Raw genomic sequence first — 72,089 nt, forward strand, 5'->3', positions numbered from 1 at the left:
ATCTTTTCCTTTAATAAATCTGCGTAAATTTCTTGACCGTACTAATTTATAATTTACTATTATATGAGGGGAAAAAAATTGAACACTTACTAAAAATATAGGTTGGATATGATTCAGATTTAAAATTACAAAATTTGAGAAGAATACATATGTACTACACAGCTACTTTAAATTAGGTACTATTTCTGTACCAAACATGTGTAGTACTGGAAATCTACTTTTAATATTCAGTACTTCTTTGTTACTTTAAAATATTGTATTTAGGTACCTGAATTTTACAGTACTTGATTTGTACTTAAAATTTAAGTACTACAGATTTAGGTTACAGGGTTACATGTTCAGCATTTTGAAAGTATGTCTATGTATCTAAAAGCTATGATGTATAAACATGTAATTCTGTGATCATTGTTGGCATTACTTTTGTACTAATCTGTTAAGAACAAATCAAGTACTCGAAAATAAAAGTACATAGATATTACAATAATATCAAAGTAAAGAAATAGTATTAAATGTTAAAAGTAAAATTTCAAGTACTACATATTTTAAGTACATACACTTTACCTATGCAAAATAAAAGCTGTGTAGATAGCAACGCAACATTAAACAGTTCTACAAATTCAGCAAATGAGGCTTCATATGCAAAAAAGTGACACTGATCACCTTCGAATGGTGGTCGTGATGCGTAACGTTCATGATAATCATAAGACCATCACAATGTTGTCGCTTGTTTACGATAAACGTTATGCGCAATATTATGTTTTTCTCTTACTGTCTATGACGTTTTTACGCAAAATCCGTTAGGTGTTAGATGTGCACTGATTGATAATCTAGTCTACGATATATGCTCTTTTATTAGTTGTTATTAATTTTAGAACTTGCTGTCAGAAACTAAATGTTCTCTCAGATTTATACTTAGTTATTGTTGTTGTTGTGAAGTACAACTACCTGACCACGACCACTTTGTTTTTGTAAGATGTTTTTTTATTCGTATCTTTTCACATTAAGTAGGTATGTCCGAAGTCAGGACCCTGTAATTCAGTAGTTGACGTTTGTTGATGTGTTACATATTTGTTTTTCGTTCATTTTTTTTTTTGGAACATTAATTAGGCCGCTCGTTTTCTCATTTGAATTGATTTAAATTTGTCATGTCGGCTCCCTTCATAGCTGACTATACTATACGGACTTTGTTTATCTTTAAAGATCGTACGCTGACCTATAGTTCTTAATCTTTGTGTCAGTCTATCATTTGTGAATAGTTGTCTCATTGACAATCATACCAAGTACTGTTTTTATATATGTCAGTAACACGAGTTAGCACATTAAAAAACATACAGCTAAGCATTGTCATTCGATATTTTACAACATTCTGTTAACAGATCATTAATTATTATTTGCTTTTTTTGCACAGGGTTTCTTAATATACACAAAAGGCTATTAAATCAGTCCTAATGAGCTTTCAACCGACATGCAAGTTATTCATAACAACACCAAACATTATACACAACAAAAGCATGGTGGTAATATGCGGAATATACATGTATGCATGAAAAGATAGGTAGTCTAGGCATTAAAAGTTGGTAAAATTATAAAACACAAAAAAGGGTATTCCCCAAAATTGTTAAAATTTAAGCATAATACACAATAGTTTAAAATATTTGCAATAACAGTCATTTCCCACCATGCCTTTAATATTTCTGAAACATGTGAAATTTATAGAATTATTTTTTTTTTCTAAAATAATCAGGTGAATCATTTCATAAAAAAATCAGCTGTATATTCAAAAGAGTTCTTACCAAAGTGCACTTGAGGTATATCTACAATATAAGAATGTCTTGAATTATATCTACAATCTTTTTCTACAACTAAATCGTGTAATAATGGTGGTGACAATCTATATACAATTTTTAAACATGCAATAGCCAAGTAACGCTTACGTCTAATATTCATTGAATGAGCCTTTGCTCGTACAATTAGTTCATGATATGAACGAACTAGCATAGTCTGCAAGTATAAATTGTAAAGCACTTTCCAGATTTTAAACTTATTTAGTGGTATTACATGTACTTATGTTGCAATAATACCGTGACAAAGGACAACAACTAAAATTAGATAAATAAATGTGTGAGAAATGGTATTTTTTAAATTAAATAAACTAGCAAGCAATGCGGTTTAAAACATTTATAGCACTTCGCTGTATTCAACTATATCATGTCATGTAGTGAGGTCGGCATGAATAGTCACTGATTTTCATGAAACTTGGCAAACGCATGCGATTATGTGAAAAAGAAGGACAAATGTTCACCAAAATTTTGCCAGGTTACGGGTGCCGTGAACACCAAGTAATTGAGTTGTCTCGTAAAGTTTGAGGAATTTAGCATTAGTTATTTTAAATGATGAGGTTGGAAATTAGTATGGCGTTCATTATCACTGAACTAGTATATATTTGTTTAGGGGCCAGCTGAAGGACACCTCTGGGTGCGGAAATTTCGCACTACATTGAAGACCTGTTGGTAACCTTCTGTTGTTGTTTTTTCTATGGTCGGGTTGATGTCTCTTTGACACATTCCCCATTTCCATTCAAATGTTTACCTATGTGTGGACATAGACATCAGTTATATGGTATATTTTATTATAAATGTACTGTTTGTAAAAGTATCAATTATTCGAAATACTAAGGATTTTCGTATCTCAGGTATTGATAACCTTAGCCGTATTTTGCACAACTTTTAGGGGAGTTTGGTTCATCAATGCTCTTCAAAATTGTACTTGTTTGGCTTCCTAACTATTTTTATATGTTATTCACTGATGAGACTTATGAAGACGAAACGCAAGTATGTCGTACTAAATAATAAGCCTAGTACCTTTGATAACTATCATCACAAAATATTTTTGCTGAATGTATATTCAAAACATGCTTCTTTGCAAATTTTTTATTCGCAACTGTAGTTGGTTGAAACTTATTAAGATTTGCCTGCATACAATTAAATATAAACCAATTAGTTTAAACAGAACTTCCTCTTTTAGTGTACATATTAAAATTTCAAAAATGTTGTAAACATGCGACATAGTATAATCATCAGCATGATAACACAGGGTACTATGTCCATAAAAATACAAAACACGCTAAAGTAGTGCACCCATGTTACAAGATACCAAATTTCAGAAAACTGTAACTTTTTGATCCAATGAAAAATGCACTGAGTACACAAAAAGTCAGATGTAGACTTTTTAACACCATACCCCTTGAAGATAAAGAGATCCCATCCAAGAGAAAATCACCGTCAGAAAATTTCATCGTATCTATGCTATATTTTTTCAGCTGTGAGAATATTTATACCTTCAATGTCCGTACATTCTTGCGAATCATTTTCAACTATAGATCTCGACTGTTCATATTGACTGTCCTTGTTTTCTTCACTAATGCTCATAGCAGCCACTAGAACTTCAACTGTAATAAGTTCAATATTACAAATATATTTCAAGTGTCATTTTCACCATGCAAAATTCATAAAATAATTGTTTTAAACTATAAGGTGATTCTATTTATCTGTCTGTCATATGTTACAAAATATCAGTATACTGTTAACAAGAATGTTTTGACAGATGGATGGACTATTTTTTTATATTGTACAAAATGTTGTATCAGAAAATGCAATGTGATGCCGAAGCACATACTCACTGACCGATAGAAGTACACGAGCAATAGTTTAAAGGAAAGTAATGTAAACAAAAGTAAAAGCAATTTCCCTTTCCGTTTAATTTTGAATTACATGCAGGGTTCATGTATACTGAACTGTTCCTGAACTTTTCCATCAAATTGATCCGTCATTTCTGGAAAAACAAACAATAATATGTAAAATCCTAATACTGAATAGTTGTTTTTATCACTTCAATTCAACAGCATGAACAGAGTAAATTTTAAGGAAATCCCCCTAAGCATACAGGAATAGGTCAAACATTAATCTCATGTCGAATTTTAAAATTTCTGATTTTACGTTTAAATTTATTGTTACCTCATTCATTAGAAAATTACCTTTTCAGTTTTCGGACAATAACTCAAAAATGATTATAGCAGTTCTCGTGACATTTTGCTGGCTGATTTATTCTATTTAAATAATCTCATAATGACAAAGTAATGGAACTTTAATCGTTTAAAAATCATCAAACATGAACATTTATAGAATCTTTTACGCTTAAAATGTCAAGACCATACACTAACGTAATTTTCAAAAGGGCCAAAATAATAAAAATATTTTAATCGTTTAGTTACCGTCCTCAGAATCCATAGCTCTTCGCTCTGAATTTTTTTAGATCCACTTGCCATATCTGCATAAAACAAAAAAAAAACATAGTTAAAGGACATGTTTGTTTTATTACATGCAATAAATCACAAACCTTTTGTAATTTGAAGAATTACTGTTTAAATATAAATGAAAAATAAAATATTCACTGAAAAAAATTGCTACAACAAATATCTGAGGAATTGTTGTAGTAAATAACATTTATTAAAAAAATGTATTAAAACTGAAAACTATTCATGTATATTAAATTTAAAAGGATAGGCTTCATTCAATACGTAAAAATGTTAGGTAATATACGCTCAATAAAGCTGTTGCCTCAGCTAGTCATTGCGGAAAAACTATCGTAGGTTTGGTATCCAAACCCAGATAAAAAAAACTATGCAAGGACTATAAGCAAAAACTATTTAAAGCCTCGGCGTCTGTTTTGTACGGTACTCGTCCGTTTCGTTTCCGTTATTTGTCCGTTATACATCCTTTGGAGGTCCGGTATACAAATTCACCAACGGACTTCTACCGGACAAATATGGGAATACACAAATGTTAAACGGATAAATACCAATTGAAAATTTTGCGTTTCTCAGAAAAGACAAGTATTGATATGTCAGACATTTTTAGTGTCATGAACGTCTTTACTTACATTTAATATATGTATTATCGTTATCGCTTTTAATTACCCGCTTATCTTTTTTCATCCGTTCGACCTCCGTTCGAGCTATCCGGTAAGGTGTGACTACAGAAATTTTTTGACAATAGTTTTATTTAAAACAAATTTTGGTTGTTTGTGTTCTAAAACTGTGTACTTGTGGTTTTCAAAAGTTTTAACGTCAATACAAATTTAAAAAAAAACTAAATATTCCGGAATTTTGTTGTAATAGTTTTCATTAATTTAAATCCATAAGAGACTTTTTTGCTGCATAAAGTCCATCAGCTACTTTATGTTTGTAATGAATTCCAGAATTATGAAATTATCTATCGGCTAAATTTAAATTTAAAATTCCGCAAACTTAATTGGTTTCCACGTTCCATTTGCTGTTATTCATTTTTTTTTTATACTAAATGGGATAATACGGAAAGAGGGAGTTGGTATCTGAATATCATACAGTTATTTCAGCAAAAAGTACCGTGAAAAAAGAAACTTAGTCTAAATGGTCTGTGTCATTATTGATAAATCATTAACTCACTATACTAATAATACTAGCCTGGCAATTAGATAGATCATTGTTTTTATAAATTATTGTTAAGTTTGTCTTTTATCTTTTTGTTTCTATTTAGCTACAAGTAAGTTCATTTTCAATCAACAAATAATTGTTATCCTCCTCTTTTTTTCTAACGTTTAGTGTAGAAATAATGCATATTTTTAAAAAGTATTTAATTCATGGTTATCATATTATAAATATATTTGTAAAAACCTCAATGACTAAAGTTGAGAAGATCGATACCAAAGCATAATGCTGTTTATTATCGCTGTTTTACTGATTGAGCATTTTCTTTCTCAGCACAGTAGGGTGATATGCAAAAAAGTAACGCTAGGAAGTGAAGGAGCACGTGGCTTTGTCAATGAAATCAACAACATCATCATAGGTAAAATAGCGGTAAATATGTTATCATTGGTCATCACAAACTCGATGCTTTTCTCACTTTCGCCTTACTGGATCAAACAAGAACATCAATATATTAATAATATTAATTAATTATCATCTATCGTTTTTCTATTGATAACTGTGTGTTTTGTGCTGCTTTGTCTCCCTTGCCTTCTTTGCAGATATGTTTTTTTTTAATTGAATCAAGTAGCAATACATTACTATGTAAAAAAAAGACCTCATGCTTAACTTTCTCTTGAAATTCCTACAAAACAAATGATATACGTATGTAATAGTTTTTTCCCAATGTTTTATATAAAAATGTACAGATCTCACATTGTTGAGTTGATGTTAAGACGAGTTGTATATATATAACATCAACCCAACAATGTTAGACCTGTAAATTTGCTTTGCAAATTTTTGGGTCTTCCCTCGGCTGGATTCGAACCCATGCTACTGTTATATCATGACACCAAATCGGTTGCCTGCAGCCGTCCCGCTAGACCACACGACCACCTGGGCTCTACAAAAATAGAGCTTTCGCTGGCCGTATGTTATCTTTCCTCGTCAGTTTTAATCTAGCGGCGTACTACAGTACATGATATATATGGCATGAAGATGTTATTGTTACAGATCAGCTGAATTATATATAGTAAAGGATCCTAGAAATTAATGTAAGATACAGTCACCATCAGCCAGCCAATTAGTCAGCACTTCGGTGTTGACACGAATAAAAATTATGTGCTCATTTTTACAAATTTCCTGTTTACCAAACTTGAATTTCTAAACAAAAAATAAGGATTTTTTTGTCCAAGGAATAGATTACCTTAGCTGTATTTGGCACAACTTTTTGGAATTTTGGATCCTCAATGCTCTTCAACATTGATCTTGGTTGGCTAATGTTGACAAAAAGCGCGTCTGGCGTACTAAATTATAATCCTGGTACTTTTGATAATTATTGATACATTTTAACTATGAATTTTGGCCTCCGATAACATGGACCACGTTTCTAATCAAATTCTGATGAAGGATCTGGACGTTATTGATATGTTATGTGACATTGACACAGATGTAAGCCTTACACAATTATGTGCAGAAATAAGTACAGACCAATTTCTAGGCGACGATGATGAAAATAACAGTTTATCACAGACTGCCGCCCAAGCAGAAAAAGATTTTTTTAAAACAGAAGATATTTTGGATATTAATTTTGATGTGCCTCTTCCGGACCTTGATAATATTAGTTATGGGGACTTTCATATTGATGCGGTAGCGGATGTGAACAGTTTTGTCAATGCCGAAGTCTACACAGACGATGAAAGTTCTAGATTCGGCAACCTGACAACAGAGGATGACATGAACGAGTTAATATCGGACACTATCCCGAAAAACACCAAAAAGAGTACAAACTGGGCAAAGAATGTTTTCGAAGCATGGAGAAATTATAGGACATCCCTAGGGGAAAGAATTCCAGAAATTGAGAGATTTTCAGTTGATGATGTTAATAAATTGTTCAATTATTTTTTTCAAATGAAAGCAATTCAAGTTTTATATTTGTTATTCAATTATTTTTTTATTATTTAGTACAAAAAAGAAGATGTGGTATGATTGCCAATGAGACAACTATCCACAAAAGACCAAAATGACACAAACATTAACAACTATAGGTCACCGTACGGCCTTCAACAATGAGCAAAGCCCATACCGCCCAGTCAGCTATAAAAGGCCTCGATAAGACAATGTAAAACAATTCAAACGAGAAAACTAACGGCCTCATTTTTGTAAAAAAATGAACGAAAAACAGATCTACTAATCTAATGAAATCAATTTCACGAAAATAATTCCTAGAATTTAAATAAACCATGATACACGTTTTAATTCGAGACTAGTTCTATAATAGATGCCTTCGCATTATATATTCACTATTCAACGTTTTCATGATGATATTTTCATTTTCATTGATAATAAATATTTTTTTTTAGCAAAATCCGTTAATTTTCTTAAACACTTTTTATATGTATTGAGCCGATAACCAGAAAAAACATTGAAAATCAAAATCTTTTATTAGCTATTGTCAATTATTCTCCTCCAACAAGGTTTAGAAAAACATATAGAAACCATTCTGTCCGTTCGTCCGTGTCACTATGTTTGTAGTGCATAACTATGTTCCTATGACCTTTGTTTGGTCAACTTCGTATGCGGTGTAAAGGCTTGGACGGGGATGCCAATTTGGTACCTTTCTAACCACATTATTTTATTTAGCCTTAGAATTTAATATTATTCAATAGAATAATAATATGAATTTAAATTTGATCATTTTAGGCTATGGTATGACTACCAAGCAAGCAGACCCTATTTCGCAAGAACAGGAAATGATTTTATGGGATAAAGAAGTTGTTGGGTACGATTCGTCGGCGGCTCTTTTAAATGGTATCTTCTTTTATAATTGCAAATTATTTGGGTTGCGTCGGAGAGATGAACACCATAGCTTGGATGCATCCCAGATTAATATAGGAACTGACGATAAAGGAAAGTATATTCAGTTGATAGAGACAAACAGTAAAACATTTAAAGGTGGGCTAAAGCAGAAAAATGTTGAGAACAAGAATATTAAGCATAACACAAATGCGAGCAGCGAAAAGGATTTATTTAAGCTGTACGAGCTCTACATTGGACATTCTGATATTAGTCCGGAGGGAATTTCAAAGTTCTATAAACGTCCATTGCAAGATTCATTGAGATTCTCCAAACAAAACCTTGGCATCAACAAGCTTGAAAACCTTATGAAAACCATGTGCACCAAAGCGGGACTCTCTGGCAACTTTACTAATCATAGCGGGAAGCGTACCTGTTCAACTACTATGTTCCAGTCAGGAATAGATGAGTAAACTATAATGTCGCGAACTGGTCACCGCAGTGTCCAGGGTGTTCGAAAATACAAAAGGCCTTCAGATGATCAGCTACGAGACATATCAAACGTTTTGGAGCCGAATTGTAAATCATCTAAAATCAAAACGGAGAACAATTCTTCTGACGGAAAGGAAAACGAAAAGTGCCATATTGTTGAACTTCAAAGTCAGAGTAAGAGTTGCGTACCATTCGGAGGATTTAACAACAGTAATGTTACCTTCAACATTGGGAAGTAAAAATGCAGCCAGTAAATGCGTTGTTAAAAAGACTGGGAATGCCTTTTTTTGTGTGTGTGTTTCAGTTTTAAATTTCAGTTGTGGAATCCTGAGATTATTTGATTTGTGACAGTTAAATTACTATTTCCGAAATATTGTTTTCCATAATTAAAGTTTGAAAGAAACTTTTCTTTTAGGAAGGTTAATGTGAAGTAATTCTCAATAAATCTTTGTGTAATCTTTTTATAAATCTGTTATTAGAATACATACAATTATAGCAAAAGTATGATTAGTTCTTGAGAAATAATTATGGTAAAGTCTGTTGTAATCCTCAGACATTTTGTATCAAGTTAAACGTGAAATCTCGTATACTTGCCAAAGAGAAACTACACCAGAGACTAAAATGCATCGAGGCTAAACAAAAATGCAGAGAAACTATAGGTCACTTTACAGCCTTCAACTATGAGCAATACCCATACTGCATAGCAAGTCTGCTGCTTCACTATTCTGAAAAAAAATGTATTTTGTATGAAAGTGCTTCGTCACATTTTGAGAATCGAAACCTAGTACGGTAATTTGTCTCGCCCTATCATTTCTAGAAATAGATCTAGTGAATTACTTTGAAAGTTTTTCGTATTTGTATTCAATTTTGTCTTTTCATTCAGTTTTTTGGTTGTCACAAACTTTTATTTCGCTACATCAAAAAAAAATTTGACATCTGCTTTTCATAAAAACGAAAGCCGGAAAACCTTTACAGGAACAGAACAGATAGCTATGGTATAATTTTCGGTTATTGGGATTTATACTCGTGTTGCATTCCCATAGGTTACATTGTACATCTATAGGTTAAATACTAGTTAGTTAATGCTTAATTTTTATGTTGCGCGATTATTATAATGATTAATGTGAAGAAAGTAAACAATATAGAAAGCAACATGTTTAAACGCTTTAACACAAATAAAAACTGAAGCTATCGTTTTCAGCCTTTCGTTAGAACATTAACTTGAAACGTAGAAAATTACCTTTTTGACGAGTGCAAACTATCCACATCTTAACAATATCGTGTTTAAAGTGGTAGAAAGTCACTCATGTGACATATGAAGGCATTCGGGTAAAACATTTTAAATTACGATTTGAATAAATTATCACCGTTTATGTGTTCACCTATCAAATCTTTGTACAAAAACCTGTCATTATAGTTTCACCTGAAGAGGTCAAGGTAAAACGATGAGTGTTTACTGATATCGAAAAAATAAACAAGATGGACGTCCTCGACCTTTTTAGTGATAATACTAATAATGATTATAGGAATGCGAATAAGTATGCATTACCAATAAATGAACCAATTTGAAAACAAATTATGCAAAATTGACACGTTTTCATGAAAGAACAATTCAAAAGTATAAACGTGAACAACGAATTATTCTATCGGTATAAATATTTATCTAATTTTGAAAAAGATATATTCAGAAAAAGAACGCACTAGGAGCCCTCGTCGAAATATCGACTGTTTTATTGGGTTTCAAATGTTTAACCTCGAACAAGGAAGTGGCATGAATTGTCGATAAGCGCTCCTAGTTCTGTTAACTTGTTCTGTAGAAAGACCTTATAGTTTCCTGCGATTATGGTTGTAGAGTACAAGTCAAAAAAATGTGTTTGTTCTTTTTATATGCTAATTATAATTGCACACTAGCATATCAATATATGATGTTGACTAGTTTTATTCCTGTGCTTGTGTTTTAAGATTACAAACAAAATTTCTACAACAAAGACCAAGATTATGAATTTTACAGAAAACTATCAATAAACATTAATTTTCAATGTGCCTCAAATTTTACGTTTTTCATTAAATCAATTCACATTTATCATGTTTATTCTTACAAAATGCAGATGTAAATAATGATACTCACATTTTATTTCAGTGTGTAAACAATCGTTGCTTTAATTGATTTATTGATGTAGTACACTATAACACAATGTTAAACAGTGAAAACATCCGGCATCTCATAACCTTGTTATAATAATATGACCGTCTTAGGTAACTGCACAGGTGAAAAGCATTTAAATTAAATACTCAAAATTTCAATTCAAATTTATCTTTGAAAGGTTAAATACTATTTTATTTATGTTCAATGATAAAGAGTTGATTATAGTTTTTTTCATGAAATTAAAAGAGTGTCAGAGAAATCATACTAAAATTTTATTTGCAATGTTTAAAATAACCAAAATTAGGGTTCTTTTTATTAAAAAATTAAGCTATTTTATTTAAAATCAGTTATTTTTACCATCTTGAGACAAGCCTCAGTCAGAATTGAGATATAATGAGAATTAAAATACTTTAACTTTTATTTTTGTGGAATAAGATTGCAGATATTGATTTATTTTGATACACATTATTTACCGTCATATCATAACAGTACTGTTTGTACATCAGGTTTGGCTGTTCTTTATAATATATGCTTACTTTAAGAGAAAGATATTAAATTTTTGTACCTGTTGCCTAAAATGCAACTATTTCTTCATTTTACTAAAAATTATTGACCGCCATTGGATTTTTTGTCCTTTTTATAGTTAAGAATTGTTTTTTTCATGAAATTAAAAGAGTGTCAGAGAAATCATACTAAATTTGTATTCCCATTGTTTAAAATAACCAAAATTAGTCTTCTTTTTTATTGAAAATGAAGCTATTTTATTTAAAATCAGTTATTTTTACCATCTTGAGAGACAAGTCTTCTGATCAGAATTGAGATATAATGAAAATTAAAATACTTAAACTTTCATTTTGGTTGAATAAGAATGTAATTGTTGATTTATGTTGATACAAATTATTTATCGTCATATGATTTCAGTACTTTTTGTACATCAAGATTGGCTGCTCTTCATAAAATATGATAACTTTAAGGAAAAAGATATTAAATTTTTGTACACGTTGCCTAAAATGCAAATATTTCTTTATTTAACTAAAAATTATTGACCGCCATTGGATTTTTGGACTTTTTATCATTTAGAATAGTGTTTTTCATGAAATTAAAAGAGTGTCAGAGAATCATACTAAAATTTTATTCGCATTGTTTGAAATAACCAAAATTAGTCTTCTTTTTATTAAAAATTAAGCTATTTTATTTAAAATCAGTTATTTTACCATCTTCAGACAAGTCTTCTGATCAGAATTGAGATATAATGAGAATTAAAATACTTAAACTTTTATTTTGATTGAATAAGAATGCAGTTGTTGATTAACTTTAAAACAAATTATTAACCATCATATGATTTCAGTACTTTTAGTACATCAAGATTCGCTGTTTTTATAAAATATGATTGCTTTAAGGAAAAAGATATAAAATTTTTGTATGCGTTGCCTAAAATGCAAATATTTCTTCATTTTTTCTAAAAATTATTGACCGCCATTGGATTTTGTGTACTTTTTATAGTTTAGAATATTTTTTTTCATGAAATTAAACGAGTGTCAGAGAAATCATACTAAAATTGTACTTGTGTTGTTTAAAATAACTAAAATTAGTCTTCTTTTTATTAAAAATAATGCTATTTTTTTTTAAATCAGTATTTTTACCATCTTGAGACAAGTCTTCTAATCAGAATTGAAATATAATGAGAATTAAAATACTTAAACTTTTATTTTTGAGGAATAAGAATGCAGTTGTTGATTTATTTTGATAAACATTATTAACCGTCATATGACTTCAGTACTTTTTGTGCATCAGGATTGGCTTTTCTTCATAATTTATGCATACTTTAAGGAAAAAATATTAAATTTTTGTATGCGTTGCCTAAAAAGCTAATATTTCTTCATTTTACTAAAAATTATCGACCACCATTGGATTTTTGTACTATTAAAAGTTAAGAATAGTTTTTATTTCATGATATTAAAAGAGTGTCAGACAAATCATACTTAAATGTTATTCGTGTTGTTTAAATTAATCAAAATATTTCTTCTTTTTATTAAAAATTATCGACCGCCACTGGATTTTTGTACTTTTTATAGATTAGAATAGTTTTTTTTTCATCAAATTAAGAGTGTCAGATAAATCTTACTTAAATTTTATTCGCGTTGTTTAAAATATCAAAAATTAGTCTTCTTTTTATTGAAATTTTATAGGCTTCAATTGTGACAGGAATTTAAAAAGTCCTTTTTTTTAAAGAATTTTATCATGATAAGGATACACAAATTTTAAATATAGACTACATTTTTCATAAACTGATCCTTTCATTTTGCTTTTCCCGAGTATGTTTGAAAAATAATGAAATCAAAATTGCGATTTAGACACCGTTTTTGAACCCGCCGGGTTTGAAAATATATAACCTAAAAAAAACAAAAAGACCATTCTTTAATGAGAATATTTATGTTGGGTTGTATCTGTACATTTCTTTTCAATAAAACTTTGCTAAATTATTATTATTAAGACAAAATGTATCATCAATATCTTTCACTAGTCGCCATTTTAATTAAACTAAACGAAACTAAGATTCCGTAATTTGTATTAGTTTATCATGTGACGTATTACAGGTCAATCCGTCATCAAGGTCGATCGGTTCTATCCGTCCGATCAGTCCGATCAGTCAATTACTTTTACTATAAGTCTGACGGATTGCTGACGTGAGTTTGACGCGAACTTGACTGATCGGTGAATGATCGATGACCGCTGATTGATCGCTGAAATAGTAACGCCTAAGGTTGCAAGTACTGTAGTCTTCATAGATGATGACTTTTATTTTCACACTTCTTTGTTTAGAGAAAGACGTATTATTTAACACATCTATTTTAAAAGTAATTATAATTTGTTTAAAAAAAAATCAACACCCGAAGATTGTCATAGTAAGAAATTACATTAAACTAGCCGACCTATTCATGAAGTCCTAATTAGTTATCAATGGTACCAGGATTATTATCATAATTAAGTACGCATGACGCGAGTTATCGTCTCTATAAGACTCATGAGTGACGCTCTGATCAAAATAGTTATTTAAGTAGAAAGTTGCATTGAAGTGCATTCAGAACCCCATATTCCAAAATTTGTGCCTGAGATAAGAAAAGCCTTAGTAATTCGAAAAATACCTACTTTTGTTAACAGGAAAATTATAGAAATAGCCATCAAATTGATATTCATGTAAACGCAGTAGTGCTGACTACTAGGCTGGTGATACCCTCAGGCTCAGGGACGAAACATCCACCAGCAGTGACATCGACCCAGTGGTATTTACAGACAACAAAAAATATTTGATATAGTGATTATGTTGATGATGTCATTTCTTTTAATACTTCGAATACCAGAGAAAATAAGTCTGTATATTAAATTGTTCTCATGGACAAAAAGCTTATTTCACTTGTTGCCAAATCGGGTTATAAATATTGAGCTAAAATATTTTATACTTTAGCACTCAAACGACAGATGTTCTCTCTCCTACATTGTCCTGTCTTGGGATGTTTGATCTGAACATTATTGGTAGGCTAAGAGGCACATACCGATGGCAGATCTATAACTTTTAAATAAGTCATACCTCAGTGATCCCCTATATAATCAACCAAATGTTTGCTACATATAGATGGTAGGACTGCCAGATCCCCACGCACGCCCCCTGGATTCACCTATGCATCCATTTGCAAATGTGTCTTATCAAATGTCCATTCTAATCCCTATTATTTTTTATTTCGAATTACATAACCATGATAGTAGTATCCGGAACAAAAAAATATGAAAAGACGAATAACTCTATGAAAACTCACTGACCTTGCCAATTTACATCATAACATCTGAAAATGCTCTAATGTAAGACTTTCTATGGTAACGTTGTTTGTAATGAACGTTTTTATCAGAGACTTTTTTTTAAGTAAAACAGTTTGAAAACTCAACTAAATATACTTATTCAAACAATTCTAACATTTCCATTTCTAGCTTAATTAAGGAAAAAATAAATTGAAGTGATAGTTTTATTTTATCATATTGTTGTTTGAAAGACAGAGGGAAAAAGATTAACAGGTTCAATGTTATATAGTTCATAAAAAGAAGAAGATGTTGTAAACTTGTAAATAAGACATTTCACAAGAGACCAAATGACACAGCAATTAACAATTGTAAGTCATCGTACGGTCTTCAACAATGAACAAAGACAATTACTGCATAGTCAGCTATAAAAGTTAGATTAAAGGCTTTTTGACATTTCCTGATGTTTTGTCAACGGGGGACACATGTTTAAAAAATAATTCCATCCTGCCATGCTCTATGCTCATTTTAACATAGGTAGGCGTTATATTTGTTGATATCTAAAAACCCAGCGTTAGCAAGGTATTAAATGTATACAAATATAATGCCTACTCATGTTAAAATGGGCATAGAGCATGGCAGGATAGAGTTATTTCGATTCTAGTAGGAATATTAGCACTTTGTCACTTCGAAGCGGACCTATATTAGACGCTCTAAATGTCGCCATCTGGATTTGATGAACTAAAACCGATATAGAAAATCAGCAGTTTATCAATAAAAAAAAAACCCAGAAACATTCAAACCTACTTTTAGAATGTTTTTTTATTTAATTTGCTGTCGAGCAAAACCGACAAAAATGTCCATTTTGATCGTTGTCGTTGTTTAAAATTCATCTGACGTTGCAATTTCAATTGTGACGTCAATCACGTGCAGTCAATGTTCTATTCGATTTAGAACATGGATTGGTACCCAAAGCTAAAGAAGAACGTTATATTATAATCGCCATTTTTACACATCTATGTCAAATCAAGTAACTGCAGCTTTAAGGTAAATCAGTACAAAGATTTTTTAACTGCCTATCTGCAACCTTTTAATTGCTTTTACTCTCTTCAAAGATTAAATATAGATAGGTAGAAGATTAATCTTTTAAACGACTGCTTTAGCTTTGTTATGCACTCATCATGTAATCAACCTTAAGTAAGTAACATCAAGTCAATCAAAGAATTACTTAGACATACTTTTTTGAAATCGAGCTTTTCTTTCAGGAAATTGGCCGAAAAACATTATCCCTTTTTTTTTGTCCTTGGTGTAGGTGCCGAAACTTTTTTCAGTTTAAAATTAAAGTCATAAGAATTCCCTGTCGAATAGATTATGTCATTTAACATTATAATAATATAAAATCACTGATAAAGCAAGAACAGACTTAACCGAAAATATGTAGAGAACCAGAAATAAGCCTGGTACCTTTGATAACTATTATGCATTATTATTTGTCGGTTTGTCTTTTTATTTTTAGCCATTGCGTTGTCAGTCAATTTTTCTATATATAAGTTTGCCTCTCCCTCAGGTATCTTTCGTCCCTCTTCTATTTCAGAATTAAATTTTCTTTCTACATGTATATGACGATTATTTTTTTATGAATATATATTTTGAGCACTAACATTTGTTTTTTTTTCCATAAAAATTCCATTACACATAATTAACGGTAGTTTACGTTCTTATATAAGTACTAGAATCTAAAACAAAAGACGATTTAAATTTTTAAATAACAACTTCCTCGAACTTGGCCACAATATACCATCTTACATGTACCTACATCTGGGATATATATATTTCCAGAAAATCATTGTCTATTCAAGAACTTACCGCTTCTACTTCTAATTTCAAAATGTCCTTTGTTTGACTATCAGAGACGACATATTGTTTGTTGTATCAAATAGATTAAGAAATCCCTGTCGAATAGATTATGTCATTTAACATTATAATAATGGAAGATCACTGATAAAGCAAGAACAGACTAAACCGAAACTATGTAGAAGGACCAGAATATGACATTGACCTGGATTAAGTATTAACATAATGCTATTGTTGAACTGCAGTATATTTCAACAGAGGAATCTGCCTAGTTTGTGTATATAAAGAAAGTCAATTTTGTTTTGGACTTCAAACTGTTTGACTAATTTGTCAGACTACTCATGTAAAAGTGTTGCTTTATTTCTTGTCCTGCATATATATTTTGCTATCATATTTTTGATTTAAATAAAATGTTGTAAATGGTTTCTAAATTAACAATTTTGGGGCAGAATATGCCTACCCTTCCGGAGCACATGAGATCACCCCAAATTTTAGGTTGGGTTCGTGTTGCTTATTCTTTAGTTTTTTTATGTAGTGTCTCATGTATCTCTGATAACTATCTACACCACTGGGTCGATGCCACTACTGGTGAACGTTTCCTGCCCGAGGGTATCGACAGCCCAGTTGTAAGATCTTTGGTGTTAACATGAATATCAATTATTTGGTCATTTTTATATATTTCCTGTTTTCAAAACTTTGAATTTTCGAAAAACTAAGGATTTTCTTACCTCCAGGAGTAGATTACCTTAGCCGTTTTTGGCACAACTTTTTGGAATTTATGGTCCTAAATGTTCTTTAACTTTGTATTTACTTGGCTTTTGAACTGTTTTGATCTGAGCGTCACTGATGAGTCTTATGGCGTATTAAATTATAATCCTGGTACCTTTAATTTACTATTTACCCCACGGGGTCCCCGAGGGTATCACCAGCCCAGTAGTCAGCGCTTCAGTGTTGACATGAATTTCAATTATTTGGTCAATTTTATAAATTTCCTGTATTCAAAAGAAAAAACACAAAAATACTGAACTCCGAGGAAAATTCAAAAAGGAAAATCAAAAATCAAAAGGCAAAATCAAAAGTCCAAACACATCAAACGAATGGATAACACCTGTCATATTCCTGACTTGGTACAGGCATTTTCTAATGTAGAAAACTTTGAATTTTCGAAAAACTCAGGATTTTCTTACCCCAATAAGTACATTACACCTACAGATTTTTGTATGATCTACCACAAGACATTTCTAAATTTGTTGGGTATTTCATTATCATAACCGTTATTGTTTGTATAAAAAAAATGGAAAGGTTAACATATTATATCTTTTTTATTATTTGATAATTCAATATGAAAATTTACATAACGATTCACTATCTATCCTCCTTCAGTCACACAGAATCAAAAGTAAAATAAATTGTCATAAAAATCAGAAATAAATCAAAATCTTAAGTACACAAAAAAGCCTGAGTCGATACCAAAGGTCGCTCATAAAACGTGGAAGTATTTTGTTATTGTTTCAAACAGCGGTCTTCTACCAGACGACATGTCAAGTGACGGAATTTAACGTCCCCCGTCAGGACTTTATCTCTTGCTAGCTCTACCTATCTAAAAATAGACATTATAATAATACTTATTGATACATATTTTTGATTAAACGAAAATATCTAATTATACGTTAGATGTAGATTATGATAAATGAAAAGGTACAGAAGTCTAATCGCTATATACATCATTGTACATATGAAAACTAAATACTTGTATCTAGATAAGTGTAAGATAAAAGCTAATCTACGTGCATGCGTGTTTGTTCGTACTTTTCCCTCGCATAAAGATCATTTATGAGGACCGTTCGTTTTTTCCAGAAAACCAACTATCTGAATTTGATTAATAATACCTTCTTTTCTCTTTGAACCTCTTTTTTTTCATTTTCCTCAACCACAGATCAATATTTGACGAATAATGTATGCCTTTAAAAAATCAGTTTACATTTTGATAGAAACTTACAAGAGAATAACGAAATGACAATGACAAAAACATATTTACTTGTTTATTTGCAATTTCGTCCAGTCATGCGTGGTGTTGTGACTTCCTAATTATTCAGTACTCCGTTGTATTACATCTTTTCGAAAGGACTATACCATTCTATACCTACAGGTTACTGTCAGCTTGCTTTAAGTAAGATTTAAAACTATTTAATTGTTTGGGGTTTTTTTTGCTCCAGTTTTGTTTTATTTTTTTTGTATCTCTTATATGTCATATATTGTTTCTTGTTGATTGAGGACTAAACTTGTATCCATAGTATTATTGTTTTCTCATCTCTTTACCCTTTAATTAACTGATTCACATGCAGATTTTTGAGATATAAAATAAACATGTTTAAAATCCGCCACATTGTTTAGGTAAAACTCTATATATTCAGGTCCATAGAGGTAAAGTTGCTGTTGTTTTGATTATTGTATTTTTGAGTTTTATCACATTCATTTGAAAATATTTAACTGGTACGCTAATATTTGAATATGTATTACCGTTTATAGCAATACTGCACACAAACCAGCTCATAAACATACAAAACTTTGAACTCGTACGCTGCAGAGTTTTTCGTCTATATAATACTCATCAGTGACGCAAGAATCAAACCGTTTGCCTGAAGTCACTCTAACAAAACTTAAAATTACCAAAATATTAGTTTTGTTTCAAGATTCAGAATCTTCGAATAATAATTGTAAATTTAAAGCAAACATTTGATTATTGAATGTATGAGATTTGTCAAGTGGTAAAACAAATGTGTCGGGATACGTAAAGATTTAAATAATTTATATTTGCACCTTACCTTATAAAAGGTTAAAAACAGCCTGAGCCGTAGAAAGAGGTTGGTAAATGGTGTGATGAAATGCGTTAGACTACATATGCTTATATATACTTATGTGTGTGCGCCAGACACGTGATATGTGTGTGCGCCAGACACGTGACATTGTCATTGTAGTCCAAGGAGCGAAAAGTTAAATATAGATCGATCAATAGCAAAACAGTTTTATCAGTATTTTAAATGAAGTTCGTGGGTTACCTTGATATACATTTATATATTGGAAACAATGGACTTTAAAAACAACAGGCTGGCGACGAAATTGGAACACATTATATAATGTTAGTTATCTAAATAAACATATATAGAGAAGATTATTTGACAAGTTTATAATTGAGATATCGCTGTGTCAGCTTCTACCTATCCGTCATTTAAAGAGAGTCGAAAGATGCCATTTCAAATTATAAGTCGAAAACAATTGACGAAGCCAAAGAAAAACAAACAAAAGAAAAAAAATCAAATGAAACATGAGAAAACAATAGCAAATAAAAAGGTGAATAAACTGAGGAAAAGGAATCCATATCAGTGTGTGATCATGTAAGCAGACAACCATGATGTCTAGACTAATTCGGTAGACCTGTTAGTTAGAACGTGGACGGGATTGTGGATACATAATTAGATATGAAACATGAACTAGATTGTCTGTATTGGTAAACAAGCTCTCGGTGGTATACATACAATTTTTGAAAGACTATTTCAACGTCATCACTTGGAACTATTTGCATAATGTAGTCCATGTGAGCAGCAGCCCTCTATTAATGCAATTATAACATGAAACTCAAGGTATATACAACCATAATACCTGCGAAATATATTTTCCCTTCACCTGTAACTAGAAAGTTGATACATAGATTCATGAAGATTTTGTTTTTAACCGACCCACATTGCCAATGTCTAGATGTAAGACGAAATATATGGACAGACAATATCAATTTCGATGGAAATGATGAGATCAACAAAGGCTCAAAGCTTTAAGTCAATTAGAGATTTATATTTGGAAAGTGATTTTTTTTGGATAAAACAAGCTTCCTTTTAATATGCATATTCTTATGTTCATTTGTGAAACCATGTCTTTTGACTGAGTTAATCAATTTCAATTGATAATTTGTAGTGTTTCTTTCCATGTTTTGATGTTATCCTTTTTGTTCAGATAAGAGTGAAGGTGTGGTACCATTAACACTTCATTAGTTGTCGTTTGTTGATGTTGTTAATAAGAGTTACTCGTTTCTTGTTTTTTAATAGAGTAGACTGTTGGTTTTCCTGTTCGAATAGTTTAACACTAGTAATACTTCGTGGCCCTTTTAACTTGCTGGCCTATGTGAGATACGGCTCCATGTTAAAGACCGTACTTTGACCTATAATGGTTTACTTTTAAAAATTGTGACTTGGATTGAAAATTGTGTCATTGGCACTCATACCTAATTCTCTTATAACTATATACAATATATCAAGTTGATAAAGTCTTGTTTTCATTTCCCCAGCCCTAAGTCGATACCGCTGCTTGGGGACTATCAAAAATGTGGAATGAGTGACAATGTGACAACTCTCAATCCATGTCAAAGTTTGTAGGTTTAAAGACCATTATAGGTTAAAATAGCATTGATACCAAAAAACTAAATTTGTTTACCTTTCGTTGAAGATGCACTATACCTGTAACACGTATAATTATTTACTTAGTGCCTTTCTGTTACATGGTTTTATAAGTGCTTGTCCACGTCTACCCTGCACATGTGTCTAATTGTATCCATCTGATTAGTTTCTCAACTGATTAGAATAATTTATTATAATGAATAATATTCTTATCTGCAATGTTAGAAACCATGCAAGTACAAAGGTTACAGAGAGGTTAATATGCATCGAAATAAAAAATGCATTAAAAATGCATAAAATTCAAAATTGTGGAGGAGATAACATATAACAGAATACATATATTCGTTTATCGGTAATTTGTACATTTTTCTTTTGATGTGCACTCGCTGATAATGTCAGTATCACTGAACTGGCCGTGATATAACAATTATTGAGTTAGTACGCAAATGACATGCGCGAATACAACGCGTAATGATCTACTTTCACCTTTCATTCACAAAATTGCGCGTGATTTTTTTTCGCAGAAACGCACGAGATTTTTGGCGAATGAAACACTTGACATTGTTTGAGACTTTCACAAAGTTAGTTCAGCCTTTTTAGGTGTAATACCACCAAATCATGATACGCCACATCCGGTTGCATACGAAAGTAGGTCTAAAAAAATATTCCCTTGAATTTGACAGTTGTAGAAAATTAACCCTGCATTTCAATGCACTTAAATTTTTCTGAGTCATAAACATGTATGTTGGGTGTCTGAAAGCATCATTCTTTTTTTATTTGATGGTCTTATAAAATATTTTGGAAAGTTAAGGTTACATAGTTGCCAAAGCAGGTAACCAGTAAATAACCTGGTAAAAATGTGATTGTTTACTTCCGGTGCAGGTTACTTTCTTATATGCAATGAAATGTAGTGTGAAATTTTCACTGTAGCACTGGAAAGGATTAAACTTTGTTCATGCAAAGTATTTCTTTGGTTGAAATAAAGGTAAATTCTGTACATTTTTTTTAAAAGTACCAATTTAACAAAGACTAATAGGGAAAAATCAATGGTGGTATTACACCTATTTAGGGAAACTACATGTGCACTCGTGACCTTATTGTACTTTCATTTTTAAAAGTTATTAATAAACCAGTTCATACATTGTAAACATGGACTATTCGGAATGGATTGAGACACAGAAAGCACGTTTGAGGTAAAATTGCCTTGAAATGGGGGTTTACGGGTGTTTTCTAAGTCAAATGGGTGGACAGACAAAGCTGTATTTAGTTTACTGTGTTAAATTTTAGATAATACCCTAACAGTTTTGTTTATACAACATGTGAATTTTTTATTTCAGTGTTCACATGTTCTGAAGAGCATTCTGTTGAAAAATCTTATATGTGAATTGGTCTGCAGATGACACTTCAGCATTAAAGTAAGTATCAACTATCATCATGTTTTTTTGTGTTTTTTTTGGCCGCAAAATTTACAATTTGCCATTGTGCCATCTACATTTTGCACAGACAATAAATCATCTAAACACTTATTTGCCCTGGATTTATACACATCAGAATCCAGTCTCACATACTTAAACTTTATAATTCTTACCAATTATTTTTTGTACCAGCATTCCAAGGGACATAACCCTTTTTAAAAACATTTTGAGGTATTTTTTATTACTCTTTCTCCCCATTTTCTAATGTAAAATACAAGAAAGTGGACACTTTGTGTCAATCTATTAGAAATATACTGTTATGAGTAAATAAAAAGACTTTGATACCAGTAACAATAAAGGGTTGACTGAAAGGGAACCGTTATTTGTCACACTAGGCGAACAGACTAAAAACTCGAGTTACACATAAGGGCTTCTAGAAACTTCCGTGTAGACTGTTAACATTTATAGAGACAGTTCTTTCAGCTAAAACACTTTAATTATTGATTTAACATTACATTTATATCATTTTTGTGGGGAAATAATCACATTTATTTTATTTTTTAGACAAAAGATATCAAGTTTTGATGAAAAAGGAAGGAAGGAGGAAAAATGGACCAAAACAGACCAAAACAGACCTTCAAATGAACTCTAAAAGGTGCAATAAAATTATTTATCATCTAAAAGTTGTCTTTTGTATTCTATTTAATTGTTTGAATGCATAGATCATGACTTTTTGATCAGATATTAGTCAACACTGCATTTTATAATGATACACTGAAATTTGGATTTGTCGAAGAAATTAGACTGAAATTGCCGTAGGATATGGCCTTACATTATAGTGATTTTCTCTGAAACTATAGATCTGACTGAGACAAAACTTGGCAGTTATGCTTGAAATAACTTGCAATTGGAGGGAAAAACATTACATTAAGTTTATTTGACATTTAGGTGTTCTTTAGGTGTAATACCACCAAATCATGATACGCCACATCCGGTTGCATACGAAAGTAGGTCTAAAAAAATATTCCCTTGAATTTGACAGTTGTAGAAAATTAACCCTGCATTTCAATGCACTTAAATTTTTCTGAGTCATAAACATGTATGTTGGGTGTCTGAAAGCATCATTCTTTTTTTATTTGATGGTCTTATAAAATATTTTGGAAAGTTAAGGTTACATAGTTGCCAAAGCAGGTAACCAGTAAATAACCTGGTAAAAATGTGATTGTTTACTTCCGGTGCAGGTTACTTTCTTATATGCAATGAAATGTAGTGTGAAATTTTCACTGTAGCACTGGAAAGGATTAAACTTTGTTCATGCAAAGTATTTCTTTGGTTGAAATAAAGGTAAATTCTGTACATTTTTTTTAAAAGTACCAATTTAACAAAGACTAATAGGGAAAAATCAATGGTGGTATTACACCTTTTATACGATTGTTGTAAAAATGTGACCAAAAAAAAGCACGAAAAAGCCGAGACTTTAAAAAAACAAAATGCGTTATCTATAATTGATATATGAAGTACAACTAAGATATCGTCCATGATGTTCCCATCATAGTTTTTATTCATATAATACCAATATACAGCCTGGTGCTGTTCCAAGTAGTTTTCTTTTTCTGTTTCTTGAGAAGTATTTATTTACCTGTTCAGTCACTATAAAGTGTTACAATTCATATTTAAACGCAACACATAAATAGTGACCAAAAAGGAACCGCTATCGTATGAAAGAAGCCAGAAAAAAGGTCAACTTAAAGACAGATATTCATAGAACAAAGAACATAAAAGTGAGCTTATTCATTTGCGATCTATTATAGGATAAATTTAAATAAGGGGGAACCAGGGGGAACCAAACTATACATGTATAAAGGTCTGCTTTGACCAGAATTGTAGTCTTTATAAGGGGTGACTGACCCGGGTCACCTTCCTCTAAATTCACACTCCAGGACCTTTACACTCCAAGTTTCATAATTCTGGTCCTTGTTGAAAATAGATGAACAAGACTTTGACACAAGCAAGAATTATAGCCTAGAAGTTTAGTGACGTCTTTGAGATAGATAGATTTTTTTCAGTTTTTCATATTTTTAGTGTGTATTTTTATTTTTTAAACCTTAATTTTAGAAATATAAATACACACTAAAAATATGAATAATTGAAGTATTAACTAATTTCTGAAAAAAACCGGATGCATAACATAAACCACCATATTTCAACACGAAATAAATACACAACCGAGTTTTTCTAAAAAAATAATAATAAAACTAAAAACGGAGTCATGGTGAACTTTATTCAAACTTTTATAAGATAAGCCTCTAAATCATCATTTTCAATTTTTCAACCTAATTAAATGTCTACAGTGTCAAAAGCCTAGTATGTACAATGTTTGAAAAATAGACACTGATTTCGGTAGAATATTTTATATCTATTTGACCTTTTCATAGCAATAATAATTGAAATCTACACAAAACACTGATATTGGTAAATATTCTATTTATATACCCTTCCTTTCTAGAAACGAATTGCACTTCAGTTTCATTAAAAAAAGCTGAATATTTGTAATTTAAGCATGTGTTATAACTGAAACAGCTTAAAGATGTACGATCGAAACGAACCCTAACAAAACAGTCATATACATATTAGACCAACTTGCTTGGAAAGTTGAAACATTATAATCTTACAAATTCAAATATTTAAAAATGCCAAAATTAAAAAGAATCTGAGATTAGTAGCATACGGATTTGTTTTGAGAAAGATTCCACTATTTCGAATTCATCAGATCTCAATATTATACATTTTAACAATCAGATCCAAATTGATGTTGATTAAATCGTTTAAGTACATATTGTACTTTCAAAAGAAGGCTTTTAGAAGTTTTAATTCTGTACCAATCATGTTCTTTCGAAAATTACAAGAAGCTAGTTTGTTAACACATTTTAAATGTGATGCATGACATAATTATGTATATCAAAAAACAGATTTATGAAAATGCCAAAAAAAAAGACATTCAGAACACTTATTAGAAACATTGATACCCCATTCCTGATACTCAATAAACCCAAGTGAAATGGTTTAAAATATAAATCAGCTACTAATGACAATTTTGTTTAAGCTGGTTATTCTAAATGATCAAATTTGAAAAAAAAACTGTTGTTTATAATTTGAACCTTGTTGTGTCGTTGTTCGAAAACTATGATTATATGTGTTGCATTATAATGTATCCACAAAAATAATGGAAAGAAGAATCAAATGTCTTTAGTCTTTTGAGGTGAATATTATTTAGCATCATGTATTACACAATATGATTCTTTCTTATTAATTTTAACTTTGCTATTGGTACTACGATCCCCCAATATATGCTTTTATTACGGATTACAAATGTGTCGTCGTTTGTGATTGGATAACAACAAAGAGATGTCAGTATATATTCAGGAAACTGCCGGGGTATATACGACGTTTTTCTCCCCAATTTAAACCTCAAAAACGTCATCATAACACCGGTAACTATGTGACGTAGTCAAAAGCTATAGGACTGTCAGAGGCTCACAGAGGGAAAATAATGACGTGCTTCAGTCAATAATACATTTTAAACAAAATCACGCATTTTTCACATTTTAACACTTAAATTTAATTTTAAAAGTGTTATTATAAATTATTACATACAGGATAAAATTATGTTCGCAGCAATTTAGAAAATCCTTCACGTATGCCGAACATATCAGGTTGGGTTTTTCAACTTTATATATGTGTTGTCAACAAAAACCTAAACTGGAAACTAACATTAAAAGAGGGACGAAAGTTACCAAAGGGACAGTCAAACTCGTAAATCTAAAACAAACTGACAACGTCGTGGCTAAAAATGAAAAAGACAAACAGAAAATCAATAGTAAACATGACACAACATGGAAAACTAAAGAATAAACAACACGAACCCCACCAAAAACCAGGGGTGATCTCAGGTGCTCCGGAAGGGTTAGCAGATCCTGCTCCGCATGCGGCATCCGTCGTGTTGCTTATGTGGTTACAAATCCGGTAAATTGTCTTATTCGGTAGGTCAAATTCATGAAAGGGAAGGGGATTGCAGTTACGACGTAAGGAACATATCCAATATCATTTGTGAAACGGTTATTCCATAATGGTCAACCAACTCGTGATGGCGTCCGTAAAATTTACGAAGGGATGATTTCAACTTCACCATTTGGAACTCTTAACTTAATAGCTTCTTTGTGAGTAGTAACCCTCTATCAAGAAAATAATGATAGGAAATGCAAGCCGGGAATATCGTATCAATTGGGAGATATATACCTTGTATGCAGGGGCTGCTGGAATTTTGCTACTTAGAAATGGAAAGTTCACAATTGGAAAGCTGAAATAATCTCTTTTGTCGTAAAGTTTTTTCTTCAACCGACTCTCACTGTCAATTTCTAGATGTTAGTCAAGATATGAAACCGACTTAACTGTATCTGTAGTATCCTTTATCTCCAATTCGATGGGATAGATGCGATCCACATAGTCACCAAATTTTGAATTGTTTAATAAAAGAACGTCATCTATATAGCGGAAAGTAGAGTTAAAGGATATTGCCAACTTCTTATCTTTCTTCCTAAGAAGTTCCTGCATGAAGTCAGCCTCATAATAATAAAAAAACAAGTCAGCAAGTAGAGGGGCACAGTTTGTTCCCATTGGGATGCCGACAGTCTGTTGAAAAACACGCCCTCCGAACGTAACAAATATGTTGTCAATCAAAAAATCAAGCATCTTGGTAATATCGGTTTCAGAGATTTTTTGTTTGAATCAGAATAATTCTTTACAAAGTAGGATTTATCCCTCCCTAAGACAAGATACTTTTAAGTCAGGGGTAATTCCAAATATATGTGTAATTCAGGTCTCAGAAAGGGTATATACTGTGACATTACTTGCTTAGGGCTTATATCCCTTCGCCTTCGGCTCAGGGGATATAAACTCTAAACCGGGAATGTCACAGTATATACCCTGTCTGAGACTTCAATAACATATAATACTAATTGTTTATATATGTTTGTTTAAATCAGCAGTATTGCCTGTGTACATAGTGTCCCTTCAAGACTGAATATGTATCTACTATAAATTGAATGCCGTCAATCATTTGTTACGTTTTTCTAAAGATGTTTTGATGAAGAAAATCCATTTTAATTCATTTTTTTCTCCATCATTTTCATAATTTTCATCTATAAACAAACTTTTGAAATTGTAGTGGCATGGTTGGTCAACTGATAAGTTGTATGGCTGATTACAGGTAAATCAGTAATTTCTTTTTAACAGTTGTATGTATTCTGGGGTGATGAATACCTAAATGTTATGGGGAACATCCTGTACATGCGTAACACTTAATATATAGTCAAACAGATGACATTACCATTACGCAATTTTTTCTTCTGTTAATGAAATATTTGTATATCATCATAATTGGCTATTTTATAAACCACATTTTTGTACAATAATGATTTACCATGATATTAACATTAAATATTATGAATGTAGAATAAATTTATATTATAAGATTTAGGAATCAAAATTTATAATTTCTTAAAAACCCTCATTCAAATTGTTTAATATCAACCATATTTAAATTCTTGTATACATTAGATTTCATAGCCATATTTGCATTTGTAAGATATTAAGATATCCAAATTTTAAATTATTTTACACGCCCAATTTTCATGTTTGTTGTAAGAAGTGTAACTTGAAACAACAGTAAATTATCGAAAGATAAATAAATATTAAATTAATATCATGAATATTGGTCATAATTTGTAAAACTCAAAACTGTCAAGTAAATTTAAGACACAATGCAAAATTTTCAGAATATGTCAAGCCATACTGAGAAAAATAAGAATGTCGACATTATGTCGAGAAACTTCAAGACAGTATTGAAATGTCAAGAATTTGTCAAGAAAAGAGTAGGTCAGGTGGGGACCGATTTTGACTTCAAATTTCAGGTTCATCTCATGCAAGCTCTTTATTTGAATCAATTAGTTTATGTTAGAGATTTTAATTGATTTAATATTTAAAACGATTTGATTCAAGCTAAAATATGAAAAATCTACCAAATATGCCAAAAACTGTCACTTTCAGATGGTTTTTGTCAAAAATAAAAGTGGCCGCATCCGTGTTCATCTTCAACCTTTATATATGTTATGTATTATCATAAAATAGAACTTAAATTTCAATATTGAGGATGTACACGAATGCGGCCACTTTCGTTTTACACGAAAACCGTCTAAATTTTAACTAAAATGCTTATATTGTGAAGAATTCAGTAATTTAGCATGACTTAATGGTGCTAGTACCCATTATATGTGCATTGTATTGTCAAAAACATCCCATATTTATGTTTATATGTTGGGGCCAAAAAGGGGTCTTACTAGACTTACTCCTTTTTAGACCATATTCAGAATGTCGAGAATATGTCGAAAAAATTTCATACAAATTTGATATAAATGAGAATTCGTCAAAAATAAGACACAAGTCATACTTTTGGAGAATGTCAAGTAAAAAGTCATGCAAATCAAGACAAAAACTGGTCTTTTCAGACTTTTACACTTTTGTAGTATAATTAACTCAAGTACTTTTAACGCTATTCGCTTTCCATCAAATATGTATTTTTGAGAAGCTGTCCAAAGGATTGAGTATGCAGTTGATGTGTACATGTTTATTAAAACTACTGGTCAATCTGTGATAAAAAGAAATGGTTCAATGATCTTACAGGACCCAATTAGTTCAATTAAATTGCCTGAATAAGTGTAAATTCAATAATGACTTATGGCTATGTTTCTTTCAACTTAAAGTTCTGTATTAAAAGTTTTCCACTGACTGTCCGTTTAAATTAATCAAAAAGGTCCTTTAAGAAATATGCTTACGCTCAGGATAAAATTCGAATATCACGGTCCAGGCCATGTGTAAATTTCCAACAATCTATGGCTTCAATGAATTATTTCGATTCTATACGGTCATTAAAAAACTGAAGCGAGGGTTTTTATGCTGTACGTTTGGCTGCTCTTTCTTACTCCCTTTTAGATAAAGCTCAATTATCTTTATAAATATGTAGCTTGCGTAGGATATTTCGTAATTAACTGCTTTTTATTATTTTTAAAATCTCAAATTTTAAATAATGCAATTTTTAATTTACATGTTTGTCTTGTAAGCTTTCATCAAATCCAAAGTTGACATTTTGTAACTAAGGAGAGGCCATGTTCATTTACCGAAATGAGTAAATATGGGAAAAATGCAATAGAATAGAAAATAAAACAAAACCTACCTCAAAAATCAGTTTTAAAACAATATCATACGAATACCGATGGTTCACGTAATAGAAAACTTTCAACGTTAGCAGTTTCATTTGTATGATGTCATCTTTTGAAATGACTTAATTGCGCAAAAAGATTAATAGACTTTCGCGGAATTTTATTAAATTAATATTTTGTCGATTTATCCGAGCTCTTGTGCATTACTTCTTTTTATTATGCAAACGAATAAGAATACAACTTATTTTGTCTTGTTTAATTATACTTTTTAAAGCAATATATAGATTCCAATATATGTAAATTTACGTTGGCAGTACATTGTAACAGCAATTATTATGCATATCTCTGAGTCTGCGCTAAGTATATTTTGTCTAGTATTTTATCACAGTGTTGTTTACAAAGCTAAAGAAGCACGTCATATTAGAATTGTCGGTTATCATAAATATCATATTACACTGGGATATAGTTTTACTTAAATAGTGTTATTTTTTCCAAAACGAATATGAGAAATGAAAAATATTGAAAAGCGAAATATCAAATTGTAATGATAGGAACATAAGAGATCGTAACTATGGACATATTCACCAAATAAATGCCAAGTATTACAAGTGCCAATAAAAAACGACAAATTACAATAACATATATATATAAATGTTCATTTGCAAACTGTATTAATTTTTTTTGTGTCAGTCCAGAGAAATATTGTCAGAAATTAGATTACACTTTTGCGTTACATTTGTAATAGTTTGGTCTGGTTGGTTTGTATCTTTGTTATCGGAATTTGAATGGCAGACAAATTTACATACATCGGCGCGTTTCAAATCATCACTTGTGCAATCGCTATTACTTAATATCCTGTTATCTGATACAAGACGTATTGGTGTTCTGCTTTTTCCAGTTCTACGACTGGTGTCGTTATATACATCCTCTTTATTTTGTACATTGATTTGTTCATAATCTTGTTTTTCAGTATAAATAACAGGTACAAGTGAATGATACGGATGAAGATATTCTGAATCATCATACTGAATAAAGTGATCATCGGACTGATCTGAACGGTTGGTTCGTTCCGATCCAATTGACACATCGATAGCTTGGTCATGCATTAAATCTTCTAACTGATGGTCGTCAATTATATTGTACACGTGCTGGTTGTCGTTCAGTTCTATAATTTCGGATGCAACACTATGAATTCCTGTACTACTGCTGATATAACGCGATTTTCTATATTTATATAGCAAAACACACAGTAAACCTATTAATATAGCACTAAGTATAGACACTGAAATCAGACTATGTTCAATCCATTGTCCACTCCTGTGACCTACAACAAATAAATGTATTTCTAATGTACTTTGTTGATATATGTCTAAACAATATGAGCAATATGAATCTTGAATATGAATATGAAAAAGTAAATGCAATACGTCGCGAAAATTATGGGAAAAAAAGTAAAATAAGAAAAATGCAAACTCCAAACAGAATAAAAAGAGAGAACTTTATCTACAATGTAATTGCAAAATCAAAAGTTCAAACACATCAAACGTATACAAAACAGCAGTCATACGTAGTGAAGATATTTCCTTATGTCGAAAATAACTAAAGCTGGCTGTATAAGCTTACTTAGTTCCTCAGTTAAATGACACATGTACTTATAGCATGTAATTACTTTATAATGACAACAATGTGTTAGCAACTAAAACAAACAAACAAAATTGATAAAAAAGTCAAAAATGTTCATAATTATACGTTAATCATTTAAGAATGTTCTCATGACCAATCGATTTGTCGTTACTTCTTTAATCATATAATAGGTTGTATTTGTTTAATTTGTTCATCAAATTCTGTCTAAATATATCTGTCTGTATGTGCTTGTCCCAAGTCATGAGCCTGTAATTCAGTGGTTGTCGTTTGTTTATGTGTTACATATTTGTTTTTCGTTCATTTTTCTACATAAATAAGGCCGTTAGTTAGTTTTCTCGTTTGAATTGTTTTACATTGTCTTATCTGGGCTTTTTATAGCTGACTATGCGGTATTGGCTTTGCTCATTGTTGAAGGCCGTACGGTACCTATAGCTGTTAATGTTTATGTCATTTGTTTTTTTGTGGATAGTTGTTTCATTGCCAATCATATCACATCTTCTTTTTTATACTGTCGGTTCTTATGATTTTTTTCCTAAATAATCCTTGTATCTTAGAGTATTTTGCTGTCAATTTAAAAAGCTTGTATCTCAAAAACAAAAACGGTTTATCGTGTCTTCCTTGTGAATATGCAGAAGCAGAACTGAACATTGAATATAAAAAAGAAGATGGGGTATGATTGCCGATAAAAAAAAAATCGCCACATGAGAAGTCTAAAAAAATATATGTCTCTGGATACCTCAATTACAATAATTCCATGCTGAAAGGAAATGTATTGTGCGCATCTCACACAAAACAATGAATAAAAGAAGAACAAATAAATTGAATGCATACATAGAAACTTACAATTAGAAACATCATCAGGATTTGTGGTATATTTTCCTAAACGTACAAAATAAACATAATCATTATTTCAATTGTTTGTCTTATTAATGATAATGTAATTGTTATCTAAGAGAAAACGTCAATGCTATCGTGTTGATGCAGTCCTTGTTAGTTGAAATATACTAAACATCAGCATTTTAGAAATATATCTTAGTGTCCCTGATCAATTTGTCCATGAGAAAGAGTAAAACATTATTCTCTTTCGTGATATACGGTCGTTTGATGGCCTATACATAAAAAAGAAGATGCGGATGGTTGCCAATAATACATCTCTCCACAAAAGACCAAACTGGCTTACAAATTAACAACCATAGGTCTTCGTACGGCATGTAACATTAAGAAAAGCCCATACCGCATAGATAGCTATACAATGCCCCGAAATGAAAATGTAAAACAATTAAAAAAACGAGAAAGCTAACGGCTGATTTATGTACAAAAACGGAACGAAAAACAAATATTTAACATATAAACAAACGACAATAAATGAATTACATAGGGAGCTTGAGCATGTTACTGGGATTTCAACCCTTACCTGAACTTGGAACAGTGGTGTAACAGTCCAACATAAAAACGAAATTTAAAATCAGATGAAAATAAATAAACTCATCATAGATAACCAGTATTTAATTTTGTACTTACGACAGACGCCCGTCAACACAAGACTCATCGATGACGCTCGAATCCAAAAAAGTTAAAAAGGTCAAATAAAGTACGAAATTGAAGAGCAATGAGTTCATAAAAGTTTTGCCAAGTTCAGCTAAGGTTATCTAGAAAAAAAAGCCTTAGTATTTTAAAATTTCAAACGTTTTTTAAACACTCAATTTAGAAATATGATCACATATATCAATGATAATCCATATCAGCAAATATTTATGTTCATCCTTAATTTGTTAGGCACTGAAATTAAGATCTTTGCGTTTAATGCATTCAGTTGTTTTCTTGTTGTTCTAATTAGATGATAATATTTTTGAACAACAGAAATAGAATAAAATTGAGAACGGAAATGGGTAATGGGTCAAAGAGACAACAACCCGACCATAAAACAGACACAAGCAGAAGGTCACCAAAAATTATTCAATGCAGCGCGCACCCACACCCGGAGGCTTCCTTTAGCTAGCCCCTAAACACATATATATATACTAGTTCAGTGATAATGAAAGCCATACTAAACTCTTAAGTATACACAAGAAACTAAAATCAAAAATAACACGAGACTAGCAAAGGCCAGAGGCTCCTGATTTGAGACAGGTGCAAAAATACAGCTGGGTCACACATGTTAATGAAATATCAACCCTCCCCTATATATGCTATACCTCTAACCAATGTAGAAAAGTCAAATTATAACAATACGCACATTAATGACATGCCAGCTCCAGACATCGATAAAACTGATTAAAAGTTCATGTCTTCATCATATGAATATGTCTTGTATGAAGATTGTTTAGTTTGAAACAAATAATTATTGTAAAATATATAAAATGATAAATGATATTGCGATTAAACAGTGGAAAATAATTAAAGATTAAGTGTTTTTATACTTCATTTCCTAAAACAATAATTGTGTCAAAACATTTAAAATAATCGCACATGCAGTATAGAATACGTCATGAAAATTAAATGATTTGTGTCAAAACCGTAAGAGACAATAACCGCAAATTTAGTACAAACTGTAAAATTTGAAAAGCATTTTATCAGCCAAATTACCTAAAACTTTATATACAGATTAAGTAGTAGTGATACATGACAGTTCTTGTCCACTCGTTTTTGGGGCGATTTGTTATTTGATTTTGCCATGTGATTATGGACTTTCCAAATTGATTTTCCTCTGAGTTCAGTATTTTTGTGATTTTACTTTATACACTGATTATGTGTCAAATGATCTTATTTCAAATGGATGTGTTAAGCATGAAATGTAACAACAACAAAACAACTAAACAAATACAACCTTAAAAATCATTAGCTAAGCATATGTTGAAATTATCCAATTGTTTTATGAATGTTAGTGCACATATCTGTTGCTATTAGAATATGAGTTCTTTGTATTTCAATACTTGTGCAATTACATCATTATTTCTATTAAAAACTTACAATAATTTCAAAATTTACAATTACTGCCTACCTGTCCATGTAGTTTCCACTGTTGTTTTCTTGACATTTACTGAATAAAAAACACTAGTAAACAAAACAGTAATAGGCAGAATGTAACCAACATATGTTGTTTAGCAATTGGTGTCTACATGTATCTTAGGGAAGGGAAGAAACTTAGCTGGAAAATTGACGATGTCTAAAGCTTATCTTTACACCAGGTCCTCTACTCCTTGAAATAATGTTCCATAGTCTATGTTATAGTTCAATGTTGGAGTTTTACAAATTTATTTTCATAGCCATGCATATTTTGTGTTGTTCAAGGAAATGTACATGACAAGTATAATTCTGTAATTTTACAAACTCTGAAGGGTGCACGAGGTTGTGGTTGGGTAAATTGTAACATACATGTAGTAATGATAAATGGGACACTGGAAGTCCATAATCATAATCAAATGGGATGACTACGACCCTACCACAACAGACAATTTGGGTTAAATAAGTTACTTGTTTGTACCAATACTCTATCAAGCAAATCATGATTCATGAGGGAAACAGAAGCCTGTGTATATTTTACCAACTTGTAGACGTATACTCATTTTAACGATAACACACAGATGTTAAGTTCAGGATAGGGAACATGAATTAATCTCTTATGTCTTAATGATCAGTTTGTAATTTATTCTATATTCATCAATGAAGATATAAGACTGACTTTTTAATTACCATTGATGATATATCTTTAAAACTGTCCGAATAACATGTAATAGAACTAAAACAACTTATACAGACAGTTCAAGAACAATTCTACCATATAACAGTTCTAGGAAACAGCTATATGTAGAACTGTACCAAACATGTTAACTTAGAACTTTCAGTTTCAATTCTAGGCTCAAACTATCAAAATCATTACTACGATACAACAGTTATGCATTGCGGAAATTGTAACAGCTCTCTTATTATAATTTAGAATTCAGACAGTCAGCTTGAATATCTCTGTAAGTCTTTAAATAATAAAATCAATAAAAGTATTACATGTATGTGTATGTTTAATTCTTGATATTTCACACAGTCAGGCTATTTATTTTAATTTGTTATTTTCATAATATATTAATTTAGAAAAACAATCAATACAGTTTTGCACATATTGTTTGCTTTTCAGTGCGACTCAAGGATCTATGTTGAAGGCTATGTTTTAACCTATAATGGTTCATAGTTTAGCTCACCTGGCCGTATGAGCTTTTCTCGTCACGTTTTGTATGTCATATCATTGTCTTCAACAAGGAACCGTTCGTTTGTCCGTTCGTTCTCTGTCCCACTTCAGGTTCTTTTTATTTCTTCTAAAAGACAAGTTTTGTCGTCACGGATTAATTATTTGACCTTGTTCTCTTGGTTTGTTTTTCATCTTATTTGATATGTTTGTCATTAGGGAAATATTATGTTGACCTTCATAATTGATCTTTCATAGTCACATAACAAATTTGAAACAAGTTTTAATTCTTAGACTTGGAACAGGTGGACTCATTATGAATTATTGTATATTAAACAGTATTTTGACTATTTACTTACTTTTGATTTAAGAAATGCTCGTATGGTTCAAAGCATTTTTGATATTGTCATGTGTAGGTCTTTCTTATGTCTCTTCGTATCCAAACTTAAGTTTCTAGCTAATTTGTATAAACACTTTAAGCTTCAGATAAAACATAATTGTCAATTATGTCTGTATTTCTACTCTGTTTGCCTAGACAGTGTTGTTTATAAGCAATATTAGTGTATGAAAATCGTGGTACTAAAAACAAATAAACTATTGTTAACCTACCATCAGTTACTAATGAATCATTATTGTTTGAATCAGTCTTTCGCACAATTGGTTCACCTACATTGAAAGGTACATAATTAGAACACTAAACTGTGAACATGTAAAAGATTGTGCATACAGTGATGATAAATATTAAATTGATTGATTTGACATCTCCCCCACTTTGGTTTGAAAAATAAATGAAATCAGTTGGTTTAGTTCTCAAATAAAATGTGTGGTTTAAAAAAAAAGAAATAATACGAAATTATTCGAATAACATCTGAAAAGAACATATCATTCTCCTCGTCTTATCTGCTAAGACCATGACCGTAATGACTTCTTTTATGATCAAAAACAAAATACCGATATGTTTCTTTTAATTTATAAACGCACATCTTTAGAGATTTTTTCTCAGATTTTTTTTATCGGCAATAACAATCAAAACCAAGGAGTAACTAAAGACTAAAAAAATAAAGAATTTATCGTTTGCATTTTTTTCTATTCTCAAACATAGCCACACCCCTTTTATTATACCAACTCGTGATTCAAAAAAATTCATCGCTTAATGTCTGTGTCAAATAATGACTGTCGTAAACACTTCCTAACATCGAATTTCAGCACAAGCAGTTTCATACTGATTGACGTCTGTTGCTCATTCACCTCACATTCTATATTCTTTGCATAGCTATATCAGAATCTTAGTGATTCAAAAAGAGCAATCAAATGAAACAAACTTTATTATATGTTCACGATGACAAGATATTTTAGTTTGTAACTTTGGTTTGTTTTCTCTAAATCGATTTATGATTTTTGAACAGCAGTATTTTAATGTTGCTTTATTTATATAAATGTCGTTGGAAATGCATTTATACCATATTTGGTCATCATTTATTTATGTGCAAATCGGGTTTTGTTTTATTTTAATTGATAAAAAGGTTATTAAAAAAAAGACCCCCAAAAGTCAAATACGACAAAGAATTTTTGTTTGAATTTGTATGGTTCACCAAAGAAATTACTTTAAATTGTATAGCAATCATAACTAATAAAGAAAGCTTGTAAGATTTGTTTTGTTGTATAAAGATCGATATACTTGAATATGCTAGCAATATATCAGTATAATTAACTAATTACCAGAAAAGAGTATTCGGGAAGCCAAACATGTTAAAAGACAAATGCATGACATGCAAGAACACACCTAATTGGCTGTAACAAAACTTTATCTGTTTTTCAAAGAATGTCCAACTTAAAGTTCATTCTTATTATTTAAGTTTAAAATATATATAACTGTATTGCTATGGCAAAGGCTTTTTAAGATACTTGAATAATAAGTGCTTGTGCTCCTAGTGTAACTTGCTCCGATCGCACTGACATGTAAGCCAGTCAATGCGAAAAGGTACAAAAATGAAAAAAAAACAAAATCTAAAAAGTGTGTATAATTGTTGGTAGCAGATCTTTAAAACACAGTAATGTTACTCATACCATAAAGCTGTTTATAAGCTATATGTACATTCGAGTGCTGACATCCTCCTTGTTTTATAAACAGTTTGCTGAATAATTTCATATATTTCAAATCATATTCCATACAAAAGTAGAAGGTTTGGTGTGATTGCCATTGAGACAACTCTCCACAAGAGACAAAATGACACAGAAATATACAACAATAATTCACCGTATAGCCTTCAACAATAAGCATAGCCCAAACCGCATAGTTAGCTAAAATTGTATAGTTTAAGCCTCTTAATTTGGCATTAAATGGTGTTAACTCCGGTTACAGTGAGGATAAGGCTTTTGCTAACAATGGCAATATCAAAGCGAGCAATGGTTCGAGTCCTGTTCAGTAAAGTGTTGTTCCATTGATATTTCTACGTCTTTCTCATTTTAAATGGCAAATTCTTGGCATAATTGACAATTAACATTAATGTAAATTTTGGCGGAAAAATCGTTTGTAAAAATATTCTAATTAACTTTAACAACGCGTCCTGTAAGGTTTATAAACAAGACTTTTTGTACCTTTTGACATGGACTTCTCATATGGTATTTCCTTGAAACTTATAATCGGGCAAAAATCGTAATTTGGCATACAAAACCATTTTAGAATGAACATCAAAACACGGACAATGATTAGTGTTCTAATTGAAAGTTAGTGTGACCACACCTGCATGGTAAAATACCTTATCCAAATATTTTCCCTAACACAGATGGACAAATGTATACAGCAAACATAATGATCCCTATTTATATATTCCGGCATGCAAATATGTGAGCAGTTTCATATGTCTGTTTTACACGTTCAATGATACTACGAAACAGTCATTCTAAGTTGATGTGTCTCTGATTTTACAATTTGAAAAGTCGAGGAAAGTAAAATGAAAACACACTATTGTTAATTATGTTTAAAATTGAGAAAGGAAATGGTGAATGTGCCAAAGCGACAACAACCTTTTCTTTATTCATTCATGTACATATATTTCTTAAACATATTTAAAATATGCAGTGCTTCTTGAGTAACATATTTACCAAAGGTACCAGGCTTATAATTTAGTAAATAAATGTATTTGATTTGATTCTACGTTGTAATTCGTTATTATTTTATGACAACAATAAAAATGGTACATTTGGACGGTATCCCCTGTATATCAGTCCTGTGTATGACTAATTTTCAAAATATTCCTAAAAATCTGTATCTACATGTATCTTTCTATCCATATGAAAATGATTTTATCAATATATGAATTCGTTTCCGTATTCATATTCCGAATTCTGTCTCTTTTAAGATTGAAACACATCCTTCTTCATATGGTTTATTTTTAAATGCATCTATTTTAATTACTCGGTACCAATTAGTTGAATGTATAGTTAACTAAAATGGTAAATTTATACAAACCACATAGTAAATTTAAAAACAAATATGTTTTAACTTCTTTTTCATACATCATGTACATCCTAGATAAGTATTTGTTTTCATTATCATGGAACCAAATGGCGAAGTTGAAATCATCTTTTCGTAAATTTTACGAACGCCATCACGAGTTTTTTTACCGTAATATAATAACCGTTTTACAATGATATCCAATATGTTTCTTTCGTCATAACTACAATCCCCTTCCCTTTCATAAATGTGACCTACCGAATTAGACTATTTACCGGATATGTGATCGCTTCAGCAACACGACGGTTGCCACATTTGGAGCAGGATCTGCTTACCCTCTCGGAGCACATGAGATCATCTCTAGTTTTTGATGGGGTTCGTGTTTTGTTTTTTTTAGTTTTCTATGTTGTGTCGTATGCACTATTGTTTGTCTGTTTGTCCTTTTCATTTTAGCCATGGCGTTGTCAGTTCATTTCCAATTTATGAGTTTGACTCTCCCTCTGGTATCTTTCATCTCTCTTTTATCTCTGATGTTGCTAATGACCTCATGATGAGTTTGTTTATTCTGTATTTTATATCTAAAGGTGTGATAGGAGTCGATACAATTATATTGTATAATTCATATTCTTGATTTTTTTCTCGAGTATCAATAAAATGTAGTTGAAACATATTAAATGAATGACAAATTATATGTACGATACTTACTTTTCAATGTCACTGTATATTTTTGATTAATCACAGGAGGAACAGGTAGACACGTATATTTCCCTTCGTCATCAATACTTGTATTCTTAATTCGAAGATTCATTTTTTCTGTTATTTCGTATCTTAAAGAATTGTTACTCATTTTATTAAGTTTATTTCCAGTCCAAATAATATTATTTTCAAAGAACCAGGAGATCGCACGATAAGAGGTAATATTGACATTACAATATAAAAGGACGTCTTCTCCAGGTACGTATTTCTGTATTTCAGTAACAGTAAGGTTTACTGAAAATAAATCAGAAGCAAATAAATAAAATTCTAAGGCATCGACAGTCAAACTCGTAAATCGAAAATAAACTGACAACGTCATGGCTAAAAATAAAATATTCAAAGAGACAAACAATAGTACACATGACACAACATAAAAATAAAAAATAAAAAACACGAACCCCACTGATAGATTGTATTTTTTAAGACTGCATTTATTATACATATTGCTGTAGATGTGTATAAGTTAACCTGTTATACGTGGAAATTGCCGTTTGTTTTCTCTGTTGATTTGTTTAGAAAATAATTGTAATGTATCACATATGTGTCATCATGCCGCCTATTCTAATTAGCTGAATGTTAAATGCCGTACCACTTTCCATTACTGTCCACATCCTGCTGACTTGGTCTTAATTATCATGTCTCATTGGCATAAAATAATGTACCACAATGCCTAATATTTATATGATATAGTCTCTGACTTGGAACAGACACACCCATACAAAATTTGGCGAGGTAAAACATAAAAGCAGGATCCCATCCCTCCCTCTTACATCATACAGTGGCGTAACAGTACAACAAGAGAACGAACTAAACAAATCAGTCGAAAAAAGCTTAACTCATCACAAAGATACAAATTAAAATATATCTAACAAAACACAGTAACTCTCTATATGTATAATCATCCTGTTCAGACCAGTCTGAAAAAAGGACGGATTAAAGAAGCTAGTCGACCAATGCATTATTGTGTCCCCAAAAGTCTGAATTTGTTTCACTGTGTAGCAAAAACTTTATTAAACATACGAAACATTGTAGAATTGTTTGAATTAAAACACACTAGTGACATAATAACGATACCATAATCATGATAATGAAGTCGAATTTCGTGAAAACTTGATTTCTTGCTAATCTGAGAATGCAGAACAGTTTTTTATGAGATAATTGCGGCTCTAGTCTTCGCCAATAAATATGTTTGATGAAGGTGGTTGCCACTTACAAAACCATGAAAAAAGGTTAAAAAGATAACACGTTTCTGGAATAATTAACAGAAAGAAAATCTACCATATTTCAGGGTCGTATATTAATGTAAAGGACGCAATGGATATGTTATCACCACTAACTCTTTGTTTTCACTAGGTAAACAAACCGTACATAACAAAGTTCGAACATGTATGTCAAATTAACATCTTAACATGATAGAGCAATGCATAAAATAAATATATATATATATGCATGTATACTCAATTGAATTCAAGAGAAAAACGAAATTTTGATAAATAGAGAAATGTATGCAAATACACAACTGGTTTTTGATTTTATTTTCAACTTCTTTCTGAGACGTATAAGGAAAAAAATACGCATTGAGAAAAATTCATTATCTATGTCAAGGTTTTTATAATTTATTCACAGATTCACATGTTCTGCATAGATCTAGAAGCATGATTTTTGATACGTACCTTTACATATTGATAAAATGATGATAAAATAACTGATGGCAAGCATATTTACAGTCAGGATATGTTGATATACTTTCAAATAAAAAAGCATTGAAAATTGAACAGATTGAAGATATCTTCATGTCCGTGTTGGTAAAAGTAATTTCTGAAATACGTAAAAATGGTGCAGACAATTAATCTTAGAATATTTTTTTTATCTTTTTTCGATATAAGATATCTAACAGGCTGCAAGTAGTCTGTCCAATGTTTTATTGGTTTGTAGTGAAATAAATAAAAATTATAAATTCAATAACTTTAAAAGCACTAATATCATTGTTACAACGATTAAAAAGAAACAAAATCGTTTTGTTACCGCAAAGTATAATTGTCTTAAATACAAATTCGTATGTTTATAGCAAAAGAGGGACGAAAGATTACAGAGGGACAGTCAAACTCATAAATCGAAAATAAACCGACAACGCCATGTCTAAAAATGATAAATACAAACAGACAAACAGACAAACAATAGTACACATTACACTATATAGAAGACTAAAGAATAAACAACACAAACCTCACCAAAAAATTAGGGGTGATCTCAGGTGCTCCGGATGGGTAAGCAGATCCTGCTCCACCTGTGGCACCCGTTGTGTTTTTCTCATCATATAACAAATCCAGTAAATAGTCTTAATCGGTAGTTTTTTTCAAAGGGTGGAGAGGGGTTTAGTTTAGCCGTCTCGTGTAGGATTTTGCTATATATTTTGAATGTAGAACTGGCTTCATGTCCCCTCCATAAACATAGTAACTTTACCTGGGAGCTTTTATGGCAAAATGTAATGCATATTAAGTCAGTCCCAAATAATTTTGTTTGGGCTTCCCATAGTTAGAAAGTTATATATATATTTTTTAAATTCTAGGTTTTTAAAGTAAATCTCTGTACAAGTTCAAGTCAGGAAAATGTAAGTTGTTATCTTTTAGTTCGTTTCTGTGAGTGTTGCATTGTCGTTTATAATGTTTTCACTTCAAAATTGTCTATTGTTTTGTTGTTTTTTCTTACATTTTGCGTTTTTCCGCGGTTTTAGTTAGTTAACCTGATTTGGTTTTTCTGTATTTTCAGGTTTTCATTTGACAACGATTACTTGTAAATGAATATTTCACAAAAAAAATCTTACATTTTATTCTACTCCATTTTACTATTTGCTCTATGTTCTCGGCTGATTGAAATTTTATTATTTTCTACACAGAAAAATTGCATATCGTCTTGTACACAGGCAAAATTTGCTCACGTGAATTTCCCACGAATCTCACATGAAATTCACGTAGTAAATTGCATGTGAGATTCACCTCAAACGAGCTTATACATGAAATTCACGTGAACATTTTCATGTAAATTTCACGTGAATTGAGATTCACATGATTCTCACATGAAAATTTTCACAGGAATTTCACGTGAACTGTAAAAAATAAAATGGAATGTTTAATGAAATTACTTAAATTTGAAAAATAAGATGTTGTTTGAATGACCATATTTCAAAAATTGATGTGGATTTCACCTGAACAAAATTCATGATTTTTGTATGAAATTCATATGAGATTCACTTAAGATTAATGTGAAACTTACATAAACTGATTTCACGTAAGGTTCAAGTATAAGCTGGTTTGAGGTGAAATTCACGTGAATTTCACGTGAGATTCACATGAGTTTGAATTACTTGAAATTGCGAATAAAATTTGCCTGTGAAGTATACTGAATATTAAATAAAGATCCGGTCGCTAACCCCCCATGCATGATTGGGTATCCTTCGCAACTCTTTTATCGGCAATCAGTTTACATGTTATAAATTTCGATCCAACTTTGACTTTAATGATACGTTTACATTGTATTGGTGGATATGGTAACATGAACTTATTTTTATCTTATTCTTAATTTATCGTTTAATTGGATTAGGAAATAATTTGGAATAAATAAAACAACTAAATCATGTAAATATTTACCTCTGATGTCAACAAAACTTTACATCAATTGCTTTAGTCTATTTCCTTGTTTAATATGTTTTTTCCTGTCATTACTTTTCAATTGGGTCATCTATTATTTCAAACAATATTTAGTTTGATGATTAAAATGATCCGGTAAATTGAACAACTTATAAACAATATAGAATTATTTCCGTCGTGACATGCCTATAAAACAGTCCCAAAGTTGTGTCAAACATGTATCTGGTGTCGAATAACGATGTGATGAAAAACAAATGCAGGAAAATATAACCATACTACTGTCACTGCTTAATATCGTCAACACCATGCTTAACATGAATGATACTAAATATAATGCGACAACCCTCAATCAATACTTATCATCGGCCTACACATGCCTACTTTACCCCTGGACATTTAGCAAACAGTTTTAATCACTGCTTATATACCTGAAATATTTAAAGACACCAAACGAAATCACTGTTCATTGCCGCCTCGAATATGCCCAAAAAAATAAAATATTTGTCACTGTACATTACTGCATGAAATTTGCATGAAATAGATTAACGTTTGTCACTGGCCGTTAGGAAATCAACCCTCAATCAATACTTGATTAAAGAGTTGTCAACGAGTACTCGAGTACACGAGTATCGCTCGGTAGTATCGAGAATCGATGAAAATGATACTCGACTAGTCGGTCTACTGTAACAGTTAGAATTGTGTTGATTTTATAGTTTAATTGAGAATTCCTCTCGGGAATGTATATTAATTAAAATTCATGAAATGTTTGCCACTGGAAGTTAAGCAGCCAACACTCAATCACTACTTACGATTGCCCTACACATACAAACTTGAATAACTTCCTCTGGATGTTAATCACTGCTAATCATCGTTCTGTTTATTGCAAAATTGCTAAGAAACATTAAGCAACCAACGTGCAATCACTCCACTAATTACATATCGTCCAGAACGTGAAATATTTGCAACTGGACGTCAGGCAAGCTATACTTAATCACTACTACTTAATAACATCCCTGCATGCACTCAATCACTAACTTTGATCGTCAAGAAAATGCCTGAAATAATTAAATGTTTTCCGCTGAAAGAATCGCAACCAACATTCTATCACTACTGCTCATCACCCTCATCATGCCTGAAACAAGGTAATACTTGCAACTGAATGTTATGCAATCGTCATTCAATCAATGTTTGTTATCTTCCGGACATGCCTTAAACAATGGACGTTAAGCAACCAACACTCAATCACTACTATTATTTATTATCGTCCTGAAAATGCCTGAAATAAAGAAATATTCTCCATCAGACTTTAAGCAACCAACACTTTATCAATGTTTATAATCGGCCTGTATATACATCTGAAACGATAGACACTGTACTTGTAATAAAATATATGTAAATAGTGGTATAAACCATTTTTTGGAGTGTAAAACATTCTTTGGATGTTTTAGATAAATTACGGGCTTTTAATGGTCCTTTTGATTCTGTTAATAGTTTTGATTTTTCTACTCTTTACACTCAACTTCCACATTATCTTATTAAACAAAAGTTTTCCTATTTAATTAAATGGTCGTTTGGTAAAGCTGAATGTAGATATATTTGCTGCAACTCATTTAAAGCCTTCTTCTCTAATGAGAAAGGTAAATATGCTAGATATACTTACTGGAGGTATGATGAGATTATTGAAGCTGTTAATTTTCTCCTTGATAATATTTACGTACGTTTCAGCAACACAGTTTATCGACAGGTTGTAGGTATTCCCATGGGCACTTCTTGTAACCCTTTAATAGCAGAGTTCTGACTTGTTTTTGTACTGTTACGAATCACAGTTTATGATTAAACTCAGTAAAGACTCGTCGAAATTGCATTCAATTGATAAATTCAACAACACTAACCGTTATCTTGATGATATTTTTTCGTTAAATAATCAAGAATTTTCTCAATATACTGCTGAAATTTACCCCAAGGATCGACTTTAAATAAATCAAATGTATTCGGTAATAACTGTCCATCCCTGGATTTTGATATTTCGGTTTTGAACGGGAAACTACACACTAAAATTTCCGAAAAAAGAGAAGATATTTCGTTCCCTATTGTTAATTTTCCATTTTTAGATGGTGATGTTCCTTAGGCACCATCTTACAGTGTTTATATTTCACAACTTGTTCGCTGTGCCCGTGCCTGTTGTGACGTTTTTGATTTTAACGAACCTAACCTATGTATTACTGGTAAATTATTAAGCCAGAGATATCGTTACCATAAACCACTTAAAATATTTACTAAATTTTTCCATAGATATAAAGATCTGGTTTTGAAGTTTGGTTGTACCTGTTGAAAACTTATTTCAAACGGGTTAGCACATCCTCATTTTTACGGAAATGTTGTTAACCGTGCCCGGAAATTTAAAAATGATCCATGTAAACTTGTTGATCCTTTAAAAATAAACTTATTCTAAAAGGTTACCTTTTCAACACTGTACTTATATCATTAAATACTGTTTTTATTGGTATCAATATTGATTTTGTTATCAGTAGATTAAAAGCTAACTAAATATTACTAATACCTTATATACATATACCTTTTCATGGGTCTACAATCTGTCGATATCTGTAACTCGGCATTGCACAAGGTCATGTTTTTCTCTGGCTGTTTATTACGTCTTTACACTAAATCCATTGTATGTTGGATGTGTACGGATTGATTGTTCAGTCTAAGATGCATGATTTTTCTATTAGTTGTTAGTGGCTTTGAACTAACTGCGAGTACTCTCAGATCTGTTCATTGTGTCTTTTTGTGTCGGGATGTATAAGTACTCGGCCACGTCCACTTCTATTTTTTGTCTGTCTGATGAGTTACGAAAATATAAGCCTTTTTCAACTGATTGTTATAGTTCGTTCTTATCTTGTACTGTTATACCACTGTCCCAGGTTAGGGGGAGGGTTGGGATCCCGTAACATGTTTAACCTCGCCACAATCTTTATGTATGTGCCTGTCCCAAGCCAGGAGCCTCTAATTCAGTGGTTGTTGTTTGTTTATGTGTTAAATATTTGTTTTTCGTTATTTTTTCTTTATATAAATAAGGCCGTTAGTTTTCTCGTTTGTATTGTTTTACATTGTCTTATCGGGGCCTTTTATAGCTGACTATGTGGTATGGGCTTTACTCATTGTTGAAGGCCGTACGGTGGACTATAGTTGTTCATTTTTTGTGCCATTTTTGGTCTTTTGTGGATAGTTGTCTCATTGGCTATCATACCACATCTTCTTTTTTATATTGAAATAACCAACAATTAAAGTCTAAAAACGAAATATATGCAATGACATTCAACAACCAAAACTCAATCACTACTACATATTGTCCTGATCAATTCTAAAAATGTAATATTTGACACTGGAGTCAAGCGACCAATGCTCAATCACTCCTACCTATCACCCTGAAATGCTATAACTAATAAGATATTTGTCACTATACTTTCAGAAACCATCACTCAATCACTATGTTTATGTTTTGGTGAGGTTAGTATGATTAAACAACAATAATCTTTTTCTTGTTCTGATCGAAATTGAATTTCGTTTTTTTGTTGTTGTATTCAAGTTAATCGTTGTCTCAATGTATATACACAATCTGTCGATTTTAAGAATGCTGAATCCATTTTTTTTACTTCAAGGTTTAATATGTTGTCTTTTATTTAACATTGTTTTCTGGTCATCCTATGTATTTTGTCATATATTTTTCAGATTTTTTTTTGTAAGCTTTCGGTCTTTTTCAATCACGCAAAACCTAATCATAAATAAATGAGTGAATTTCAAAAAATCTGTATGAATAATCTAAAAAAAATATGACTTAATATGTAAAAGACGTATTACGTTGGTTATATGTTGTACCGGAGTTTATATATGTAAAACATTTAGGTTTTCATCGGTTTATGTTATTATGTTATCAAGATACACTCGAAATAAGAACTATATCACGAAATATAAATGGTCAAATTTATTTCTAACAACCCGTGGTTATCAATCACCCAAACATATTTCTTGTGGACATTTTTTTTTATTTGCTCCTATTTCCAACTATGGCAAACAAGTCTTTTTTTATTATTTTTAATTTATCAGGTATTCACTAACAAAGTTCAATATTTGCTAAACATGAATAGGAACGACACATGAAACAAATCGATTCAATAGAAAGGCTGAATTATTTTGATTTTAGCAAATATATAGAGATCACAAATATAAAGCAATCACCGAAGTAAAGAATCACAAATGTATAAAATGACATAAACTGATTGCAACTAACAGACATGATCTTTCAAAAAATGTATGAACATGGTTTTCCTAAAAATCAAAAAAATAAATGACTAGTTTCTTTATCAGATTAAGTATAGGAAGAATTTATTAGAGCGATCATATCCATAAATATCGTTTAATTCCAACGGTTCATAATCTCCAATAAACATGATATAAACATAATTTCACACAATAAAATCAAAAAGAGTATATAGTATATAACAAATACACAACATAAACTAACAGTCCGAGCAAATCCCTTACTAAAAAGGACACTTGTGAAACATGGAAAATGTACACCTCGAACGACATATTGCTTATTCTGCTGATATCCTATTAGTATCATCAACTCACCATTCAGTGGTACATGTACGGTAGTAATATAATTTACAACATTTTCTTTAATTTTTTTTTAGTCATGTAGTTCTTTTTGATTTGATTAGAAAACACGAAAATTGGTATTTTTATTTAATAATGTTATATCTGTTAAATTAATTAATCATCGATTACATTGAAAACAATGATAAAGTCACTGATGTTGCATACAAAAAATACAGTAATTGATTATACCGTGATATCATTGAAATACACATATTAATTTTGAAATTAAATTTAAACTCTCTAAAATTGTATTCTCTAGTGTGAAACATTGATTACGCGCTAATGTTTGTTTTAACAAGTTAAAGTTTACATGTAGTCATCAGCTTGAAATTTCAAAATGTCATTCCGAGGCTGAGGCATCAATCCACAGGATGTCTCATTTGAAATGTCTTATGTCCATACTAAATAACAATAAGGCACACTGTGTTCCGTTCCTGTTAAACCTGAAACAAAATTGTAGATACTTTTAGATAACGTCAACAGTATTTAGAATTTTGTTATGTTGTAATCAAATTAAGATTATAAAAAAATCCATGGATTTTATGTTAATATAGGCAACACCAGTTCATGAATGTTAAATCAGTGGCATAAAAAAGCTTTCAAATTGTAAGATTCAATTCTTTGTAGCAACAATCCAACAGCGACTACATAGTAATAGGTAATAGTTCGTTGTTGCTTAACAGAAAACTACTTAATATAAAGTTACATTTCTAATTGGCAAAAGTTGAAATCATTATTTCTTTAACCTTTCTGAAGCCTTCCCGAGACTGTTTTTTTTTTGTGGAATATCGGTTTCACAGATGACGACGTATATTTACATGCCTCAATTATCGTAACCCCAATCCCGGCCGTTTTTACCCGAATATAACATATAAGGGTGCGTCATATAGAGCAATATACACGTAACATTCCGTAGCACCTGACATCACTAAAGTGTTTTGTGGGCTCGTGTTGTTTGTTTTTTGGTTTTCCATGTTGAGTTTGAATAATCGTGCATTGTCTGTTGATCTTATTTATTTTGCCATGGCGTTGTTAGATTGTTTTAATCTTATGTACTTGGAATTCTGTTTGGTATCGTTTGCCTCTCTTTTTTTAAATTCTACGTCACAAACAGAGCCTCAGTGAACTGCATGAAGGATCAACCAAGGTGCATTGGCAAAGAATGTTGTAAACAACAAGTAAATTGCAGACCAAACTGAACATGAAATTAATAAGGATCATTCACATTTTTTTGTAGGATGAATAAAATTGTAAACATCTCAGTTATTGCAAACACAAATTTGTACAAAAACATTTCTTAACAAGAAAAAATAATGTTTTATATATATATATATGAAATAACATCTTTAGTTTGTCGAACGATGCATTGGATGACAGTTATCAGTGTCATTGGTCTAATTCTATTTTCAAGTTTAAAATTTCTTCAAACAATAATGGCGGAACATTAATATTGCATCTACTTACTAGTCCATTCTATATTATTTCCAAATAATACAAATTAAAGATGTACACGTCAATTTAAAAAAAAAGAACTTCATTTTAATCACCATGGTTGAAGACCGTACCATATTTTTTTTGTTTTTCACATAAAATTATGTCAATCCCGCGAAAGTGTATACGACTCTTACCTTTTAACTAGGAAAAAAACTGCCGAAGTAGTCTATCTCTAGTACACTATTATAATATTTGTTGATGAACACACCACAATTCATCTATAAGTAAAAGATTTGCAATATTGATCGAATACTGTCAAATATTTATAAAAAAATATATAGGCGTTTTGCAAATGTTGTTTTGGTCATAGGCAGTTTTATTTTCCAGACATACTCGTTATATGTCGTCTACAGGTAGTAACAGAAACCGACTTTCAGCTGAACAATGGCGTTTTTGCCAGCTTAACATTTTACAGCGTCAATGGTTATTAGCCCATTGAAAGCTGATTAAAACTAACCAGATCTCGGGTCTATCATTTACAGTTCATGTGTGAACATGACGTTGTAAAAGTCTGACATTGACGGTGTGATTAACATTGAAATGTTAACCAATGCTCATGATGCTGTTCCTAGCGGCATTCGATAAATCAATTACTTGCCAACGTTGGTCGAAATGAATTTATTACGTCTATAGGTCGTAACAGAAACCGACTTTCAGCTGACCAATGGTTTTTTGCCAGCTTCACATTTTACAGCGTCAATGATGTCATATTTATACATATATCTAGATAATTAAGAGCATATCATAATCTATATATAACTTGACTATATTTTTATATGTTTTTCATACTTATAAAAATAGAATTAAACAACTACCATTTTTTTTAAGGTCAAGTTACAGTAAATGGGCTATGTCACAGATTTCAGTAAAATTTGGCATATAACTCAGGCTTGATGAACTTCAACTGAAAATCGAAAAAAATAATGCATTTATCTCAATTATCATTTGAAATATTACTAATTGAATTCTTACAAAATGGGTGAACATTTGTAAGGAAAGCACATGAAATCGGCGAAAACCCTTCTAAAATTTGTCTTAAAACCGCCAAATCTTTAATTCTACTCCATAGATTAAAATAAAAAAACTATATGTTGTTGATACATAAATTTCCGTTATAATGATGCAAAATAAAGATAGGGTCACCGTCTTCGTTTTTACGGTATACACCATTCAAAGTTGCGTTATTGGTGAAAAAATCCAACAAAACGTCAAAATAATCGTAACGTTATCGCGTTGCAGGCCGTAAAACGTTGATTTTTGACGTTTTTCACTACCCACAAGGTAACATATTGATTATTAGACAAAAAACGAAGTCGGTGACCCTATGAATATACAGTTTTTTAAGAAAAATCTATGGAGTAGAATTACAGATTTGGCGATTTTAAGACAAGTTTTAGAAGGTTTTTTGCCGATTTTATGTGCTGTCTATACAAATATTCACCCATATTAAAAGAAATCAGTCTGCAATTTTTCAGATAATAAAAGAGATAAATGTATTATTTTTACGATTTTCAGTTGTAGTTCAACGAGCCAAGGTTGTATGCAAATTTTTAGAAAAATCTGCGACATACCCCATTTACTGTTCCTTGACCTTTATATAAAACCGAACAACCATACCGGGCATATAACAGAATATTCAAAAAGATAATTGAGTACACAGTTTTAGAAATATTTTTACGAAGAGGAAGCACAGAGAGTTTTAAGAAAAGACGATTGCTTGATTGATATTCATAAATTAGACTGGGTCTAATATACTGACCTTCAACACAGACACAAATGTCTTTGCAGTGTATTGCGTTTTCAACAAACTAACATGCATGTCTACGTACACATCACCTTCTGCCTATATGTAGAAAAATACAAAAGAAGCTCGATTACTTTCAAATAATGATTTATCGGGTTATTAATTTATTTCCTTTTATTTCAAATTTACAATGTTGGTGTGATTCTGTTGTCAGTGTACATGTTTGATAATAAAATGAATACATTTTTGTTGCATGTTTGAACCAAATGAATAATATATCACATAAAAATAATTCATATAATATCTTTCGGTTCTTTGGATAACAAATGAGAAATACAGATTAACCGTGGGACCCTCAACATAAAACGTTTACCGTAAAGGCTATACAGTATAAAACAATAGAGAACAACTTAATTCACTTACTAACATTTAAATTTATTTATGCCTGAATTTTTTTTTTCAAATCACATGGACAATATTGAAAGGTATTATTAGCAGGTCATGTATGCACAGTTTGATAGCAATACATAACTGATACAACCGTTGGGTAATATACTTATTTTTAATGCTTAATTTCTATAAATAATGCATACATTTTTACTTAAATCATACCTCTAAACATCTCATATTTTCTTTGAAGGCTATTGTCCAATTGCTATCAGTATGTGAACAAGATATGTAGACATCATATTTAGCTATATCTTTGTTTTAAACTACAAAAGAAGACTACTGCAAATAAGGCATGAAAAGTAATAGTAATTCATCGCTAAAGGTTATTTTAACTACATTTATGTGGCGTAAACACAAAATTTAATCCTGGTATATATGATGAGTTTTTTTAGTGGATATACCATTCTAATTTAGGGTTCAAGTACATATTCGAACAAAGAGAGAGAAGCAAAATGTTCAAAAAGTTAAGTTTCCGTTTGAAGTGTGTCATCTTGTAGGAGCATGAATTGATCATAATTTTCATGTTTTAATGAGCATCGTTGAGTAATGTAACCACCATAAGATAGTGTCAGAAAACAGGTTTACTCAACATTATAATTTAAACGAAAAGTACAAGAAGGACGAAAGATACCTCAAAGATAGATAACACACTTACAACGATATAGCTAAAAAATAAAAAGTCAAAACGACAAATAATACTTAACATGAAACTACATAGAAAACGACAGACTTACCAACACGAACCCAATCAAAAACTGGGGGTTATCTCAGGTGCTACGGAAGGGTAAGCAGATCCTGCTCCACATGTAGCACCCGTCGTATTACTAATGTTGTTATACATCTGTTAAATAGTCTATTTCGGTAGGGTATATTCGTAAAAAGGGAAAGGTATTGTAGTTACGAAATAAGGAACATATCCGATATCATACGTTAAATGGTGATTCTGTAACATTCAATCAACTCGTGATGGCATATGTAAAATTTACAAAAGGAATGATTTCAACCTCACAATGTGGATACTCTTGGTTTAATAGTTTTCTTGTTGGCAGCAACCCTCTATCAAGGACATCATGATAAGAATCACAAGCCCTGGAATATCGTATCAATTGGGAGGTATATACTCCGTAAGCTAACGCGTCTAAAATGTTGCAACATAGAAATGGTCCACGATTGGAAAGCTAAAATCATCTCTTTTGTCGTAAAGTTTTTTTTCAACTGACACTCATTGTCAGCTTTTAGAAGCAAGTCAAGATATGAGGCAGACTAAACTGTTTATCCTTTATATCTAGTTTGATGGCATTTGTTCAACACAGTCACCAAAATTGTATTATTTAGTGAGAGAACATCATCTTTATAGCGGAACATGAAGCTAGAGGATATTGCTAACTTTTTATCTTTCTTCCTTTGGATTTCAGGCTCGTAATAATAAAGAAACAAGTCGGCAAAAAGAAGGGCACAATTGGTTCCCATTGGAATTCCATCAGTCTGTTGAAAAACACGTCCACTAAACGTAAAAGTATGTTGTCAATCAAGAAATAAGGCATCCTTATATTAACAGTTTCAGAGAATTTCTTTCTTAACTGTTTTTAAGGGAAGGAACCACAACAGTCACATGTCGTGGAGATTTTGCTTACACACGGGTCTACAATAAAAAATAATCAGTCTTATGTTCTCCTCACTTTGATTGAATGTTATGTCGTTTTAATTAATTGTTTATTTCCAAACGCCACTTTTAAGCACGTTTGTGGTGTTTTGTGGAGAACTTGTTATCAGTGTCGGGAGCGGGGATCCTCAGAGAAAACCATCAACCTTCTATAGGAAAGAATTGAGATTGATGGCGAGTGTATCCGCACATGCGGGGTTAGAGCTCATAACCACGGTCACGTGTTGTCTTGCTAGTGAAAACGATAGTAGAACAACACAGTGCATTCTTCCATCGAGGCCCCAGTATTACTTTGATGATCAGCATGGCAGGAGACACTTTCTCTATTGTCTAGACTGACTCTTCATGCTTTTTTATACCGTGATTTATTTTCTGACTTGATTGCTGTTATCTGATTATAGTTTAACTATTTTTTATCGTAATTTCTAACATTCGAAAACTATTATGATTAATACAAGCAGTTCTGATGGTGACCTGTCGATAGCATAACATGATCATTATATAAAATAATGATCTTTCTTTTGGACAAAAAATATATATCATAATTGATTGTATCAGAATCAACGTAAAACATAAATAACAAACCTAAATTTTCGGATTCCATTGATGATTCCATGTTTTCAACGTCAAATTTTAAGATCAGGAAAAAATCTGTAGTATCAAGTGATATACAGTGACTAAATTGAATAAAACATTGTCTTTTCGAATTCATTGCCGTCAATTTTTCTTATCTCGTTCTTTAATATCTGACTTTTTGTAATGTGTTACATTTGTCAATATACATAACACAGTAACATCTAGTTGTTTGTATCCATAATTTTTAATAGTAGATATATGAACATGTCTCATCGGCAATCAAATTTCTTATTTGTATTCCATAAACAAAATATTTTTTTTTTTTAATTCAACAATTTGTATTGAATTGTATCAATTAAAAGCACAATACTAAAACATCATTATTACAATACTTTTAACCCTTTAACATTCAAGGATTTTTTACCTTTTCTTTCCGGATAAAGGATATATGTTTTCAATCAATTGCACATTTCGATAAAAAGCTCACTCAAAGGACAAGTTAGACTCATCTGATAGATAATTGACCAAGGTTTCTGGAAAACTTGATTTAAGGAAAATAATTTCTTACGTTCGTCACGTGATATCCCTCAAAAGTCACGTGACATGCTGAATTAAAGTGACAAAAATGTACAATTCCAGCGGAAAAGCGGTTTTACAGTCATTTAGTGACAAAAATAGAACATAGTTTTAGAGTTAAATTAATGCATGAAGACTTTCGGAAACGTTATCGGTGAAAACTTTATACAGAAAGATGCAAAACTTGTCTGATTGGTAGAAATATCAAGACTCGAAACACCGAAAAATAGTGGATTTTTTGAGAATTTTTGTCATAGTCAAATAAATGGCCCAAGTTTATGTTAAAGATAAACTATTCGTAACTGCTTACAGAATACGCCTTTAGGAAATAATTTTGAGTAAATATTGAATGAAAATCTGGTATTTTTGAGTGCCCAGGCTAAGAATGTAACAAAAAAGAGAGAGGGGAGAAAAAGTTTTTTTTTTGTTTTTTTTATGTAAATCATGTATTTCAGTTGTCTTAATTGAAATTGAAAGTAAAGTTAAGTTAAGTTACATTTAATATAGGAATTTATTTTTTCATCCTCCGGCAGTGAGGTTTGAACACGCGATCATCCGGGTGTATGACTGTGCATCTTTCCACTGAGCCACAGAAACCATTGGAAAACTTATGAAATTTAAGCATATACGTCACCTTCTCTGTAAGACTAGAAATTAATTTTGGGAGAATATAATCAAACTTCGTTTTCTTAAGAAGCTATTTTTTGAAAATTATTATTTTTTGAAGCAAATTTGTAAGAAAGTTATTCAGAAATGTTCGTTTTTTCGTCTATATGTCACTATTTCTATACCTTAGCGATACGATATCCAACACCCTCATAACCAGACACTAAAGAAACAAAGATGTCTTATTGCTATTCCGACTTGGCTAACAATGTTTAACACATTCTAGATGTTCTCATCTCTTTTGCTATATAAACTGAAAAAACAAAACATGAAAATTCCTTGTAATTTGAGTTTGTTTCAGTGTTGATACTCTATGAATCAGATTTTTTGTATGTGTATGTGTTTTACTTACAGTGTTGATAGTATTCTTGTAAACGATCACGGTACAGTTATCAAAATTGTCATTTTAAAACAAAAAACAGCAACAATTTGTCTTGTGACATTTTGTGAAAATATTCTATTTAAAAATAGAAATAAAACAGTTTTCGCCCCAAAAAATCTTATCAATATAGGACAAATTGACATAATGCATTGCATTTTGTTGGTTTCCGACACCAAAAATATATGGTGGTATACTGATCGTCAATTTGAGCCCACAACCACATATGTACGTCAAAAATTGTCAACGATACAAAACTTCATGCAAACTACTCCGCCACAAATTTTGCTTACCGGTCAAATTGACCGGTAGGAACGTTAAAGAGTTAAGGTATTAAAGTTAGATATTTGAGGTGCCAACTCTGAAAATAATACATTTAGAAAAAACAACACTTCATAATCCTATCAAAATCAATCAAAATAACACATATGTGTAACATGTGTAATATGAACCTTTCTTCTATATATTAACAACTTTTTGGAATTTTGGATCCTCAATTATCTTCAACTTTGTACTTGTTTGGCTTTATAGATATTTCGATTTGAGCGTCACTGATTAGTCTTGTGTAGACGAAAAGCGCGTCTGGCGTTCTAAATTATAATCCTGATTCTTTTAATAACTAATTAAGAAGTGTGTAAATGGCGAAGCTTAGCAAACTATGACGATGAGCATCTTATCATTGAAATAAAAAGTATATACCAATTTACGTTAAATTATTTATTCTTACTTTAACATGACTCACCTAAAATTGTCCATATACTCTGAAAGAACAATTCAAATAAACTCGGTTCCATCAATAATTGTTTCTTCATCTCAATTACACACGAAAGCATCCAGTTTAATAAATGTTCGCGGGAATATAAACAATGTACAAAATGATTGTCGCATTTTTATATGTAAATCACTGAACCATATATGTTCAGGTCAGCTATTGTGTCACCTAAAATTTCCATCAGAAATACTAAAAATAACAATGAATAACACGAGTGACAATGTTATTAAACTAATATTTTCTTTATTTTTTAACTATGAACAAGCGATAAAAATAACTGAAAATTTTAACTTATAAATAAAAACGAATAAAATTAACAACAGACGGTGTGTATTATCATGATTACATCGAATTGTATTAGAAACCGTATAATGGGTTATGAAATATGCAGTGGCATCCACCCATGATATACATACAACTACTTATAAACTCATCATAGATACCAGAACTAAATAAAGTATATGGGCGTTTTTCAATAAAAGCGTTACTTTCAGACCTATAAAAATGGAAAATCAACCTGTCTAAAATTTAATTTCAAGAGTTATTTTGAATACCTTTATTGTAGACCTGTTTGCAAACAAAACGAGCAATCTTAAATACTCTTTAAAATGATAGTATTTCATAATCTGTGTACTGTTTCGTAGGAGACTAGAAAAATCTCATTTGTTTCTAAATTCATATGGAGAACCATTTTTATCGATAAAGATTAGACAGTACTTCAAATAAGAAGGTACAACTCGTCTTACGTAGGGGACATTTTGATGCGTTCCGTAGTTGACAAATCCGTTTTATAGTGGACAAAAAGTTTCGTAGTTGACATCAACCCTATTCTATGTTAATATAAACATAATAAAAATTACATGAAATTAATCTATGTTATTTGTTTTGTACGAATATAATTGAAAAAAGAGTAAAAAAAAAGACTGCATGATAGTGGTAGTATCCACTACGAAACTTTTTTTCTCCCATACTTGTGTCGTAGGTGACCGTTTCGTAGGGAACATGTTCACATTTTTTATTTTTTCCCTAAAATCCCTATATTGCAATAGTAACAAGACTGATTGTATACATCAAAGCATGGATTAAGCTGAACACTGATATTCTTTTCATAATTTTAAAACCAGATACTGAAGGAGGTTTGACCCGTTTCGTAGTGGACATTAACAAAAATTCGGTATCACTCTGGTCCATTTGATGTGCTCAATTGTTCAAAAATGTAATTGCCGTTATGAAAGCATCACTTCTTTTGTAAGATCCTAATGTTAATATCTCTTGCAAACAAAAATTACATTGATTTTATAAAACTATTTATTAGCAAATTTTAATAACTTCGTTTCGTAGGGCACATTTTGTCAGGGACACACCTTCTGAAATTTAAAATCCTATGTTAAAAGCTGTTTATAAAATATGTTAGCTCTTAACATACATTTGAATTATTAAAGAACTTATATTAAGTAAAAATAACATTTATTTCTACATTTGTTTACGATATTTTAGAGTATGAATGTTAAACAGGCGGTCGAAGGACATGCCATTTTGGTTGTTTTGGACCATTCAGGAATCAATATCTTATAAATCCCTCTAAAAAAATAACTCTATCTTTGCTTTTAAATGTTAATTCTAATTCAATGTACTGACTGCACACAAAAATACTTGCAAAAAAAAATGAAGTGGCTAGGACAACAAAGTACGTTTTTATTGGAAAACGCCCATATACGCCAGAAAGACTAATCAGTGACGCTCGAATCCAAAAGAGTTAATAAAAAAGGCAAATAAAGTACGAAGTTGACGAGCATTGAGGACCAAAATTCCTAAATGTTTTGCCAAATACAGCTAAGGTAATATATGCCTGAGGTAGAAAATCCGTAGTAACTTAGATTCACTAATTTCATTCATCGTGTCTCAATCAAGGTTTTACACACAAACTTGATACTACGCATTTTGAACTATAATTAAAAAATCAGTTTTATATAAAAGCATGTTGATACTGTTTGTAATGTTCTCAATCAAACACATACATTATTTTTATCGAGGAAGATAAATTTTGATAGATATAAAAAAAAATACTGTCGGAATTATTCTCGTGTGCCGTCATTACAAGAGCTTGCAACATTTATGGGAAATTACAAAAAAACAACATTTTAAAGTAAAATTGAGAATGGAAATGGGGATGTATTACAGCGATAATAACCTGACCAATAAGCAGACAAGAGCCGAAGTCCGTCATACTTAACTCCGAATTATACACAAGAAACTAAAATTTAAAAATCATACAAGACTGACAAAGGCCAGAGGCTCCTGACTTGGGACAGGCGCTTGAGAAAACTAACGTCATAATTCAAAACAAAACAATTAACGAAAGAACAAATATGACAGACACCAACCAAACACAACCACTCAACAACAAGCTTTTGACTTGGACTTGCTTGTGGTTAGGAAAATAACAGTATTTGTTTGTCTTTAGGCGTTTGTATTTTTTGCTGTGACATTGTCAGAATATTTCTGTCATTAATCACTGACTCTTTGTTTTTATCTGCCTCTTTTTTCAATATTTGGCCACATATTAAAGTTGAACAACAATACAGTTATCACATTTGTTTATTTCCATAATTTGTTTTCTTTTTTTATACAACATTTCATTGTAAGTAATAAGAAACTAATTATAAATATAAAAAAGAATACACAAAATGACATACAAATTAGATTTGTCTAAAGATGTTCGTTATCAAAATGATGGTTATCAAAACTCCATAATCCAACAGATCAAGAGTTAAAAAGTGACAAAGGGACATTCTATTTTTAAAGTGTTATCTTTATTTGTAACATTTGAACTCTTTTATGACAGTGTTGACGATCCTGTCTTATCGTTTCCGAAAGTCTTTGCATGTATGATTATGTCTAGAAAAATCGTACCATATATAATAAGACTCAAGCGTCAATTATGTAATTAACCTTCCCAGAAAGATACCAGCCGCGCTTGGAGAAAAAGACCAAAGGCACATTAAAAGAAATGGTAGACATAGAAGTAATCTCAAAGGTCGATAAATCGACAGACTGGGTGAATTCGTTAGTTGTTGTAGAAAAGCCAAAAACAGGAAAGTTTAGGATTTCATACTGACTAGGCGGTATGGGGTTTGCTCATTGTTGAAGGCCGTATGGTGTTCCATAGTTGTAAATTTCTGTGTCATCTGGTCTCTTGTAGGAAGTGTCTAATTGGCAATCATACCACATCTTCCTTTTTTTAAATATTATACATGTTGCTGATTCATTCGTTATATGATTATTTTTTAACGCCAGTCTAAAGTTTGATAAATCATGTTCTTTATTTTAGAGACGGAAGGTTTCTGATGGATAAGTTTGTACTAATTTTATGATTCCTTATCTAAATCGGTCTAGTTTTCAGGCAACGGCTTATTGCTACAAACTATGTATGGAGGTTTAGATGAAAATGTTGTGTACATATTGTTACTGTGTACAAAAATGTACAATTGTTTACTTGAACACGTACACAACTTATTACCTGCACATGTGTTTAATAGCTTGTACAACTCACTGTTTGCTTATTATGTTTTTCCTCTTGTTTTGATTTTAATTTATTGTCGGGTTACTTTATCGTTGATGTTTTTTTTTATCAATCTGTTTCGTTTTTAACCTTATTAAACATCATTCAGCGTATTGTGTTTAAATGTAACAGACAAGCAACGGACGCACAGAAAATAACTTGACCTTACATGACACATTGATTAATAAAGGCAATTAGGGTTATAGAAACTTAAACTGAGGGAAACGAATAAATATCAGAGGAGATCAACGACACAACAAAAAAAAAACCGTAACAACAGAAACACAACGTTAAAATGTAACACACACAGAAACGAACTATAATATAACAATGGCCATATTCCTGCATGACTTGGTACATAACATTGTTTTAAAAAGAAACTAATAGTGGGTTGAACCTGGTTTTGTTGCATGCCAAACCTCCCGCTTTAATGACAATGTTAAACATAAGATTTAAATGACAACATAAAATTACAGGACTACAATAAATAGGAAAACATATTGGACACAGGAATACACGAATAATAGCTAACAAAAGGCACCCGGTTTAAAATTTACTACGCCAGAAGTGCGTTTCGTCCACAAACGACTTACCAGCGACGCCAAGATACAAAAAAATTTGAAAACCAAAACAAGTACAAAGTTGAAAAGCACTGAGGACCAAAAGTTTAAAAACATTGCGCCACACACGTCTAGGGGTTTCTGCTTGGGCCTCCACAACATTGTCGTAGGCGTAAACCTATTCCGAATAATAATAAGTCCACGATATATATATTGCTAAAATTAATTTCGTTTGCATCTCTCTAATTGATTAATACCTATCGTCCCAATGTATATAAACAACTGGTCTACGGTAAGAATGTGGAATCCAATGCGTTTTACTCCGAGGTATAATGTTGTGTCTTTCTTTTTCATTGATTTCCCTTTCAGTATTTTATGTTTTGTGTGTTCAGGTTTTGCTTCCTATTTACCCGGTCATTTTTTTGTCAAGTTTAATTATGCAAAACTAAAACACACAGAAATAACTGCATTTTCGTTTTTATTTTATTCTTTTATCAAAAAAAATCTACAAAACATGCATTATACATAGATATGAAATATATGGTATGATACAAATCGTGTTTTCATAATCTTAGCTAAAAAATGTAATAATAAGTATTGGATGCTTCTTTTTGTAACTTTATAGGGTTGTAAAAGCATTGACCGTGCGTATATTTTTCGAAAAAAAAAACGCTTCCGCGCTTCATACAAAATGTACTTCGGTCAACGTTTTTACACCCCAATAAATTTACAAAAAGAAGCATTCAATTCTTAATTGTTACATTTCAAGTTCTAACTGTGAAAATTATGCATTTAATTGTGATTAAGGGGTATGTGAGTCTTAAATAAAAATGATAGAATTTGTTCATACTTTGCCAAAATGTAGTATCTATTGATACATGTTCAAAAATATTATAAAACTGATAGGTCACCGTGCATTTTCTCAAGCTACAGGTTGTGACAAAATGACAAATTTTGTATGGATTATACTGAAAAAAAAACCACAATTTTGTGTATAGAAACTAAACAAAATGATATAATTGTAAAATAAATGAGGAAAAGATTGCTTTCAGACAATGCTTTGAGAATATCAAAAGAAAAGATAGGGTCACCGTAAGTTTCTTCCGGCTAAAAGACAAAATTGGAAAATTTCATGTAGAGTCCTTCAGAAAATGCACTGTTTTAGAGTTACCGTCCCTTAAATTGACAATTTGAAAATATTGAAAAACAACAAAAAAAAATTACACTTGTAAATCTATCAATATTTCTTAGTTATATTCCTATAAATTGGTTCTTTTAAATGAAAATTCACATAAAATATATGCATTCCTGCATTAAATTTGCTAACTTGATAGAAAATATGGACCTTCGTTTCTCTGTTTTTTACAATCCAAGATGGCGAAAGACACCCATACCACCTTAATACAAAATAAAACCAAATTTCGAATGTCACGAATGTACAAAGTTGAATCAAAATCAAGATTTAACAAATAAAAAGTTCACACAAAAATTACTCAAAAGCAATTTCAAAATGAAGAACACAATTAAACGCTATCGATTAATGGAACGAGTGAAAAAAAAAAAATGCCATAGTTCCGACTTGACGCAAGCATATTTCGAGGAAAATAATTTGTATAATAAGCATTACCAATGAAAAGGTAGGATACAAAAATATACTGTTTGTATTTTTCATATTTGAATGAAAAACATAAGGGTGGCGAATCAAAATCATTGATACAATAAAATATTTTGATCCATGTATAAGCAAAACCATACATGTATCAATTAAAAAATATTCTTAAAACGAAATTAAAAGTCAAGAATGAAAATTGTTTGCATTAAATGAACGATCTGAGTTTATCTTTGAAAAATATAACAATGGTTTTCTAAAGATCACAATAATTAAGAAGTAATTTCTGTATCAGATTGATTTACAAAAATTGTTCATACGGAAAAACTTCCATAAACAGTAAATTTACATACACCTTTTTTGTGAAACACACAATACAATCTAACTATCAGTCCAAGCAAGTCCTTTTCACTACAAAGGACGCTTGTGAAACATGGAAAATAAACACCTAAAACGACATTTTGATTAATCTACTCGTATTTACATTTAATACAAAATTGATAAAATATAATTCGAAAATTTAATTGCTTATTTATTTTTCAAATCGCGTTAAGGACAGCAATATATAATGTTACTAGCCAACAAAGTAATTATACACGATCCAGATTGTGTATACTTAGCTTGACTTGTCGGGAATTGTCAGTACCGACGGGGATATAAATTCACAATTAAGCAGAAAGTCTTAAATAATTTTAAACCAGATATTTTTTTTAGTGTTTCAGACTTTGGACGGAATTAAAGACGTGAACATTCATTGTCAAACGAATCTAAAACTTTTAAGGAATTATAACCACTACTAAAAATATTAGTAATAACACCCTTTGTTGCAATCAAATTTATATAGTTTATGTATATGGTGAAGGAGTAGGCCGTAGTTATGTCAGTTTGAAGGCTTTATATCACAATAGGAATTCGCACTTCATATTTGTTTTCCGTCCAGTTTATTTATGTGCATCTTAAGATTAAACATATTAACTTCATTTAAATTGTTTTGATGAATTTTTAATTTCTGACATGTTCTGAAGTCAAGTATCTTTTCTGAAGTTGACGAGGAAAAACGTTAATTAACATGCCTACCTGATATATTTTGAATTACGCGTTGATTTTAATCGAAAAATAATATGCACACTGATATTTAACCAAACACAGACTTCGTTAATAATTATTTTTCGTTATGAAGCAAGAAAATCCTAAAACACTATTAGCTCATTACCAACGTGTAAATAACACAACATCCTTCTTCACGCGGGATATAACTTTGCCAAATTATCAAAAAAACTATATTTTTGAACAAATTAAGAATTTTACCTCCCCTTCCCCACCCAATCCCTAAAAAATAAAAAGCATGGTCAACACATATCTTCCTGAAAATAAATGTAAACAATAAATATATTCAACAATGCACAGCAACATCGGTGTTAATTTTTTCCAATTCTACTATAGAACCGCTTCAAAAGAAATACATGCCTTATCTCGATTTACTCAGGCGTATACGGACTTTACTCCCGTGTTGAAAATACATACACCATCGGCTCCTCTTCATGCCCTATTGTATATCCCTGATTACACTAAGATAAATGGTACAATGCCATATTTTTAGATACACAAGATATAAAATTAATGTCAATTTCCAAATGATAGGTTAGTAAGAAACGTATTTTTTTAAAGTTGTTAATACAAGTTAAAAGTATATAGTAGTCATCCATGTTGAATTTTCAAAATGTCATTTCGAGGCTGAGCTATCATTCCACCAGATGTCTCATTTGAATTGCCTAAAGTCTATAATTGGTCATAGTTATCAAGGATGATCGTAACTTTTATTTAAGATGATCGTAACTGTCTGTTCCAACGACGCATTTTCTAATAAATAAAGCTGTCTGGCATGCGAAAATAATGATGAACGATCACTGAGGGGGTAGGTAGGTGGGTGTAACGTCCTATTAGCCTTTTTTCTTTACAAATTGACGAAAGGTACAACCGACGTAAAGCGATTACGCATTTCATTTCCATAACAACAATTTAGAGTTTTTCTTTTATCCGGTAAAACAGCCTTCTTTACTAAATGTATCTTTCAAAAATAAGCATATCGCAAATAATACACGCTTTTAATATAAGAAATCAAAGAAAAAAAGTGTCTAATGCACTTACGTCCGATACGTTATTTACGTAAACCACGAGTATACACATTTCAGCGGGAATTGTTCAAACACGAGTTTCACGATTGGAACTTTAATGGTATTATTAAAGTACGTAAGTTTAAATTTAACGACAAGATTCACTTGTATGTATATACTTTATAGTACACTTTCAGCAAATTGTGAACGTGAAGTAGTTTTTTCGGAGCATATTTTTCTTTTGACGACCCTATATATTGGATATTTTTGTAGAGTTATCTCCTCCAACCTGGTTGTATTATAATGTAGCTTGTAGCCTTTCACACATCCCAAAATCCTATATACGTCCAGAAAAATCGTACTTAATAAGTGTCGTTGCATGTATGGTGAAGGTCCGAAGTTCCATGGCTATTATCTAAATATGTCAAAATAAAGGATCCATAAGACGAGTCTCACGTTTGATTCGTCAAACGTATCGTACCTTTCGTCAATTTGTAAGAAAGCTCTAGTGGTACTAAAGTGCACATGTGGTTATTATTTCACGAGATTTTTTTTTATCAAGTTCAATATTAAAAGGCATTGGGGGTTAACAACTGTATACTGTTTACATATATTTTGTATCAATAAGGAACTGGACATTTCATGTATTTGGCCAGTTATGAACGCTTGGAGAAAGTTTGTTTTCTTCAATTTGTTCCTTACACTTTGTAGGGACAATAGCACGTTTTGAGAACTGGTACTTTTTGGGAATTCAGACTATAATTTTTTTTATTTACAGATTTAGGATGGAAAAAAAAAAAAATATCAATTAATGGAGCTACTACTTGATTTTTATGTGGGGTAGGGGCTAGGATGAAGAATTGTGTCCTGCATTTTTTTAAGTAGAAATTTCATCCTGCTTTTTTTTATTCTTTATTCTATTCTGTCTTGCTTTTTTTCATAAGTTCAATCCGGTTATTAAAATAAATTGTCGTTTTGTCTTTCTGTTCGGGTAAGTTGATAATCTGACCTTCTTTTACTCCAAACTCCTGTACTAACTTTTTGCAAAAGTTCACCCACTCTCCCTTTGAATATCCAATTGTAGCTCCCTTATTGATATTTTGGCTTAAACAACCTAGACTTACTTCAATAACATATGTCATATACAGTAAGTGTAAGGATTTATAGCTTGGGAAAAAACATGAAATCTAATTTGAACGTGTAAACCATCTATTTCAGCTTTTCATTTTTAGCTCACCTGGCCCGAAGGGCCAAGTGAGCTTATGCCATCACTTGGCGTCCGTCGTCGTCCGTCGTCTGTCGTCGTCTGTCGTCGTAAACTATTTCAAGAATATTCTCCTCTGAAACTACTAGGCCAAATACTTCCAAACTTTAACTGAATGTTCCTTAGGGTATCTAGTTTAAAATTGTATCTGAAGTTTTGATCTATCAACAAACATGGTCGCCATTGCTAAAAAAAGAACATAGGGGTCAAATGCAGTTTTTGGCTTATAACTAAAAAACCAAAGCATTTAGAGCAAATCTGACAGGGGTTTAATTGTTTATCAGGTGAAGATCTATCTGCCCTGAAAATTTCAGATGAATCGAACAACCCGTTGTTCGGTTGCTGCCCCTTAATTGGTAATTTTAAGGAAATTTTGCTGTTTTTTGTTATTATCTTGAATTATATTATAGATAGAGATAAACTGTAAACAGCAATAATGTTCAGCAAAATAAAATTTACAAATAAGTCAACACGACCGAAATGTTCAGTTGACCCCTTTAGGAGTTATTGCCCTTTATAGTCAATTTTTAATCAATTTTTGTAAATCTTAGTAATCTTTTACAAAAATATTCTCCTCTGAAACTACTGGGCCAAATACTTCCAAACTTTAACTGAATGTTCCTTAGGGTATCTAGTTTATAAATTGTATCCGAAGTTTTGATTTATCAACAAACATGGTCGCCATTGCTAAAAATAGAAGATAGGGGTGAAATGCAGTTTTTGGCTTATAAATTATAAATTGTTTATTAGGTCAAGATCTATCTGCTCTGAAAATTTCAGATGAATCGAACAACCAGTTGTTGGGTTGCTGCCCCTGAATTGGTAATGTTAAGGAAATTTTGCTGTTTTTGGTTATTATCTTGAAAATATTATAGATAGAGATAAACAGTGAACAGCAATAATGTTCAGCGAAGTAAAATTTACAAATAAGTCAACACGACCGATATAGTCAGTTGACCTTTTTAGGAGTTATTGCCCTTTATAGTAATTTTTTTACATTTTTCATAAATTTTTGCAGATTTTTAGAAAATATTTTCCACAGTAATTACTTGGCCAAGTTCATTATAGATAGAGATAATTGTAGCAACAAGAATGTTCAGTAAAGTAAGATCTACAAACACATCCCCATCATCAAAACACAATTTTGTTATGAATTTTTCTGTGTCCATTGTTTAATATGCACATAAACCAAGGTGAGCGTCACAGGCTCTTGAGAGCCTCTTGTTTACATAAATAGCCAACCCATCGTAAATGTAGGCAACATTCGTCCAGTGGCGGATCCAGAGATTTTCAAAAAGGGGAAGGGACAAGAGAGTAAGCCCACTACATTCTTTGTTCCTTGATTCCCTATATAACTAAAAAAAAATCCCCACAAAAAGGGGATGCAGACACCATGGCCTCCCTCTAAATCCGTTTTTGTAGTAAACAAATGTTTAATAGTCATAGTTTGATTAATTGATTGATTGATTGATTGTTGGTTGCTTAACGTCCAGTGGCAAATATTTCATGCATATTCAGGACGAGAACAAGTTCACAATAAATACAATAGGTAGGTTGATATAATAGAGGATGATGGTCGGGGTTATTTGGACTGCCACTGGAAAATGAGGGTATATTGGATAGAGACAGAAATTTTGCCTTGCAACAGGCCACCTACGGACCCCTCAAAGAGTTGTTGCAAGGGTTCTTAACGTGCAAAGAGCGTGGCACTCTCTTTACACGAGGCATCGGATTTAACGTCCCCCTTCTGACCGGACGTGACTGCGAACTTATACATCCCGCACAGCCAAACGGACGCCCCACTTCGGCAAGCGTTTTACTGCCGGTCGGGAGAAGACCAAGTGACCATATTTCTATACCCCAGTCACCCTTGGGGATGTTTGATTAATAAAATACTAACAATGCAACGAGTTAAAATCGATCGAAACACATCAAAACAATGTAACTTAATACTTACCGTTTCTTCCAATTATGTCCAAAATATTCAGTGAAAATTTTGGCCTTTATTCTAAAACTATACCACGAGGATGACAAGAAAAAAATATTATGGACACTAGCAAATAAGACTGTTCATTTCCCCTTTTTGACAAATAACGGTGTCCACTGACGCTCATTTTGTTACGTTTTTAAATCCAACTATTTTCAGTAATACCAATATATCGTGCCCGCTAAATAGGATTTTCCTTTTAAGAAAAAAACCATATCGTAAATTTGAGTTACGATCATCTGTTTAATAAAAAAAAAAAGTCCAAGTTTCGATCATTCATAGACGAAGTTACGATCATAATCGTTTTTTTTTTAATCCCGATTTTCGTTCTTCTGGCTGTTTGTCTATCTTTAAGAAAACCAAATTCAACGGCAATGCTCAATTAGATTTTTCTTGATATAAAATATATCTGGAAAAGCTGTCATAGTTAATGTGTAGAAATCGGACCATAAAATTTCCTAAAACTTATCCGCCATATTGGGATGATCGTAATTGCAGTAAGGATCATCACGTTAACACCGGTGAACTAAGGAGGAATTGCTTTTTCAACAACTAAACGCTGCACTCAGTGTTTGTTGTTGTAATAGGTTTCAATACTTTACATATATAGTAAGTCCGATATGAAACAGTGCCTTTTGAATAAAGGATCGAGTTCGCAATTTTAATATAAACCATTAAAGGTGTTGGGTTACCGATATAACACACAAACAAAGCAATTGAAGAAATAATTGTATAAATGCATTCTGCACTTTAAAACGTCACTTCCGGGTTCACGTCTCTGATCATGTTTTTTCTTGATAAAGGGTTGCTGCTCACAAGAAACTGATAAGCCAAAAGGTTTAAGTGGTAATGCTGACATCGTCCCTTCGATTAGTTTATGAACGCCATTTCGTGTTGTGTTGGCCGTTTAAGAATGTCTGTTTCACAGATAACAATGGATGTATGAAAGTGAGAAAATGTGGTATGTTTTTAACAATGACACAACTCTCTAAATTAGTCACAATGAAACAGAACCTAATACATTTATGTCAACATACGGCCTTCTCAATAAGCTAAGTTCATACCACATAATCAGCTATCAAAGGCCCCGAAATGACAGATGTAAACAAAAGTAAAATGTTCCATATTTTGTAACCAGAACCACTCGATCTTTCTTTTTATCGAATATGACCTACTTAATTAGACTAATGATCTGCATGATGATAGAATGTGAAGCAAACTGTGCTTACCTTTGCAGAACATATAAGGTAACCTCCGGAATTCGATAGCATAAGTGTTACTCAATTTTTAGTTTATATTGTTTGTTTTGAATACTATTGTTTGCATTTGAGCTAAACAAAATGTTGCCATGACATTGTCAGCTTTTTCGACTATTTGATTTAATGTACACTTAGTGTTTCTCTCCTATCATTAGCAGATGTGTCCCGATCCTAATGTGTAATTAATTAGCTTGTTGTTGTTTTTTCTATTGATTCTTTTATTATTTCTTTTGAATGATCTACACGTATAATATTTAACTTGAATAATCCCAGTGGATTTTTAAAGTTCAATTTTGCCAACATACATAATTATTTAACAAGCAAAAGAGTATTCATCTGAGTACAAATTAAGTGTCTCAGATAATGTTTAAAGAACGGAAACAAATTATACAATAATACTCAATTTGACAGCTTACTATGTTTACATTGTTGTCTCATTCGAATATACGATTTATCTACTTGTACATTACGCCTACATATAGTTTTAACAGGACACCCTGTTCCCACGCACTGATATCTTCTTTTTGTGTACATGAAACATCAACATATTTACTTGGAAAATGTATGAGATAAAATTAACACAAGTTTTGCTGAAAGTGTCGACTCAAATTGAGGGCAATGCACGGAAAGGATAATATTTGGCCTAGATTGGATATCAAAGCTAACAAAAGACATATGGGTATATAAGCAAATGCAACCACGCCTCCTAAAAACGCATTTAATTGGTTATCGTACAGAATTTCCTGTATTCACAAGTAACCTTTTTTAGACACAAACATACCGCTTATGTTCAAATTAAAAAGGAGTCTCACACTTATAAAGATAAATTTGTGTTCCAAATATCGATATATGTTATCCATCATGGCGTGTTAAATGTAAATAATATTTACTCAGTTTTAATTAGTTATAAGAATAAAATGTCATGGTAAACGCAAGAAAATAACGATTATGGCAATAAGGTTGTTTCCAAAATAAAATCAAAATAAGTCACTGATACAACAGAACATTCTATTAAATTCTTAATAGTTAATATACAGAAATTAGTAAAGCTCTGCATCTGTATATTAAAAATGTTAGATTCATTCGGTCGTCAGCTGAGTCTCTAGTTCATGTACTCTATACTCTAACGGATCAAGTTCCTGTCTACTTACAACTAGGTCGATAACAGAAACAAACATAAAATTGAGAATAGAAATGGGGAATGTGTCAAAGAGACAACAACCCGACCAAATAAAAAAACAACAGCAGAAGGTCACCAACAGGTCTTCAATGTAGCGAGAAATTCCCGCCCCCGGAGGCGTCCTTCAGCTGGCCCCTAAACATATATATACTAATATTGATTTCTTAACACTAATAATTTTATCATAATTCTAATCAGAATAAAAAATGTCTACTTTCTTTCATGGTGAATGAAAAAAGCGTTCACACTTATTATATCCAGTCAAATCATTGATCATTTGCAAGAAAGTAATTAAAACCGAACAAAATAAATATATACATGTACGTCGGCGTGTTGTGTTTTATATCAGCAAATTCGGTACCACTTTACATACAAATATATCTTTGTGTTCTTAAATTTATGTTCACAACAAAAAATAAATATACTATATAATAGATGAACCAACTGAATTTTGAAACATTGTATATATTTCCCCATAAGCATGTTTAAATCCACCAAATTCATAAGTATTTTTGGTATACAAAAATTACAACAATAATAAATAAGATCAAACAATATATACAAAGGCAGTATTTACATAAACTCATTCACAATCTACCTGCTTAAAAAACTTCCCCTTTTTTAAGTGAAAATAAAACTCACTCAAACTAACTATAACGTCCAAGCAAGTCCCTTGTTTATTTACAAAGGACACTTGTGAAACATGGAAAATGTTGACCAGAAATGACATTTTGATTATTCTACTGAGTACTTTGGTACTGACACGGTATCTAACATACATATATTAATTTTCCGTTAATAAAGAGAGAAATGATTATAAAACTTAAGTTTTAACTAATTTAGACAAAGAAGAACATATTTTTCAATGAACTGACTAAAGGGAAACCAGAAAATATAAATAGATGAGTTGTAATGTTTGAACACTGTTATTAAAATATCAAGATGACTAAAATGTTTAAATAAAGTATAAAATTGTTTTGGTAGAATGTATAATATATCAGATCCACTTTAACTTCTTATTTATCTTCGGATAGACAAAAAAGTATATGCAAATCAAGATATAAGCTTGGAAAATCGATTTATTTTGGCATGTTATATTTATATATTATATTTTATAGTTTTCCAAGTAATAAGATTGGTCTTAAATTGAATTCCAAACGGATATAATGGCCCAATTTTTAAGGCTAAACCCAAAAAAACATTTGGAGGCAAGATAATGTCTAAATTTAAATATATTGGTAATTACGTGTTTTTTTTTAAAGAATAGGTGTCAGATAATAATATAGTATTCCCATATGAAGATTGTTTTAAAACAAATCAAAGCAATACTATTTTGTTCAGTTTTATGGTATACGGAATACGTACTGCAATTCTAAAAAGATGGGAAAGCACATATGTATGTCAAAAGGCAGTTCTAAATTAGACAATATTAAAAATATATTGGTAGATAAAGTTAAAAACAAACAACCATCTTAACATTGTCTTACCAATTAGGTTTAGAGTATTATAAGATATGTTTATCTGAATGAAGGTGAACAAATATTTGAATAGGCAGGTTGAATTTTTAATTTTATTTCCAACATGCCTTTAATCATGTTAACTGTAAAATTTAATTTCTTAACGATGTTTGTTGAAACACGATGAAGAATATCGTTAGTCATCAGATTAATATCAAAATAACATTCCTAGGCTGAGCAATCTTTCCATCAGATTTCTCATTTAGAATAGTCCGGTTTCTGAAAAACATAAAATATTATAATATGATATATCAGACATGTTATAGACAAATACACTAATTGTATTTGGCATCAGATAAATGTTTTGTAGTATAACAAAGAGATTATTCAGACAGGTTGAATGTTTAAATATTTCTAATTTTCCAAAAATTATTGAAATTGAATAAGAAACTAAATAAATTAGCATGATAACCGAAAAAACACATCAGTTAAAATCAATTACAAACGTCAACTGAATATTTAATTACAAAATCAATATTCTAATAACATGACATGATAAATATCAATGTTTTATTTAAAGAAAACATAGAATATACATTTTATAATTAAATAAATTATTCAAGAGAAGAAGCGTACGGTCATGATAGTTCTGCTTACCTTAAGAAAAAGTAAAAACTGAAGTTTCAGTAAATTGTTAATCAACCTCACCCACCAATT

General features: G+C 31.2%; 2 protein-coding genes and 3 long non-coding RNA genes across 6 annotated transcripts; 1 reads left to right on the forward strand and 4 right to left on the reverse strand.

The window, feature by feature from the left end:
• Positions 1-17,883: 17,883 nt before the first annotated feature.
• LOC134695795 (uncharacterized) lies at positions 17,884-19,519 on the reverse strand. Its single transcript, XR_010102849.1, has 3 exons — positions 19,406-19,519; positions 18,619-18,744; positions 17,884-18,180 (listed from the first exon to the last, which is right to left on the reverse strand). It is a non-coding gene; the product is annotated as an uncharacterized LOC134695795 (long non-coding RNA).
• A 2,601-nt stretch (positions 19,520-22,120) lies between these two features.
• On the forward strand, positions 22,121-23,122 carry LOC134696678 (uncharacterized). Its single transcript, XR_010102989.1, has 3 exons — positions 22,121-22,221; positions 22,366-22,443; positions 23,008-23,122. It is a non-coding gene; the product is annotated as an uncharacterized LOC134696678 (long non-coding RNA).
• A 6,828-nt stretch (positions 23,123-29,950) lies between these two features.
• Positions 29,951-34,443, reverse strand: LOC134696564 (uncharacterized). The gene is made up of 3 exons (XM_063558417.1): positions 34,363-34,443; positions 32,205-32,240; positions 29,951-31,041 (listed from the first exon to the last, which is right to left on the reverse strand). Exon 3 carries the CDS (start codon positions 30,821-30,823, stop codon positions 30,404-30,406), a length of 420 nt encoding a protein of 139 aa, XP_063414487.1. The 5' UTR covers positions 30,824-31,041; positions 32,205-32,240; positions 34,363-34,443; the 3' UTR covers positions 29,951-30,403.
• A 1,138-nt stretch (positions 34,444-35,581) lies between these two features.
• On the reverse strand, positions 35,582-42,872 carry LOC134697209 (uncharacterized). Of its 2 annotated transcripts, XM_063559331.1 has the most exons (4): positions 42,576-42,872; positions 41,425-41,569; positions 39,701-39,985; positions 35,582-36,204 (listed from the first exon to the last, which is right to left on the reverse strand). In XM_063559331.1, exons 2-4 carry the CDS (start codon positions 41,513-41,515, stop codon positions 36,014-36,016), a joined length of 567 nt encoding a protein of 188 aa, XP_063415401.1. In that variant the 5' UTR covers positions 41,516-41,569; positions 42,576-42,872; the 3' UTR covers positions 35,582-36,013. The 2 variants fall into 2 exon arrangements, with proteins under 2 accessions (XP_063415401.1, XP_063415402.1); XM_063559332.1 differs by lacking the exon at positions 42,576-42,872 and having other exon boundaries at positions 41,425-41,870.
• A 6,808-nt stretch (positions 42,873-49,680) lies between these two features.
• Positions 49,681-52,013, reverse strand: LOC134696994 (uncharacterized). Its single transcript, XR_010103045.1, has 3 exons — positions 51,911-52,013; positions 51,314-51,397; positions 49,681-49,772 (listed from the first exon to the last, which is right to left on the reverse strand). It is a non-coding gene; the product is annotated as an uncharacterized LOC134696994 (long non-coding RNA).
• Positions 52,014-72,089: the final 20,076 nt, after the last annotated feature.

Source organism: Mytilus trossulus, chromosome 14 (genome assembly GCF_036588685.1).
Source record: "Mytilus trossulus isolate FHL-02 chromosome 14, PNRI_Mtr1.1.1.hap1, whole genome shotgun sequence".
In the NCBI taxonomy this organism is placed as follows: domain Eukaryota; kingdom Metazoa; phylum Mollusca; class Bivalvia; order Mytilida; family Mytilidae; genus Mytilus; species Mytilus trossulus.

Bases quoted from the DNA above. Each gene is read 5' to 3' on its own strand.
- LOC134697209 (XM_063559331.1), bottom strand. From the start codon at position 41,515: ATGCTTTTTTATTTGAAAGTATATCAACATATCCTGACTGTAAATATG. The intron at 39,986-41,424 runs GTACGTATCAAA...ATTTATTTTCAG, and splicing joins CATTTTATCAATATGTAAAG to TAAACCTTACTGTTACTGAA. The intron at 36,205-39,700 runs GTAAGTATCGTA...CTTTCAATGTAG, and splicing joins ATATACAGTGACATTGAAAA to GTGAACCAATTGTGCGAAAG.
- LOC134696564 (XM_063558417.1), bottom strand. From the start codon at position 30,823: ATGCATGACCAAGCTATCGATGTGTCAATTGGATCGGAACGAACCAAC.